Genomic DNA, 72,089 nt, shown 5'->3' with positions numbered 1-72,089 from the left:
CATTAGGATACAATTTTTACATCTCAGAGGATCACAATGTGTTTGTGAGCCGTCATGCCATCTTCTTGGAAAATCAGTTTATCCTTGATAGAGGCAGTGGGAGGAAAATTGAGCTTGAAGAGAAAGTCTCTGAAAAGCAACGAGTCATGGATCCTATAGAACCCATTCATAAAGAGCCAGTACACGATGTCCCTCGACCACCTCGTAGATCTAGTAGGGTCTCCCATCCTCCCGATAGATACTTCGGTATACTAGAAGAGGATACCGAGAAAATGTTCCTAGTGGGAGATAGGGATCGCATACAGGATCCCAAAACCTACAACGAGGCGATATCTGATATCGATTCCGAAAAACTGCTTTCCTGAATGGATATCTTGATGAAGATATCTATATGGAACAGCCTTTGGGTTTCACTTCCAGTGATGGAGATCACAAGGTCTGCAAGCTGCAAAGGTCCATCTATGGACTAAAGCAAGCATCTCGGAGTTGGAACACTCGTTTCGATGACGCAATCAAAATGTTTGATTTCATCAAAAACGAAGAGGAACCGTGTGTTTACAAAAAGGTTAGTGGGAGTGCTGTCATTTTTCTCGTACTGTACGTAGATGACATTCTCCTGATTGGGAATGATATTCCCATGCTAACCTCGGTCAAGGTCTGGTTGTCAAAAGAATTCTCCATGAAAGACCTTGGGGAAGCATCCTATATTTTGGGAATAAAGGTCTATAGAGATAGATCTAAAAGGATGCTTGGCCTTTCACAGAAGATGTACATAGAGGAGGTGCTGAAGAGGTTCAGCATGGAAAACTCCAAGAGGGGTCTCTTACCCCTAAGGCATGGAATTCATCTCTCCAAGAAGATGTGCCCCAACACATCTGAAGAGATTCAACGCATGAGCAAGATTCCTTATGCATCGGCAATAGGAAGCCTCATGTATGCCATGCTATGTACACGACCTGATATAGCTCTTGCTGTGAGTGTCACAAGCAGATATCAGTCGAATCCAGGTGAAGAACACTGGACAGCTGTGAAGAATATTCTTAAGTACTTGAGAAGAACTAAAGATTTATTTTTGGTTTTTGGAGGATCATCAGAGTTAAAGGTAGAAGGGTACACAGATTCAGACTTCATGACTGATGTCGACGACAGGAAGTCAACATCTGGATATGTGTTCTTGTGCAATGGTGGTGCGGTGAATTGGAAGAGTTCTAAACAACCGATCATTGCTGATTCTACTATGGAAGCTGAATACATCGCCGCATCTGAAGCTGCTAAGGAAGGCTTCTGGTTCAAGAAATTCATTGCAGAGTTGGATGTGATGACATCAGATGCCATGACACTCTACTGCGATAATAATGGCGCCATAGCCCTTGCTAAGGAGCCAAGGTCTCATCAGAAGTCTAAGCATATAGAGCGGCGCTTTCACCTCATACGCGACTATGTGGAGAAGAAATATGTAGAGGAGCAGAGAGTAGACTCCGCGGATAACGTGGCAGACCCGTTCACTAAGCAGCTGAGTCAGCAAAAGACTGAAGCCCACCTTGAGAAGATGGGCCTAAGATATATGACCAATTGGCTTTAGTGCAAGTGGGAGATTGTTAGATGTATGCCCTAGAAGCCAATTTGGCTGACACATTGTTGATTCTAAGGACATAATTTTGTACTTGACTATTTATTATTGAATAAATAAAAGGCATCTTTTCATTCATATTGTTTATGTGTCTATGAATCGTCCAAGAAATTAATAAGATGATGATACATATTCTCAAGAGTTGAGAATTTGAGCCATGTATCATTGGTGATTAATTTCTAAATGCTCCTGATCAATGGATCATCACGAGGACGGTGATCGATCCGATCAGTGTACAGATCACTTTCCTTCTGGATGGACGAGACTTGAGTCCACAGTGTAGGGACACTGAAGTGATAGTGCAGATGCTTGTTAGAGAACAAGGGTACTGAGCGTGACCAAGACAAGAAGTCACTTGGATGTCTATCCACTCGTCAGTGACTTGCTTGATGTTGCAGTAGTGTGACTGGTCCTTTGACCTGCGGTGCTTCGGCTACTCACAGTGAGGTTATTGTAGTTTGACTGCACACATACATGGTCTCTAGCCATATGGGTCCATGCAGTGTAGATTGGCTGCAGTAGGTTCACTGTAGGAGTAGGGTATGCACCTATAAGGAATCTATCGACCTTGATAGAAAAGGAGTGATCCTATGTGATTTGTTAGACTGAGTTCTAAAACCTTGGCCAGGGCAGTAATATAAAGTGAAAAAGAGTTTTCCACGATCGAACTCAAGTCGAACAAATCTTGACATATGACAGACGATGGGGTTTGACGAGTTGTCCATGACCTCCGTCCTGTAGGGATCCACGATAGTAGGACTGTATCACATGTTAACTGCACCTAGAGGTTCATCATTCCATTCTGCTGGGTAGCCACTACATGCTGCTAGGTGTCACTGGTGGATGGTGGGACTCATAGGGATTATCTTGATGATCGATAAACCCTAATGAGTTGAGTTGGAATCGTTCCAACCCATTGAAAGGAGTTTTCAATGATATAGTGATAGAGATCACAATATATCTCACTACCAGTCAGAATAGAACCTATGGGATCACACACACTAGAAGTATTGACCGATCCGATGGTTGAAATCGTGATTAGGAATCACAAGAAATCAATTTGATTGATAAGAAGTTGAAGAAGGAACAAAGGGAATTAATTAATTGGACTTAAACACAAATCCTACTTCGGGTAGGATTCCTAGAGTCCTAATTGGATTAGGACTAGGAATCCTAGTTGGAGTAGGACTGGGATTCCTATTTGGAATAGGATTCCTACAATCCTAATGAGATTAGGAATTTTGAATTGGATTCCTACTTGGAGTAGGATTCCTAGAAATCCTAATTGGATTAGGACTTCGGATTCAAATGGAGTCCTAATTGGATTAGGACTAAAATTAAACAAATCCTAATTGGATTAGGATTCCTTAAGTCTAAATTAATTAATAATCTAATGAATCAACATGACTCCTAATTGGATTAGGATTGAAGAGTTCAATTGAGTCATGGTTCATTCAAGTCCTAATTGGATTAGGACTAGCGTAGATTGAACCCAATATGGTCAATCCTAATTAGATTAGGACTTAACCATAAGAGAGGCACCCAATCCTCTTTGGAAGAGGATTAGGGCAACACAAGAAGGAGGGATCACGCCCCTCCTCCTCTCCTTGTGTGCGGCATGAAGAGAGGGGCCGGCGCCCCCCCTTCCCTCTTTGGAAGATTGTCTTGGAGCTCCTAATTGTTAGGAGCTCCACTCCTTATAAAAGGAGGACTAGGGCCGGCCCCAAGGTAGAAGAGCCCTCTTCCTCCAAGCCGTGGCCACCCTCTCCCTCTCCACCCTTGGTTCAGCCGCCATCAGCAAAAGAAAAGAAGAGGAGGCGTCTCCCTCCTCTTGGTCTTCTTCCTTGGCTTCAGCGCGTGTGAAGAGAAGAAGGCTGCGAAGGGATTTGATCTTCTTCTTCTTCTTCAAGATCCTTCTTCTTCCTCCTCTCTAGTGCAATCAAGAGTTGATTGAAAGAGAGGACATCAGCCATCAAAGCTATCTTTGCAAGGGAGCTAGCACCCCGGTGAGATAGAGAGCTTGGATCGGATCCTGCTTCGTGTGGATACCCGTAGAGGCCGGATGTTTGAACGGCTTCAAGCGAACCCTCTTCCAAAACCACGAATTCAGATTTGCGGTGATCATCTACCCGCGCAAGGTGAAGATCTGATCTTCCTAATAGTTTTAAAAAGTTTTAATTCTTACCTAATTACGAAAGGTCTCGAAACAACGTTCATGCGATGAACGTCGAACCCGTGCATGCCGATTCCGCTGCCATCTGATTTTTGTTTTGAAATATCAGCGGCATGGGCGGGTTCCCAACACATATGTGATTCTTAATCACAATTCAACCATCGGATCGGTCAATACTTCTAATGTGTGTGACCCCATAGGTTCTATTCTGACTGGTAATGAGATATATTGCGATCTCTATTACAATATCATTGAAAACTCTTTTCAATGGGTTGAAACAATTCCAACTCAACTCGCCAGGGATCATCGACCATCAAGATGATCCATGTGAGTCTCACCATCCACCAGTGACACCTAGCAGTATGTAGTGGCTATCCAGCAGAATAGCATGATGAACCTCTAGGTGCAGTTATTGTGATACAGTCCTTCTATCGTGGATCCCTACAGACCGGAGGTCATGGATAACTCGTCAAACCCCGTCGTCTGTCATATGTCTAGATTTATTTGACTTGAGTTCGATAGTGAAAAACTCTTTTTCCACTTTATATTACTGCCCTGGCCAAGATCTTAGAACTCAGTCTAATAAATCACATAGGATTACTCCTCTTCTATCAAGGTCGATAGATTCCATGTAAGTGCATACCCTACTCCTACAGTGAACCTACTGCAGCCAATCTACACAACAAGGATCCATATGACTAGAGACCATGTATATGTGCAGTCAAACTACAATAACCTCACTGTGAATAGCCGAAGCACCGCAGGTCAAAGAACTAGTCACACTACTGCAATATCAAGCAAGTCACTGACGAGTGGATAGACATCCAAGTGACTTCTTGTCTTAGTCACGCTCAGTACCCTTGTTCTCTAACAAGCACCTGCACTATCACTTCAGTGTCCCTACATTGTGGACTCGAGTCTCGTCCATCCATAAGAAAAGCGATCTGTGCACTGATCGGATCGATCACCATCCTCGTGATGATCCATTGATCAGGAGCATTTAGAAATTAATCACCAATGATACATGGCTCAAATTTTCAACTCTTGAGAATATGTATCATCATCTTATTAATTTCTTGGACGATTCATAGACACATAAACAATATGAATGAAAAGATGCCCATTTATTATTCAATAATAATAAAGTCAAGTACAAATTTATGTCCCAAAATTAATAATGTGTTTGCCAGATTGGCTTCTAGGGTATACATCTAACACAAGGTTCCTCCTTCCTTTTCTTCCATCGCGAGCAAGGTTGAAGAAAGAAAGGGTTCTTCTTGAAGGAGGTATATTGCAGATTTTTATCTTCTAATCTATATGATAGTCATGAGAGGTCTTTGCAAGGAGCTAGCACTCCGGTAAGATCCTACCTCAGATGATTAGATCCTCGTGTGGATATCTGTAGAGGCCGGACAATTGTGTGGCTCAAATAGGAACCTAGATAGATCATTAGGCTGTGGTGTTCTTCACCTGCAGAATTTTTGAAGATGAGATCTTCAAATTAATTTTTTCTGATTTTAGTTTCAGTTTTATAAATCTTAATCAACCTTCCTCAGATCCTAATCTTCCCTCCCTAATGAATTCAAAGATCTTCTGGATTTGGATCCAGAAAATTTTTTGAATTCTACGATCCGAGGCGCGTTCATGCGATGAACGACGTCCCGTTCAAATTCTGCTGCGAACGTCGCATCGAACGGGGCGTAACTCAGCATAAATAACTAGCATGTAAAACTTGGTTCTTTAAATAACAAAACCTTACAATGTTTAATAATAGTCTAAGATAAAACATCAATGTAAATAAATCCTAGTCTAAGATAACTTGTGCTTTAGTTCCTCTAGTCGCTCTCCCATTTTAAAATCCCGACAGGTTAGTTCTCGAAATCTATAAAATAACAAGAAATTGTATAATGAGCTAGACAGCCTAGTAAGTAATAAACACCTTAACTAGTCAATTCATATAATAACATAAAATATAAATACAAATTACGATGAATCAACATAGTAACATAATCAATTTCTTTTCAAACACAAATTCATTGAAATCCATATCTTTCAAATATCCATATACATAATCATAAATCTGATTCAAAACAAATCACATTCAACTCAACAGCCTTTAACTACGACAACACTTATACCCTGTGGCTAGGCCAGAAACAGAACTGCATTTATACCCTGTGGAGTGGGCCAGAATACTGCACTTATATCCTGCGGAGTGGGCTAGAATACCGCACTTATACCATGTGGAGTGGGCCAGAATATCACACTTATACCCTGTGGTAGGGCCAGAACTGCCAATGCATAACTTCCAATTGGCAGGGTCCAAAACATAGTCAGACTGAGAGTTCCAAATCTGATGCACATCAAAATTCTTTTGTAACATAATAGATATATCATAATCCGATCTAAATATGCATACACGATGCAAGAATAGTAAATATATCCGAAAAATATTATTTCGAATCACATATCTATTTTTCATTCAAATCATCATCTCGTAAAATTTCATAAATCATATATAAATTTATTAACAATTTATTCGATGCAAAAATAATATTATATAAATAAAGAGTTTAGAGAAGGCAATTCATTACTTACATTGAACGCGATCCACAACAAATCCAATTAATTTTATAAATTTCTCGCAGAACCTAATATCCAAAAATCATATTTTTCTTTTAAAATTCATCACAATATATATAAAACTTAAATTTTAACATTCTTCCAGGGCCGACCCTGCAGAGGTGTCTAGCACCCTGGGTTCGGGTTCAAATTCGGGTTCATACCCGTAAACCACCCTCTTCTCTTTATTTTATTATTGTTATTATTATTATTTTCTTTTTTCTTTCTTTTCTTTCTTTCTTTTCTTTTCTTTTCTTTTTCTTGTCTTTTCTTTTCTTTCCTTCTCTTTTCTTTTTCTTTTCTTTTTCTTTTCTTTTCTTTTCTTCTCTTCTTCTCCAGAAGCTTCTCCCGACTTCTTTCTTCCTTCCCCCCTTTCCTTCTTCTCTCTTTTTCTTTCTCTCGTGAATGGAGGTCGGCGAGCTCGGGAGACATCCGCCGGCTCTCTCCTTCTTCCCGCGGAGGAGGTATGCGCACGGGAGAAGAGGAAAAGCCCGCATCGGTCAGCCTTCTCCTTCTTCCCTCTCTTCTTCTTTCTTTCTTCTTTTTTTTAAATGGTACAGCAAAGAGGTAAAGGTTAGGAATCCTTACCTCAGCCCCGGTGAAGGTTCGGCGGTACTCTTTATCTTCGGCGGCAAACGGAGGAGGAGAACCCGTGCCGAAGCTTCTAGGCTCTCTCTCTCTCTCCCTCTTGGGCGGCTACACGAGGAAGAAGATCGCCCAAGGAAGGAGGGGACTTGGGGTCTGGCGTCTCCTCTACGGGTGGCCTCAAAGGAGAAGGAGAAGAAGCCCTAAAACAGGGCTTCCTTCTTCTTTGGGATGGATCCTTCCATCTCGCTGTCTCACGTGCAACTCCCGTGAGGCCGAAACCGGGACCGGGCCGATCAAATGGACCGGGCCCAGTTTCAGGGTCTCACATGTATGGAGAGCAAAACAAGACTGCTAGATATGAGATATCCAAGTAGTTATTCCGTGCTAGGATGAGTGAAGGAACTCCAGTGCATAACCATGTTCTTATGGTTATAGACTTGATCACCAGATTAAGTCAATTAGGTTTTGCTATGGACAGTGAGCTCAGTCATGATTTGATCCTGCAATCACTACCTGAATTATTCTCTCAATTTGTTGTGAATTTTCACATGAACAAGCTGAACGCCTCCCTGTCTGAGCTGTTAAATACGTTAAAGACAGCTGAGACCCATATCAAGAAGGAAAAGGGTCTGATCCTTCTTGTTGATAGGGGCTCAAGAAAGAAATCCGGCAATAAGGTTCTAAGAAAAGGTTAACCCTAAGAGTAGCATCAAGAAGAAGAAAGAAAAGAAAATCTTCGGATCAAGTACCTATTTTCACTGCGGCAAGGAAGGCCACTGGAAAAGGAATTGCAAGAGCTTTCTTGCAAAAAGCCTGAATCAAGAGTTGCATCAAAAGGTATGTTTATATTACATGCCAATTTGGCATTAAGTTCTTCAAACTCAAATTTATGGATATTGGATACCGGCTGTGGTTTTCACATTTGCAAATCATTGCATGGACTACAGAAAATTAGAAGTTTGGAGAAAGGTGACTTCGAGCTTTATGGCGCTGGAGGAGAGTCTATCCAAGCTGAAGCTGTTGGAACCTACCATTTAGAGTTGCCTTTGGAAGAGCTCCTGGAATTAGAAAATTATTATTATATGCCAAAAATTATTAGAAATATAATTTCATTCCTTTGTTGTTAAAGAAAGGTTTTGAGATTAATGGAAAGGGCAATGGTTGCTCTATTTCTTTTTCTAATAAGCATCTTTGCAATGGCATTATGGAAAATGGTCTTCTAGTTCTATCTCTTAATGACAATATTTATCATATTGATAAAAGCAATAAAAGAAAGAGAGAGAAAGTGAATAACACCCTTCTTTGGTATTGCCGACTAGGTCATATTAGTGAGTCAAGAATACACAAGTTATACAAAGAAAAGTTCTTTGATCCTTATGATTTTGAATCATTAGGAACTTGTGAATCTTGTCTTATGGGTAAAATGACCAAGTCTCCATTCACTGGACATGGAGAAAGGGCAAGTGAGTTATTAGGACTCGTGCATACAGATGTATGTGGTCCTATGACAACTACAACTAGAGATGGATACTCTTTCTTCATCACATTCACTAATGATTTATCAAGGTTCAGATATGTGTATCTTATGAAACATAAATCCGAAACTTTTGATAAGTTTAAAGAGTATCAAAGTATGGTTGAAAAACAAACCAAAAAGTTTATTAAAATTCTTTGCTCGGATCGAGAAGGTGAATACCTTTCTAGTGATTTTTTAAATCATCTTAAGAAAAAGGGTATTCTCTCTGAATGGATACCTCTATATACGCCACAATTAAATGGTGTAGCCGAATGGAGGAATCGTACTCTATTAGATATGGTACGGTCCATGATGTGCTTTACAGATCTTTCTATTTTCTTCTAAGATTTTGCCCTAGAGACTGCTGCATTAATATTAAACAGAGTACCTTCTAAGTTTGTACCTAGCACTCCATATGAGATATGGAGAGAAAAAAAGCCAAATCTTAAGTATCTTAAGATATGGGGCTGTCAAGCTTATGTCAAAATATATTTTGGACACAAGCTAAGTGCTAGATCAGATAAATGTATATTTGTAGGTTATCCTAAAGATAGCATAGGATACTTCTTCTATCATCCTACCGAATGAAAGGTCTTTGTAGGTAGACATGCCACTTTTATGAAGAAAGAATTTTTTTTGAAAAGTGCAAGGATAGAAGAATTGAACTTGAAGAAGTTCAAGACCTACAAATGGAGACATAAGATATTTCTCAACCAGATGTACCCATAGATGAGGTACATGTTGGAATCCCACCCATGCCGCAAAAAAAAATCAGATTAGAAGCGCAGCGAAAAGGGCATGCGCGGGATCGGCATTCATCGCATGAACGTATTTCAAAAATCATCATTCGTAGATAAATTTGGATTAAAACTTTTTAAACTATTGATGAGAGCACAAAAGTGCAATCATCATACCATCTGAATTAGTATTATAGCTAATCATTAATAATAAAATTAACTAATTAACGTTGTATTTGTGTTTGAGTGCAAGTAATCCAAGAAACCCAATAACATTGGGTTTAAGCCCAATGCCCGACAGCCCGAGCTCAAGTCAAGCTAGCATCTTCCAGGGCCTGCACATCCTGACTTCATCCCGTGATACATCACAACATCGCGAGCATCTCCGCATCCGCATCCCACGCATCCAGATCGGCTCCCTCCGGCTTCATCCATCCGCAATCTTCCAGCATAGCGCCCATCAAGCCATGAACGGCGTGTTAGATGTATGCCCTAGAAGCCAATCTGGCTGACACATTGTTAATTCTAGGGACATAATTTTGTACTTGACTATTTATTATTGAATAAATAAAAGGCATCTTTTTCATTCATATTATTTATGTGTCTATGAATCGTCCAAGAAATTAATAAGATGATGATACATATTCTCAAGAGTTGAGAATTTGAGCCATGTATCATTGGTGATTAATTTCTAAATGCTCCTGATCAATGGATCATCACGAGGACGGTGATCGATCTGATCAGTGCACAGATCACTTTCCTTCTGGATGGACGAGACTTGAGTCCACAGTGTAGGGACACTGAAGTGATAGTGCAAGTGCTTGTTAGAGAACAAGGGTACTGAGCGTGACCAAGACAAGAAGTCACTTGGATGTCTATCCACTCGTCAGTGACTTGCTTGATGTTGCAGTAGTGTGACTGGTCCTTTGACCTGCGGTGCTTCGGCTACTCACAGTAAGGTTATTGTAGTTTGACTGCACACATACATGGTCTCTAGCCATATGGGTCCATGTAGTGTAGATTGGCTGCAGTAGGTTCACTGTAGGAGTAGGGTATGCACCTACAAGGAATCTATCGACCTTGATAGAAGAGGAGTGATCCTATGTGATTTGTTAGACTGAGTTCTAAGACCTTGGCCAGGGCAGTAATATAAAGTGGAGAAAGAGTTTTCCACTATCGAACTCGAGTCGAATAAATTTTGACATATGACAGACGATGGGGTTTGACGAGTTGTCCATGACCTCCGTCCTGTAGGGATCCACGATAGTAGGACTGTATCACATGGTAACTGCACCTGGAGGTTCATCTTTCTATTCTACTGGGTAGCCACTACATGCTGCTAGGTGTCACTGGTGGATGGTGGGACTCACAGAGATTATCTCGATGATCGATAAACCCTAATGAATTGAGTTGGAATCGTTCCAACCCATTGAAAGGAGTTTTCAATGATATAGTGATAGAGATCACAATATATCTCACTACCAGTCAGAGTAGAACCTATGGGGTCACACACACTAGAAGTATTGAACGATCCGATGGTTGAAAAGTGATTATGAATCACAAGTAATCAATTCGATTGATATTCAGTTGAAGAAGGAACAAAGAGAATTAATTAATTGGACTTGAAACAAGAGTCCTACTTCGAGTAGGATTCCTAGAGTCCTAATTGAATTAGAACTGGAAATCCTAGTTGGAGTAGGACTGGGATTCCTACTTGGAATAGGATTCCTGCAATCCTAATGAGATTAGGAGTTTTGAATCAAAATTGGATTCCTACTTGGAGTAGGATTCCTAGAGTCCTAATCGGATTAGGACTTCGGATTCAAATAGAGTCCTAATTGGATTAGGACTAAAATTATATATGTCCTAATTTGGATTAGGGTTTCTTAAGTCACAATTAATTATTAATCTAATGAATCAATAAGACTCCTAATTGGATTAGGATTGAAGAGTTCAATTGAGTCAAAATTGATTTAAGTTCTAATTGGATTAGGACTTACCTAGATTGGATCCAAATTGGTTCACCCTTGGGCTAAGCCTAATTGGATTAGGGCTTGACCACATTAGGGCATTCTAATCCCTACCTAATATGGATTAGGGTTTACCATGAGGAAGGGGATAAGCCCCTCCCCTTTCCACGTGGAGAAGGGAGAAGAGACGGCGCCCCCTCTTAGGAAAGACATCAAGAACTCCTAAATGTTAGGAGCTCCACATGTCTATAAAAAGGGACTTGTGGGCGGCACCTAGGGCATAGAAGAAGTCCTCTTCCTCCTTGCCGTACGCCTCCCTCTCCTCTCCTCTTGGTTCAGCCGCAAGCAAGGAAGATAAAAGCCAAAGGTGTTGGCGGCATCCTCTTCCTCCCTTCTTCCTTCCAACGCAGGGAAAAGAAAGAAGGCTGCGTGGGGATTCTTCTTCTTCCTCTTCTTCATCCTTCTTCTTCCTCCTCTCAAGCACAATCAAGGGTTGATTGAAAGAGAGGAAATCAGCCATCAAAAGAAGTCTTTGCAAGGGAGCTAGCACCCCGGGAAGACAAGAGAGCTTTGATCGGATCACTGCTTCGTGTGGATACCCGTAGAGGCCGGACACTTGAATGGCTTCAAGCGAACCTTCATCCTAGACCACGAACTTCAGTTTGCGGTGATCATCTACCCGCACAAGGTGAAGATCTGATCTTCCTAAAGGTTTAAAAAGTTTTAATTCTTATCTAACTACGAACGGTTCATGAAACAACGTTCATGCAATGAATGTCGATCCCGCTTATGCCGATTCCGCTGCCATCTGAATTTTTTTGAAATATCAGCGGCATGGGCGGGTTCCCAACAGTGGTATCAGAGCCTAGGCTTCATAGATTAAGGTAAGAATTAATTATCTAAAGGCTTATTAGATCTGAAAATTGAATGATCATGCATGCTGAAAATTTCTGCATGCAGATTTTTCAGGGGTGCTGATTTTTGCATGCTGATTTTTATGTGATAAAATAAAGATTCTAATTGCGTTGTTAATGAGATTACAAAGTTTAGAATCATGATTAGCATGATCAGCAACCTATGTCATGATATAATCAGTTAGTTTTCAGATCTGAAAATTATAATTGTTGCATATGGTGATGATCATAGGATTCAAACCCTTTTGGTATCAAATGTAATGACCTGCGATGTGATCTGCAATGTCATGTAATTTTTCAGATGCTTGCATGCATCTTATTTGATGTTTTGAGAGGCCTGCGTGCCTCCTAAAAGAAGATGTAATTTATTTTTATTTTTATTTTATAATCTGGTTGTATTTGTGTGATGTGATGTACGTCAACGATCAAGTTGAAGACTAGGCATGAGATGAACAGGTGATCTAAGCGGTTGATGGCGATTGGATCAAGAGTTGATCAAGGATCGGATCAAGGAGGCTTGGAACCAATTCAAGAGTTGAAGACCATTTGATCGATTGACGTGCATGTGCTTGTAATACGACCTAACTAGAATCCATGATCATCACCTATTTAAAGTTTAGCTTTAATTATTGCTGCGATTATAACTGCCTGCAATGTGCCGTTTGCATGTGATGTGAATGTGAGTCGGGTAGATAGGTTTACATGTGATGTAGCAAACCCAATTGAGACCTAAATCAAAAACCTCCTCAATCAAGTCGAGAGTGAACCGACATGAGCAAGTCATATTAGATTAATTGATCTAATTGGTGTCTAGGAAGGCATGAAAGGTGGTTACTTAATTAGGACCTTACTCTCTGAGTAAGGGGAGCCTCCCACCTGCTTACCTAGCCAATTGTTCGATTACCTCTTATCAAGAGCTCAAGTTGCAAACACTAAGACCTGATTAACCAATATTAAGTCAATAGGTCTTCCACTGTAGTAGAGCTGCTAAGGCCTTTCTGATGTTGATTTGTCTCGGCTCGACACAGTGGTCAAGTTGCATCGGAGGGCTGGACCTCTCTATAGACATGAGATGTTGTAGGGTAAAGGTGGGATTGGGCACCAATAACTGTTAGGTGAGGACCCAATGACGACTTTATTCTTACGGTTATACGGTGGGTCTGACTTAACTAAGAAATGGGACCAATAACTGTTAGGTGAGGTTTTCATGGCTTAGAGACCAAGTTACACTGCAACATGCCTGAGAAGCATTGTACAAGAGTTGTACATTCATCAATCTATGTGTCACCAATAACTGTTAGGTGAGGTGGCATGTAAATTGGTGGGACCGCAGTACCCACTAGAAATCCTAGTCGTGTGGGATTTCCGTTTCCCTACCAGGGGAGTGTGAGGGATTCGAGAAAATAGTGGGAGTTACATTTGTTCTAAAAGACCTTAGAACAGATTAGGATCAAGTACAAAAGTCTAACTAGAATCTTTACTCTCTGCAGATACAATGTCAGCTTCAAACCCTTTGACCCATATTCTTGAGACCAACCGACTGACCGGAACCAATTACAAAGACTGGCTTAGAAACCTCAAAATTGTTTTGGACTGTGAGAAAATAGGCTACATACTCGATTCAGATATCCCCATACTACCAACACGTCCTACTGATGTTCAGCGTGAGATGCATAAAAAGTGGTTGGATGATGACATTAGAGTAAAATATGAACTCCAATTCCAGCATGAAAATATGAAGACTGCTAGGGACATACTGGCACACCTGTAAGAGTTGTATGGTGAGCAGAGTCGCACAGCTCGTTTTGAAGTGTCCAAGAGGCTTTTCAAAACAAAGATGCGCGAGGGGCAGTCTGTCCATGATCACGGTCTGACTATGATCAAGGATCTGGAGGAGCTTGAGAAGCTCGGTATAGACATGCACAAGGAATTACAAGTGGATTTGATCCTACAGTCACTTCCTGATTCATTTGGTCAGTTTATAGTAAACTACCACATGAATAAGATTGAATGCACTAAGACTGAACTAATAAACATGTTGGTAACTGCTGAGGAGCCTTGAAAGGTTCAAGGGGCAATGTCCTTGCTGCTGAGTTGACTTCTGGTTCCAAGAGAAAGTCTACTTGGAAGAAAAAGAAGCCTGCTAAGAAGCAGAAAAAGGACAAGAAGTCAAAGAAGAAAGTTCAAAAGAAAAGGGCTAACGACAAAGGAAAATGTTTCCACTGCAATGTTGACGGCCATTGGAAGAGAAACTGTCCTTCATACCTCGAGAGCCTGAAGAACAAGAAAGGTGACATACCTTCAGAAGGTATAGACTTGCTCATTATTGAAACTAATCTAACGGTTTCTTCTACTTCTAGTTGGGTTATAGATTCTGGTTCTAGTGCTCATTTGTGCACTACCATGCAGGGTCTAAAGAAAAGTAGAAGGCTGCGGAAGGTGCGGTAACCCTTCGGGTTGGCAACGGGGCAAAAGTTGCTGCTGTGGCTGTGGGCACCTACCATCTGCGACTACCGTCTGGATTTAGTTTATTACTTAGAGACTGCTATTATGTACCTACTGCTAGCAGAAATTTGATTTCTGTTTTATGTCTAGCACAGGAAGGTCATGTTTTTACATTTGACAAAGACTGCTATTCTATTTATTTCAGAAATAAAATAGTTGCACGTGGTTTTATGATTGACAGTCTCTATCACATACATATGGATGTATCTGTGAATATATCTGAGCAAACAGTGAATACCATAGGATCTAATAGATCCAAAAATGAGATAACTCTAAAGTATTTATGGCACCTCAGGCTTGGCCATATAGGAGAAGACAGAATAAACAAATTGGAGAAACATGAGCTTTTGGGCTCATTGACTTTCGAGTCATATTTGATTTGTGAATTCTGCTTTCAAGGAAAGATGGCCAAATTATCCTTTGTAGGACACAGGAAGGTCCACTAAAATACTTACCCTAATACACACTGATGTGTGTGGCCCATTCGATTGTTGGGAATTGTATCCCAAAGCCAATTTTTAATTGTAAGAAATTAGATTATGTATATATTTTATTAAAATAAATAAAAATTTATTCTGGCAATTTTCTATTCATCACAAGTGTTACATCTTCAAATTGAACTCCTGTGCATTGTGATGAAGTCCTTAGGACTAATTTAGTGGATAAAAGAGGTTTTATCATTTAGTCCTTAAACCAGTTTGCGACCAAATGATGAGCTGTCAATTGGACGATAGCTATGTCAAGTATAGGTCGTTGTGTGTCATTTAGTTGGTTGTCCTCTTAAACCAAGGAGTGTGGAGACACTGTATGGCATACAGGTGAGATGTAGGAGTACATCATCACTGAACAGTGACTCACCTGCGTAGCACTCTACTGTCGGGAGTTAGCTCGCAAAGCATATGGGCATAAGTACCCCTTAGACTTGAGACTGTCACGGTGACTTGCAAGCAACTCACTGTACTTAGGCACCGGATGACCTGAATTTCTAATTCAGGGATCGAAAGGATGCTGGGTGCAGTCAAGTACTCGCGAAGTCTGTGTATGAGTCAAGATGGGATTGACCGCTCCAGATTTTAGGAGTTGATGTCTCACTGTATTTCAATTCAGTAAAATCTTGGCCAGGGTAAACCAAGTGATAGGTCACTTGATTTGATTATTTGAAATACACTATGGATGACCGGACCCGGAGGTCGACAGTCCACTCTGAGGTCATCTTGAGCATCGATGGTCATAGGGATGAATTATGCAACAACCATACGTCTAGGTTCTTGAATGTTGCTTTGCATATTCGACCTATCCGGACGTCGGGTATCATTGCTAGATGGTCACCTCGATTAGTGCATGGAGTAGTCCATGTACTACCGGCTTAGTGTTCGAACCTATCGGAGTCACGCACATTAGTCAAACTAAGTAGGAAGGTCTTGACCCAATTTAATTAAGAATTAAATTGTGGGTTATTTGGAATTTGGTTCTGTCTATGTTCAGCTAGCACTGAACATGAGGTACATGCTGAAAGAGTAGATGCCCTATAAGCCAATCATTTGATGGGTTTCTCTTTGTAATCCTCCAAATCATGTACTTTGACACTCGATATATATTAATAAAGGCATTGTGTTTCATCATTTGCTGCTTATCTATTTTATTATTGGATGATGAACCCCATAAATTAGGACATTGGTTTTAGGGTTATGATGAGATCATACCAGTGAGACCTAAAATCCTAAAATCCTAATTTAGAATATTTCCAGTCAAATTGGTATATTGAGTCGGGGATCAATATTACCGAAAAGACTGGCACATCTTATGTATGCTCAATGTAGAGGGGGATTAATCTCACAATCACTTGTGTGAGACACTAATACAAAGATGTGGGTGCTCATTAGAGGAATGAGTTCACTGAAATGACCAGCCATGAGAACATCTTATGGATTCTTACTTAATTATCAAAAGATGGTTCTCATAGTGGGAGTTGTGCAAGTGATCCTTAGACCTGAGATCACCATGGTACCTTGTGCACTTGAAGCTATGTTTTGGTTTACCCTCATTCACGACATTGCGTTGTGTACGGGGAATTCTGGATATGGTGGATTTTGTACGAAGGTTGTGAGTAGATCAACAAGGAATCAGTCACTTCTAGTAAGAGAAGGTAACATCCTACTTACTCTAATCTTATGATGATTCAAGAAGCCTTTGATCAAAGCAAAATGAATATTAGAAAGAGTTTCTATTGTTTCATTGTTTGAATTATCATATAAAAGATTGAGAGAGACATGAATAAGTGATTGAGTTTGATATTGATCCATACTCATGCACTTATTCAGGATGTAGTATGACTGAGGGATTGAATTGCACAGTAACTTTCCACTGAAGGGTATGTTTGGATTTGTCCAATACATTCCTCATCTTCCGGGTAGACATGATACGTTGCTAGACGTCAATCATGTCTTGTGGGTTGATCGGATCAAAGAGTTTGATTAGATCAAAGCATCAGAAAGGTTCTGATTGCTAAGTCAGGTTTAGCACTAAATTAAACCTAAATTGGATTAGAGGTATTCTAATCAGGTTAGGTCAACTTGCACCTGCACCTACTGCTGGCTAAGATAAGGAACCCAATGGGTCACACACAAGGGAATTGATCAAGGGTCTAATTGGATTAGATCATGTTTGCAAGATCAACATGCTAGCACGTGTTGCAAACCCTAGCTCCTGATTCAAATTAAATTCGAATCTGATTCTTAGGTTAGGTTGATCTAATATGATTAGATCATGACCTAATATGGGTTAGCCAAGAGTTGAAATCCATTTGGCTTTAATTAGACCTGATTTGATTAGGTTTAATGTTTTCTTTAAGTTGGTTAAACCCAATTGGATTGGGTTTGATAGGGCCTTCACTTCTGGACCATTGGATCACTTTCTGGATGAAGGATCTGGTCTACTGGTTGGCGCCTTCATCTGGACCATTGGATGGATTTCTGGATGAAGGATCTGGACCATTGGTCAGCGCCTGAATCTGGACCACTGGATGGCTCCCTAGATGGAAGATCTGGACCGTTGCTCAGCGCCTGAATCTGGACCATCCGTGATGGCATCTTGCTTCTGGACCATTGGATGGCACCCTGGATGATGATGCCTTGATCTGGACCATTAGATGGTGCCTAGATCTGGACCATTGGCTTTGGTTCCCTGCATTTGGGCCCTTGGATCATCAGGATTTAAGAGGAAGACATGAGAAAGAAGTTGATACACCCTTCTCCTAGCACCCCATCATGATGGGATGCCTCTCTTGGCACATGCCTCATCATGATGAGGTGTGTGGATGGGATGCATCCCTTTATGATGCATCCCTCCATCTCTTATAAATAAGGAGGTGCCTTGGGGTTCTAAAGATCATCCAAGAAAAAGCTTCTCCTTCTCTCTCCCTTATCCCTTCTTTCTTACAAGCCTCTCTCTTTTGTCCTAACCCAAGACAAGAGGGTCTTCTTTAGGACAAAAAGGCTAGTGAATGTTTTAGAGGTAGAAAGGAAGAAGAAAGTGAAGGAAAATTAGCCAATTAAATCCTTTGGAAGGATTGAACAATTAGAATCAAGTTTTGGTGGAGCTAGAGTCTTGAACCCATTCCTGTGTGGATCAACATCGGAGGGTGAACATTTGGGCACCTTAGGACGTCTTCAGACATATTGGATATAGCGTGATAGGTATTCTTCTATACCAAGATTATATTTTCTACATTATTTGGTTATACTATTAAGGCGATCTTGGCTTATTAGGGTTTCATATAATGGGTTTTATAAGAAAATTTTATAATCCCGTATCTTCCGCTGCGCCCTAAGGCACTGGAAAACCTAACAGTGGTATCAGAGCCACCCTTAATCAGTTTAACCAAATGATAATACATGCTATTATCTTGATGCTATGAGATAGCTAGGTTGTTTGTATGCATGATTAGTTTATGCTATGAGATAATGTTATATTCATGTTGTAGCACAGTATAATTGCTAGTACTAAATTATAGAATGTGCAATGAGACCAATATAGTAGTATGAAAACTTTGGGCTGACCCATTCTGGAACAATCGACTCAGTTGGTGTCTAGGAAGGAAGCCACAGGTGGTTACTTAATTAGGACCTCACTCTCTGAGTGAGGGGTGCCTCCCACCTGCTTTTTTGGCCAATTATTTGATTGTCCTTTATGGTTGAGCTTAATGTTAGTAAGATACTACTATTTGAAAGCCCTCACTAAATTCATAATTAAGTCGTAGTGTTAATTGCTTTAAGCTGAGCCATTCTGAATCAATTGACTAAGTTGGTGTCTAGGAAAGAGGCTACAGGTGGTTATTTAATTAGGACCTTACTAAGTAAGGAGAGCCTCCCATCTGCTTACCTGGCCAACTATTTGATTGACCTTCATGGAAAAGCTAATTGCTGATATAACACTATAAAGGTCCTTCCTTCATGCTTAGATATTATTATGTCAATATCTACGCTAGCTTGTTGTGATTCCCACAAGGCTAGTATTAGGGATTGATATTGTAATATCTTGGTGCATATGATGCATATGGCATATTTTAATATGTTGCCTTGTTGTGATTTCCACAAGGGCAACATTATTCAAATATGACTGTATAAAAATGAAGGGTTTGACTTAACTAGACACAATAGTTTGTTGTGATTTCCACAAGACTATATGTGTGCTAGAGGACAGAATAAAGTTGGGAATTGTATGGGATGCAATTGGAAAGAGTTTCCTACCTTTGAACTTATAAGGGCTTGTTGTGATTCCCACAAGGTCTTTTATAAGGAATTTGGATCTCAACCCCACTAAGAAAATTAGTATTTTCTCGTTCATCATACTTGAGGGTTATGATATTCGATAAAAATAGTGGGAGTAACAATTAGATAAAAGTCCTTGTCTGATTGAATACATGTCATCATGATTGGTCTACTTATATTAGTGTTCTTTGTAATTATAGATTAATTCTGCAAAAATGGCATCTTCACTCTCACTTAGAGGTATCTTAGATACAAATAAATTGACTGGTCCCAACTATGTGGACTGGTTGAGGAATTTAAAGATTGTTCTCACACAAGAAAAACTTTCCTACATTCTTGAAACCCCTGACCTAGGGTCAGCAGGGGAAGATGCAACTGAGGAGGAATTGGCCACATATCGTATGTGGAAAAATGACAGTTTGACTGTCAAATGTATCATGCTTGCTTCTATGAATAATGAATTGCAGAGGCAGCATGATAGCATGGATACTCACTCCATACTCCTTAACTTGAAGGAGTTATATGGTGAGCAGAGCAGAACTGCTAGATATGAGATATCTAAGCAGTTGTTCCGTGCTAGAATGATCGAGGGATCGTCTGTGCAAGACCACTGTTTAAAGGTTATAGACTTGATCACTCGATTGAGTCAACTTGGCTTTGCTATGGACAGTGAGCTCAGTCAGGATTTGATCCTGCAATCACTACCCGACTCATTCTTGCAGTTTGTTGTGAATTATCATATGAACAAACTGAATTCCTCCCTGCCTGAGCTTCTAAATATGCTGAAAACAGCAGAGTCTCACATCAAGAAGGACAAGGGTCCGATCCTTCTTGTTGGTGAGAGCTCAAAGAAGAAATCGGGCAACAAGGGTTCAAAGAAAAAATTAAACCCTAAGAGTCGCATCAAAAAGAAGAAGGAAAAGAAAATCTCTGGACCCGGTACCTGTTTCCACTGCGGCAAGACGGGGCATTGAAAAAGGAACTGCAAGAGCCTTCTTGCAAGTGTGAAGCCTGATGCAAGTGTTGCATCAAAAGGTATATTTTTATTACATGCCAATATGACATTAAGTTCTTCTGATTCTAATTCATGGGTATTGGATACCGGTTGTGGTTCTCACATATGCAAATCTTTGCATGGACTGCAGAAAATTAGAAGTCTGAAGAAAGGTGACTTCGAGCTATATGGCGCTGGAGGAGAATCCATCCAGGCTGAAGCTGTTGGCACCTACATACTAGAGCTACCCTCCGGGAAGTTCTTGAAGCTAGAAGACTGTTATTTTATGCCAAAAATCATTAGAAATGTAATTTCAATTCCTTTGTTGCTTAAGAAAGGATTCGAAATAAATGGAAAGAGCAATGGTTGCTCTATTTCTTTATCTAATGAGTATTATTGTCATGGCACTATGGAAAATGGTCTTTTAGTATTATGTCTTAATAATGTTATGTTTCATATTGGCAAAGATAATAAAAGAAAAAGAGAGAATATTAATAATACCCTCCTCTGGCATTACCGATTAGGTCATATTAGTAAGACAAGGTTACACAAGTTGTATAAAGATAAATTCTTTGACCCTTATGATTTTGAATCATTAGGAACTTGTGAATCTTGTCTTATGGGTAAAATGACCAAGTCTCCATTCTCGGGACATGGAGAAATGGCAAGTGAGTTGTTAGAACTCGTACACACTGATGTGTGCGGTCCTATATCAACTCCAGCTAGAGGTGGATACTCTTACTTCATCACATTTACTGATGACTTATCAAGGTTCGGTTTTGTATATCTAATGAAACATAAATTCGAAGCCTTTGGTAAATTTAAAGAGTATCAAAGTATGGTCGAAAAACAAACTGGAAAGTGTATTAAAATCCTTCGATCTGATCGAGGAGGAGAATACCTTTCTAGTGAATTTTTAGATTATCTTAAATTAAAGGGTATACTCTCTGAATGGACACCTCCATATACGCCACAATTAAATGGTGTAGCTGAAAGGAGAAATCGTACCTTATTAGATATGGTACGGTCCATGATGTGCTTCACAAATCTTCCAATTTCCTTCTGGGGACATGCCCTAGAAACTGCTGCATTAGTATTAAATAGAGTACCATCTAAGTCTGTATCTAGCACTCCATATGAGATATGGAAAGAAAAGAAACCTAATCTTAAGTATCTTAAGATATGGGGTTGTCATGCTTATGTCAAAGAAATTTTGGACATAAGCTAAGTGCTAGATCGGACAAGTGTACTTTTGTAGGTTATCCTAAAGACAGTTTAGGATATATCTTCTATGATCCTACCGAACAAAAGGTATTTGTTGCTAGGCATGCCACTTTCTTGGAAAAAGAGTTTTTCTTACAAAAGGGCAAGGATAGAAGAATTGAACTTGATGAAGTTCAAGACCTACAAGGTGAGACACATAATAATCCTCAACCAGATGTACCCATGGAAGAGGTACAGCCACTACACACTACTCCTCTCCGAAGGTCAGAAAGAGTGCGAAATGCACCTGAGAGGTATGGATTTATCATTGAGAATGATGAAGCCCACATCATTGATAACGATGACTCTCTGACCTATTCGGAAGCTGTCAAGAGTAGGGACTCTGACAGATGGCTGGACGCCATGAAATCCGAGATAGATTCTATGTATACAAACCAAGTGTGGACTTTGGTTGATGCACCTGAGGGAGTGATTCCAATAGGGTGCAAATGGGTATACAAGAAGAAGATAGGAGCTGATGGCCAAGTAGAAACCTACAAGGCCAGGCTAGTGGCAAAAGGTTTCAGGCAAAAACAAGGTATTGATTATGATGAAACTTTTTCGCCAGTAGCTATGCTCAAATCTATTCGGATTATGCTTGCTATAGCTGCATACTATGATTATGAGATCTGGCAGATGGATGTCAAAACCGCCTTTCTTAATGGTCACCTTGAGGAAGAGGTTTATATGACACAGCCAGAGGGATTTGTCTCAAGAGGGAGAGCAAATCAAGTATGTAGGCTTAAGAAATCCATTTATGGATTAAAGCAGGCATCTAGGAGTTGGAACATCCATTTTGACATGATAGTCAAAGAGTTTGGCTTCATTAAAAATATAGATGAACCTTGTGTGTACAAGAAGACTAGTGGGAGTGCTATTGTCTTCTTGATATTATATGTGGACGATATATTGGTCATTGGAAATGATGTTCCAATGATGCAATCTGTCAAGACTTGGTTATCAAAGAAATTTTCCATGAAAGACTTGGGTGAAGCATCCTATATACTTGGTATAAGGATCTATAGAGATAGATCTAAAAGGATGCTAGGTTTGTCCCAGTCTAGGTACATTGATAATGTGCTGAAGAGGTTCAGCATGGATGGAAGTAAGAAAGGTTTCTTACCCATAGGACATGGCATACAACTCTCTAGGAAGATGTCTCCTAAGACATCTGAAGAGAGGAATAGAATGAGTTCTATTCCCTATGCTTCGGCAGTAGGGTCGATCATGTATGCTATGTTATGTACCAGGCCTGATGTAGCTTATGCCTTGGGTATGGTAAGCAGATTTCAGGCAGATCCCGGGGAGGATCATTGGAAAATTGTGAAAAGCATTCTCAAATACTTGAGAAGGACTAGAGATGTTTTTCTAATTTATGGAGGATCAGAATTGAAACTAGAAGGCTATTCAGATTCTAGCTTTCAATCTGATCCAGATGATAGCAAGTCAATCTCTGGATATATCTTCACTTTGAATGGTGGAGCTGTGAGTTGGAAAAGTTCCAAACAGCAAACTGTAGCTGACTCAACTACTGAGGCAGAATACATAGCTGTTAGTGAAGCTGCTAAGGAAGCAGTCTGGATGAAGAAGTTCATCACAGAGCTGGGTGTAGTTCCTGAGATTGCCGGACCAGTCCCAGTTTATTGCGATAACACTGGAGCTGTTGCACAGGCTAAGGAACCAAGGTCTCATCATAGATCCAAGCATATTTTGAGACGCTTCCACCTTGTTCGAGAGATAATCGAAAGACAAGACGTCAAGAACGAGTAGACACAAAGAACAATATAGCAGACCCATTTACTAAAGCTCTACCACAACAGCAATTCAATCGTCACCTCGATTGTATGGGGTTAAAATATAAGGGCGATTGGCTTTAGTGCAAGTGGGAGATTGAAAGAGTAGATGCCCTATAAGCCAATCATTTGATGGGTTTCTCTTTGCAATCCTCCAAATCATGTACTTTGACACTCGATATATATTAATAAAGGCATTGTGTTTCATCATTTGCTGCTTATCTATTTTATTATTGGATGATGAACCCCATAAATTAGGATATTGGTTTTAGGGTTATGATGAGATCATACCAGTGCGACCTAAAATCCTAAAATCCTAATTTAGAATATTCCCAGTCAAATTGGTATATTGAGTCGGGGATCAATATTACCGGAAAGACTGGCACATCTTATGTATGCTCAATGTAGAGGGTGATTGATCTCACAATCACTTGTGTGAGATACTAATACAAAGATGTGGGTGCTCATTAGAGGAATGAGTTCACTGAAATGACCAGCCATGAGAACATCTTATGGATTCTTACTTAATTATCAAAAGATGGTTCTCATAGTGGGAGTTGTGCAAGTGATCCTTAGACCTGAGATCACCATGGTACCTTGTGCACTTGAAGCTATATTTTGGTTTACCCTCATTCACGACATTGCGTTGTGTACGGGGAATTCTGGATATGGTGGATTTTGTACGAAGGTTGTGAGTAGATCAATAAGGAATCAGTCACTTCTAGTAAGAGAAGGTAACATCCTACTTACTCTAATCTTATGATGATTCAAGAAGCCTTTGATCAAAGCAAAATGAATATTAGAAAGAGTTTCTAATGTTTCATTGTTTGAATTATCATATAAAAGATTGAGAGAGACATGAATAAGTGATTGAGTTTGATATTGATCCATACTCATGCACTTATTCAGGATGTAGTATGACTGAGGGATTGAATTGCACAGTAACTTTCCACTGAAGGGTATATTTGGATTTGTCCAATACATTCCTCATCTTTCGGGTAGACATGATACGTTGCTAGACGTCAATCATGTCTTGTGGGTTGATCGGATCAAAGAGTTTGATTAGATCAAAGCATCAGAAAGGTTCTGATTGCTAAGTCAGGTTTAGCACTAAATTGAACTTAAATTGGATTAGAGGTACTCTAATCAGGTTAGGTCAACTTGCACCTGCACCTAATGCTGGCTAAGATAAGGAACCCAATGGGTCACACACAAGGGAATTGATCAAGGGTCTAATTGGATTAGATCATGTTTGCAAGATGAACATGCTAGCACGTGTTGCAAACCCTAGCTCCTGATTCAAATTAAATTCGAATCTGATTCTTAGGTTAGGTTGATCTAATATGATTAGATCATGACCTAATATGGGTTAGCCAAGAGTTGGAATCCATTTGGCTTTAATTAGACCTGATTTGATTAGGTTTAATGTTTTCTTTAAGTTGGTTAAACCCAATTGGATTGGGTTTGATAGGGCCTTCACTTCTGGACCATTGGATCACTTTCTGGATGAAGGATCTGGTCCACTGGTTGGCGCCTTCATCTGGACCATTGGATGGATTTCTGGATGAAGGATCTGGACCATTGGTCAGCGCCTGAATCTGGACCACTGGATGGCTCTCTGGATGGAAGATCTGGACCGTTGCTCAGCGCCTGAATCTGGACCATCGGTGATGGCATCTTGCTTCTGGACCATTGGATGGCACCCTGGATGATGATGCCTTGATCTGGACCATTAGATGGTGCCTAGATCTGGACCATTGGCTTTGGTTCCCTGCATTTGGGCCCTTGGATCATCAGGATTTAAGAGGAAGACATGAGAAAGAAGTTGATACACCCTTCTCCTAGCACCCCATCATGATGGGATGCCTCTCTTGGCACATGCCTCATCATGATGAGGTGTGTGGATGGGATGCATCCCTTTATGATGCATCCCTCCATCTCTTATAAATAAGGAGGTGCCTTGGGGTTCTAAAGATCATCCAAGAAAAAGCTTCTCCTTCTCTCTCCCTTATCCCTTCTTTCTTACAAGCCTCTCTCTTTTGTCCTAACCCAAGACAAGAGGGTCTTCTTTAGGACAAAAAGGCTAGTGAATGTTTTAGAGGTAGAAAGGAAGAAGAAAGTGAAGGAAAATTAGCCAATTAAATCCTTTGGAAGGATTGAACAATTAGAATCAAGTTTTGGTGGAGCTAGAGTCTTGAACCCATTCCTGTGTGGATCAACATCGGAGGGTGAACATTTGGGCACCTTAGGACGTCTTCAGACATATTGGATATAGCGTGATAGGTATTCTTCTATACCAAGATTATATTTTCTACATTATTTGGTTATACTATTAAGGCGATCTTGGCTTATTAGGGTTTCATATAATGGGTTTTATAAGAAAATTTTATAATCCCGTATCTTCCGCTGCGCCCTAAGGCACTGGGAAACCTAACACATGCTAAATTTCATGGATGAACAACTAATTAAGTCTGTATTTCGGGTCAATCAAGTTTCAATTAATGTAATTGAACTTGATCAGGACTCAATTGTTGAGATTGGATTTGATTGAGTCTAAATTAGTGCAATTGGGCTCGATCATGATTTAATTGGAATTTAATTTCGTATTTATTCTGATTTAAGTCAGATTTGGATCGAGCCGAAACTGGACCCAATTGAATCTCCCATGAGTCGGACTCATGTGGAATTTTTCCGGGTCAAAAATCATTCAAATGGGCTGTCAATTTGGTTTAGAACTAAATAGGCTTGCTTTATTACAAAATGGGCTAACCCATTTTCTATTTGGCTAATCCCATTTGAATGGTGAACGGCTGACTTGTTTTAAACTCCTGTGGACCCATGGACCCTTAAGCTCATGGACCCTTAAGAGATGCTTATGAGCCGCGATGGAAAAGAAACGCCTGGGAGCAAAAACAGAGTCTTCTCCGTCCTTGGTTCAATGCCACACCGTGCCACCATCCGGACTCCGTTCGGCTTGCCGTTTGGACCGGAATGTTCGGTTTTGAACCGGCTACATTCCGGTTCATTTAGATTTTCGAAATCTGGCACGTTTTCATGGATTCACTAGTTTTTTCCACCGTTTGTTTTTGAAACAAACGTTATGAAATTCATCATGAATGAATTCTTTAATGCTTGGCCAATAACGCCTCTTAACTCCTCTCAGCGTTGGCCTATTTGTAGGCCACCGTATCCTCTTAGAAGAAGAGAGGAAGAGAATTTTCTTGAGAAGAAATTGTCAGACAGAGAAGGAGATTTGATTCTGTGAAGAAGAAGAAGAAGAGAGAGGAAGGAGTCCTTTCTCTCTGGTGGTTTGGAGTTCGGCCCAGATCCAGTGTTCTCTCCTCCCTTCCATTTCCTCTGTGATCAGGATCAAGAGACGGGCGTCTGTGGCCCAGGCGTGCTGTGAAGAAACGGGAGAAAAGAAGCCGAAGAAAGAAAGAAAGAGAAGAAAGAAAGAAAGAGAAAAGGGAAGGTCCTTTTTTCTGAATTTCTTTTCTTTCAAGGGTCCTTTTTGCAAAAGATTGTTTTGCACGAGTAAAGACATCATCCAACCTTCTTGCGAAGTTTGACGTGCGTGCGAAGTAGAAGGCTTGCAGATCCGGGCCTCGCAGAGCTACCTTCAGGGATCTAGATCCGGATCCAGATCCAGATTACCTCGACCAACTTCTGCTGCGGGCTTGAGGTAATTTTACATAAAAATTAAATTAAATATTTATAATTGTTATAAATAAAATAAATAAAAATTTTAAAACTGATTTTTCATGCCTGGCGTTCGATTTTATCGGACAACTCGGGAGATTTTTCCCTTCAACTAGTATCAGAGCCAGGTTGGCCGATGGAATTGGCCTATAACATCTAGAATTATACATGATTTAATTTTTAAATTTAGATTAGATCTAGATTTATTGATAAAATATCAATCTTGTGCTGAATTATAAGGTTGTCCTGCTATAAGGTTAATCCCTTATAGTGAAAAGGTTGTCCTAGCACAAAATTGAGATTAATTTGTATCATAAAATAAATAGTTTATTTTTGTGAAATTATGTATAATTGATGTTTATGAAATTTCAGTTTTAAATTTATTATGACCACAAAATTTAAATATAAATTGTTTATATTTGGAATAAATTGACACCTTGAATCCATGATCATAATACATTTAATAAAGAATTAAATGTTGAATTTAAAATTTAAAATTTGAATTTCAAATAAAGATTTAAAATTCAAAATTTAAAATTCGAATTTAAATTTGAACATGGATTTTGGGCATGGGTTAGCACAATCAGATTAGTTGACTAGGTTAGACCTAATCATGAAATCAAATTGAAATGGACTAACTTAAGAAACATGATTTAATCTAATCAATAGTTGAACTAGACTAAATCAAGGTTTATAAAATGATCAAACTCAATAGTTGTAGTTTATCATATCCAAACATTTCAATTGGATCTGATTGTGGCTCAGTGGTCGAGCCCGAGTTCCCAAGGATAACCTAAATCAACTTGATAAACCAATTGGTGTCTAAGGTAAGTTGGCATTTGACCATGGTTTTTAATTGGGGCTACCTCTTACCTGGCCAACATAGTTGGTGTCTAGGAAAGAGGTTAATGGCGTAACCCTCCCATGATCTCTCTTACCTGGCCAATTTAGTCGATCAAGTTTTGATTAAGGTACCTTGAGACTTGGCACTCACCCATGCCATTAAGGGAAATCAGTGTGACTGATTTAGGTGTCTAATAGACCAATAAGAGCTAGTCCTCTATATGATTTGGTGAAGTCAGTGGGAGGATTTAGTATTATCAGTCAGTGTCACATATCAATTAAAATCCTCTAAATTATTAGGTCCTTAAAATGATAAAGTTATATAGATAACTAGATCATAGCCTCCCATTAAGGTGAATGATAATGGGTCTAATATTACAGTTGAACATGCATGACGCTTCCGTCTGGTGTTCCTCTGAATACTGGAATTATCCTTCATTATATGATAGCTTTTTGAGCTATCTAATTGTGATTAGGTTGGCCGAGCCTTCCTCGGGCCTGATCATACATTAGGTAGTGTCATCGAGTTAGTTCATTAATGGTTGGACCTAACCAGGATTTTTCAGTGGAGGCCTCTGCCTACTGATTACCACTTGGGGCAAAATTGATTGCTAGAAATTGTTTAGAGAAATAATTGGTAATGTACCTACCCTTAGATGCACATGGGTTGGCCGAGCCTTCCTCGAGCCCGTATGCAGTCTATGCGGATTCTAGTACCCACTAGGGAATTAAAGTAATTCCTCGAATTAAAGGTAGAGGCTATTAATTCGATTAAAATAGTGGGAGAAAACTTTAGACTAAAGTCCAAGTCTTTAGGATTAAATAAATCATATACTGATTAGTTGGGTTTTTCCTTTATTTTTTAGATATGGCTAACTCATTGTCCCTCCGAACACTATTAGACAATGATAAGCTTAATGGACCTAACTTCGATAGCTGGTATCGAAAGATGAAAATAGTATTAGAGCATGAACGGATCCTGTATGTGATATCGGATCCTGCACCTGAGGAACCTGCAGCCAATGCACCACATGCAATCAGAGACGCTTATCAGAAGTGGCTCAACGATCGCACTACAGTGCGTTGCATCATGAGGGCCTCGATGAATGATGAGTTTAGTCGTAAATTCGAGGAAGCGCAGCCAGTGGAAATCCTTCAAATGTTGAAGGAGTCTTTCGGCACACCTGATGATGTTGAACGACATAAGACCTCCTGCGCTATATTCAATGCCCGCATGAGGGAAGGGGCATCGGTCACCGATCATGTATTGTACATGGTCGAACAAATCGATCGCCTAAGTAAACTTGGCTTTCCTTTGCACGAGCAATTGGGCAAGGACGCCATTTTGAACTCACTTCCCAAGTCCTACCTGACCTTCCTTAGTCATTATAGAATGACTAAACCTGAAGTATCCTATCATGGTTTGCTAGGTTTACTGCAGACCTATGAGAAGGATCACCAACTCAAAAAGAAAATGGTGAATGTGGTAGGTGGGACTTCTGCAGGACTTTCTTCCTTTAAGAAAGGAAAGAAGAAGAAAGTGCAGAAAGCTCGTGCTGGGGTCTCTAAGCCTAGCCAGATTAAGAAGCATAAAGCCGATAAGAGCAAGGCAGAGTGCTTCTTCTGTAAGAAGATGGGTCATTGGAAGCGGAACTGTCCGATTTATATAGCGTCCCTTGATCCAAACAGGCCTAAGAAGAAAAAGCAGCAAACAGTTGCTGCACAAGGTAATTATATGATAACACCTTGTAATTTTTCTGTTTATGATTCTACTGCTTGGGTATTAGATACCGGAAGTCCAATTAATATTTGCAATTCATTGCAGGGATTTCAAGTTAGTAGAAGATTCAAGAATAATGAAAGATTCCTGAACGTTGGAGATGGAAGATCTGTTCCAGTCCTAGCTTTAGGAGTCATTAAGCTTGTTTTTGAATCTAGAGTAGTCATATTAGATGATTGTCATTATTGTCCAACATTTTTGATGAATGTCATCTCTGTAGGCCTTTTGGCCAAAAATGGTTATTGTTTATCAATAAAAGAAAATTTTTGTGATATCATTCTGAATGGTATTAAAATTTTTCGTGGACAATTGACACATGACATTTATACTCTATCACTGCCTGTGAATGTAATGTACACTTCTAATAAACGTCCTAAGTTAGATAATGTCAATGAAGCCTATTTGTGGCATTGCCGGCTAGGTCACATAAATAAAAATAGGATAAACAGGTTAGCCCAACAGGGTATTTTAGAAATCAATGATTGTGAATCATTGCCAACTTGTGAATCCTGTCTTCTGGGTAAAATGACCAAGTCACCTTTTTCTGGAAAGGGTGAACGAGCCAGCGATGTTCTTGGCCTCATACATACTGATGTATGTGGACCTATGAACGTAAGTGCCAAAGGTGGTTATGCCTACTTCATAACCTTCACAGATGACCTATCCAGGTATGGATATATCTATCTGATGAAGCATAAGTCGGAATCATTTGAAATGTTCAAACGATTTCGTAATGAAGTAGAAAAACAGACTGAAAAAAGTATTAAGATCCTTCGGTCAGACCGAGGAGGAGAATATCTTTCCGGTGATTTCTTGACTTATCTAGAGGAGAATGGAATTCTCTCACAATGGACCCCTCCAGGAACACCTCAGCACAATGGTGTATTCGAAAGGAGGAATCGAACTCTGTTAGACATAGTTCGATCCATGATGGGGTTTACTAGTCTGCCTCTATCTTTTTGGGGTTATGCTTTAGAGTCTGCATGTATAATACTAAATAAGGTTCCAAGTAAGTCTGTTGAGAAGACTCCATATGAGATATGGACTGGGCGTAAGCCGACACTTTCATACCTTAGGGTTTGGGGATGTCCGGCTTATGTTAAATGTTCTCAAACTGACAAACTTGGTCCTAGGTCCGATAAGTGTTATTTTGTAGGGTACCCCAAGGAAACTAGGGGTTATTACTTCTACCTTCCTAATGAACAAAAGGTGTTTGTAGGACTTAAGGCAACCTTTTTGGAAAAAGAATTCCTTAGTGAAGGAATTGTTGCCTCTAAGGTTGAACTTAATGAAGCTCAGCAGATGGAAGATTTAACACAAACTACTGAACCCATAGAACCGGATTCGATTAGATCAAACTCGGAGCCCAATATAGAAGCACCATTAAGGCGATCAGGTAGAGTACCGCGTCAAGTGGACAGATACTACGGTTTCTTGGTCCAAGACGCAGATCCCATTGAGCTTGATGAGAACAATGAGGATCCGATTACCTATATGGATGCTATGCAGAGGTCCGACTCTGAGTTATGGCTTAATGCCATGAGATCCGAAATGGAATCCATGGAAATCAATAGTGTATGGACACTAGTTGATCCACCCGAAGGGATAAAACCCATAGGGTGCAAATGGATCTTCAAAAGAAAGAGAGGCGCAAACGGAAAGGTGGAGACCTATAAAGCCCGTCTGGTTGCCAAGGGGTATCGTCAACGTTATGGTATCGACTATGACGAGACTTTTTCCCCTGTGGCAATGCTAAAATCTATTCGGATCATGCTTGCTATAGCAGCATATATGGATTATGAAATCTGGCAAATGGATGTGAAAATAGCTTTTCTAAATGGAGAGCTGGAAGAAGAGGTGTATATGATACAACCTGAGGGTTTCACATCCACAGACGAGTCCAAAGTATGCAAGCTACAAAAGTCCATTTATGGACTTAAGCAAGCTTCTCGAAGTTGGAACATACGTTTCGATAAAACTATCAAAACGTATGGCTTCGTTAAGAACGAAGAAGAACCTTGTGTCTACAAGTAGGCTAACGGTTCAGTGATCACATTCCTTGTCTTGTATGTGGATGACATTCTCCTAATTGGGAATGACATCCCTGCATTACAAAATGTAAAACTCTGGCTATCATCATAGTTCTCCATGAAGGATCTGGGAGAAGCATCCTACATGTTGCCCAGAGATGGTCACCCAAGAGGGGGGTGAATTGGGTGTTTTAAAAGCTTTTGACTAATTAAAAATAAAACACACGAATATATGCACTAAAGTAAAGAAGGAGGAATAAGAAAGGTCTATCGCAAACACAATGTTTTATAGTGGTTCGGAGCTTCCACTGCTCCTACATCCACTCCCCAAATCACCTTTGGGAATTTCCACTATAATCCAAGATTACAGTACGGTAGTTTTGCGAGTTCACTACCCAACTCGTTGTTTTACACCGGGCTCACAACAAACCCTAAAACCCCCAATTTCACTTAGGCTTGGGACGCCTTTTTCTTGTTCCAAGTCCCTTGACTGGAACAAGCACCACAACGAAAGAGTTTACAAAAGAAAGGAAAAGCTCTAAAAAGCAAATATTGCAATTATGAACAATAGAACCCGGAAGAATCCTTTTGCCGTTGGAAGCATGGGAGATATTGATTCTTCCGATATGGAGCGCGTAGGATTGAGTGTGAGCTTTTAATCCCAAGCGCACGAGAGTGATTGAGCTTGAAATCACTTGGGAAGCTTGAAAGCACTTGATTTCTTCACTTGAATGCACTCACTCCCTTGAACTTTTCTTTCTTACTTCTCTCTTGAATGATCTAGCTTTGGGTTGGTGAAGAGTTGTTGAGAAGCACTTAAGAGGTCCCTTTTATAGCCCAAAAAAGCAAATATAGCCGTTAGAGACAAAGTAAAAAGGATTTGAAATTCAAACCAAACCTGAAAAGCTGTCAGTCGCGTCCCAGGCGCTCCGGGGACGTCTCCGCTTCAACGAGAGACGTCTCGGCTACAAGATTTCACTTTTTACGTTGTCTGGGGTCGACTCGACACTTTAAGGGGACGTCTCGGCTTGTTTGTACTTTTTGAATAGGGACGACTCCGCTGCTTTGGGGACGACTCCGCTTCTTTATCTCTGAAAAACATGTCCTCTGGAATTCCCTGAGAGAGTCGACTCCGCTCCTCCAGGGGACGTCTCGGCTTGTTTGCACTTTATGCATGGGGACGACTCCGCTGTCTCAGGGTCGACTCCGCTTCCTTATCACCGAAAAAACCATTCTCTGGAAAACCCTGAGAGAGCCGTCTCCGCTATCTTGGGGACGACTCGGGAAGTCTCCTTTTTACTTGCGGGGACGACTCCGCGTACAGTGGGGACGTCTCGCGCATATCTCTTGAAAATTGTCTTTCTGCCGCCACTGAGAGAGTCGACTCTGCTACTGAGAGAGTCGACTCCGCTAGCGCGGGGACGACTCGGCAGGTGCCGGGGACATCTCCAAGTGTCCCAGTTCTTCCTGTTTGTGCCAGAGACGTCTTTGAAACTATCCGGAGACGTCTCGGCTGTCCCTGATCTGTTTTCTTTAACTCAAAATATTCTTCAATAAATTCATAAAAATTATGGAAACTTGCCTAGACATTTCTTAACAATATTCTCAATTAATCACATGAATTCCTCAATTAAATTGTTAAGATAAATGGAATTATACTCTAGTGTTTTGTATTCATCAAAATCCATTAGGGGGTCAACAATCTCCCCCTTTTTGATGATGACAAAACACTGAGTATATGCAAAAATTTGAAGTTTAAACATATACACAGTATTTGATCAGATGTACAAGTATAATGTTTTGATTAGAGCTAGATACAGTGTGCATAATTGCATGGGATTGAACTTTATAGCTCTTAAGCAATTTTAGCATATCGACTGAATTTGAATCAAGTTAAAATGAAATATTGATGCTGAATTTGAATCAAGTCAATATTCTTCAATTTTATCTTTTCTAAATCAACTTTGGAGTATGATTATAAATTTTGCATTCCATATTCAATATCCATATTGGTTTTTGCATTCCATATTCAATATCCATATTGGTTCTTTCTATATATCTACTCCCCCTTTCAATTATATCTCAATATCCATATTGGTTCTTTCTATATATCTACTCCCCCTTTCAATTATATCTACTCCCCCTTTCAATATCTCCACATTCAATATCTACTCCCCCTTTTTGTCATCAACAATGAAGGGGACAAATTATCATTAGGTGCTTAAAACTCAATTCATAGTATAATATAATTAACCACTCAAGGATATTCAAGTTATCTTTATTAAAGAGTTCAGCATTCATTTTACTCCCCCTTTGATATTCAGGTTGTGCTCCCCCTGTTTCATATGCTTTGATAAGTTGTGCCAAATTTGAATACATAATGTATGTTATGAGATTCTTATGACACATCAAGAGACACATTCATATTTACATATACAGAGTTGGAAATGTACACAGGGTTGCAAAAGAAATTGTATGTCATTCATATGTCATTGTAAATCTTCGAAGTCAGTACATAGTCAAAAGAAGAAATCATTACAAGTATTGATTTCTAATACAAAAAGTGTTTCAAAACAGCCTAGGATTTACAAAAAGAAGAGCCTGCAAAATGTCCCTCAACGGCGACGTTGCTCATGGGCCCTACCAGCTGTATTTTGTTCATAAACCTTACAAGCTGCATCTATGAATGCATTGATGGAATCCATGAGGGTCTTAAATTGATCTCCCTGTGACTTGTGGAAACCTGCCACAAGTGCTTCAAACTCTATGGTTGCCATTTCAATTCTCCCTCTGAGTTGGGCAACCAAGGTGCCCACGTTGCCATCTGGTTTTGTCAGCTCTTTGAGACTCTTGGAAATGCTCCTCAAGCTGTCCTTGAGCTCTATTGATCTGATGGTTTGGGTGGCACCCACACCCATTATTTCTTGTGTTGTAGCTTCACTTTGACTTCTAATATCCTTCATCTCTTGTAGAAGCCCTTCATGTGAAGCTCTGATGGGGGCCAACTCTGTAGAAATCATGGATCTCATCTCCTCCCTCATCTGCTGGCAAATGGCAGATGCTAAGGTGCGCATCTGATCCTCTGACAGGAAGGAGGGCCCACTAACTGGAGGAGGTGGTGGCATGGATGTGGAAGGTCCAGCTGAGCTGGAGGGAATATCAGGGATATCCATGTGGCTAGGTGGAGGAGAGTAATGGTCAGACTCATGATGTGGGATCTCAGGCTCTAGAATTTGGGTTTTTCTCTTTGGTACCTTGACCCACGATCCGTCTATCTTATGAAATTCCATTCTTCTCATTGTGCCCTCATTGTAATAGTCGGTGTTTCTCAAGGCCTTTGCAGGTTCATTTGTTGGAATGGGAACCTTGAAGTGTTTAAAGATTAAGGTAAAGATCATGCCATAGGGTATACTAAACCTAGAATACCTATGACATAGGGCAATGTAATTTAGCATGAGTCTAGGGAGGTTTAGAGGGATCCCTAGTAGGATGTGGTGCATTATAACTAAGTCTCGCTCCGAAACAAAATCGAAGCGACCGGTTTTAGGAAATAGGACCCGGTTGACAATACTTAAGAGAAGTCTCATCTCTGCATTTAGGTCCTGGGAATTGACAACATCAAGAGGGCCGCAGTCCTCTCTTCCTAAAAGTAAATTTAAGGCTGACTCCCTTTGGGGATGTGAGGTTGGAGCCTCACCGTCCCTAGGAATTTGTAAGACAGTGGATAGGACATCTTCATTGACTTCTACTAATGTCCCTTGGACATATCCAGTGTACCCTAGGTCCCCTAAGGCCATATTGCTAAAAAGTTCTCTAACTAGGCCGGGGTAGGTCGAGGTATTGAGGGTACAAAAGTGTTCCCACCCTTGGGCTCGGAGTCTCTCTCCAATAGAGAACCCCTCATGATCTAAAAAGGAGAAATCTATGTACCTTCCTGTCGTGACTGTGCGATTTGCACAGGAAATAGTCGTGGTTGGCAGAGCAACCGGAGGAGACGGCGCGGAGGGTTCTTCCCGCCGTTCCTCACCGTCGGCCGCTACCCTAGGTCGCCTTCCACGGGTCGTCCTAGCCTTCTTTGGTGCCATGGATGCTAGAGTTTGTGATGGAGAGCAAACGGAGGCTAGGGTTTGAGGTGGAGAGCAAATGGAGGCTAGGGTTTTTCGTTTTGGTCAGAGATGAAGGAGAAAGCTCGGGTCGGCTCGAGCTATTTCGACCTATTTTAAAAGCCCTCATTCGGTCCCCGAGACGTCTCCACGACTAAGGCGAGACGTCTCCCCTGGGGGGACGTCTCTGCGATTTGCCAGAGACGTCTCCGGCACTGAAAAATTTCAGACTAAATTCTTTCTTCTCCCAATTTTTGTTTAATCACCCTAATCAACATGATCTCTTTTGATAAACTTAGAGTGAATTTGTTTGTGATCCTCCCCCTTAATGATACATCCTATAATAATTTGATAATAATTTTTGAATTATTAATATTGAAATGAGGAATGTTTGACCAAATTTCGAATACCTATGAAATAGGCTCTGAAAATATCTCCATGAAGAGTCCAAGGGAGGGTAACCATCCTCCGGAAAGTCAAACAGTTCGTCATTTAGCTTACATGAATTCATGTTTTCACTTATGTTTACCTTGAGGTTGATTACTAGTTTGCGCAGCAAAACAATGCAATACAAGTTCAATTCATTTGCTAGGATCATACAAGCTCAAAGCATTCCTTAAGAAGTTGAATCTTTCTTTACAAAGGAGCTTTGTAAAGATATCAGCCAATTGATTTTCAGTACATACATATTCAATCATCACATCATTTTTCAGCACATGATCCCTAATAAAGTGATGCCTAATCTCTATATGCTTTGACTTAGAGTGTTGGACAGGATTTTTTGTTAAATTAATTGCACTTGTATTATCACATTTAATTGGTATATTATCCATTTTGATACCGAAGTCTTCAAGTTGTTGCTTAATCCAAAGAACTTGGGCACAACAGCTTCCAGCTGCAATGTACTCAGCCTCAGCTGTGGACAAGGCAACTGAATTTTGTTTCTTGCTAAACCAAGAAACCAAATTGGCACCCAAGAGTTGACATGTGCCACTTGTGCTTTTTCTGTCGAGTTTGCACCCGGCAAAATCAGCATCGGAATAAGCAATTAAGTTTATGTCAGATTGTTTAGAATACCATAAACCTACATTAGATGTCCCTACTAGATATCTAAATATTCTTTTAACAGCTTGCAAGTGTGATTCCTTAGGACATGCTTGGTATCTAGCACACATACAAACACTGAATAATATATCTGGTCTACTAGCAGTAAGGTAAAGTAGAGAGCCTATCATACCTCTGTACAATTTGCAGTCTATACTTTTACCTTTTTCATCTTTGTCAAGCTTGCAACTTGAGCTCATGGGTGTGCTGATTTCCTTTGCATCCTTCATCTTGACTTTTTCCAGCATTTCCTTGATGTATTTGGACTGACTGATGAAGATGCCTTCCTCTGATTGTTTTATTTGTAGCCCAAGGAAGAAGTTGAGCTCACCCATCATGCTCATTTCAAATTCTCCCTGCATAAGCTTGGCAAACTCTTGACAAAGACTATCATTAGTAGCACCAAAAATTATATCATCCACATAGATTTGTACAAGCAATAAGTCATTTCCTTTTCTTTTAATAAAGAGGGTTTTGTCTACATTTCCTCTCTTAAATTTGTTCTCAATTAGGAAATTGCTTAATCTTTCATACCATGCCCTAGGAGCTTGCTTAAGTCCATACAATGCTTTATGCAATTTATACACATAATCTGGATGTAAGTGATTTTCAAAACCTAGAGGTTGTCCTACATAAACTTCCTCCATTATATAGCCATTTAAGAATGCGCTTTTTACATCCATTTGATAGAGTTTAAAATCCATGAAGCATGCATATGCTAAAAGCAGTCTAATAGCCTCTAACCTAGCAACAGGAGCAAAAGTTTCATCAAAATCTATTCCTTCCTCCTGATTATATCCTTTGGCCACTAGCCTAGCTTTGTTTCTTATTACTATTCCATCTTCATCTAGTTTATTTCTATACACCCACTTGGTGCCTATAATTGAAACATTAGGGGGTCTTTTCATTAGAGTCCAAACTTCATTTCTTTCGAATTGGTTTAATTCCTCTTGCATAGCATTCATCCAATTATCATCTTTTTCAGCTTCCTCTAGTGATTTAGGCTCTATTTGCAAAACGAAAGCAAGATAATTACTAGTGTTTCTTAAAGAGGATCTAGTTCTTATACCTTGTGAAGGATCACCAAGGATTAGATCCTTTGGATGACCATGTGCATACCTCCATTCTTTGGGAAGATCTTGATTTCTTGAAGGAGGTTGATCTTCTTCATCTCGCTGATTTGTATCTTCTTTGATATCATCCTCATGTTGTTTGTCTTGAGTGGAGAGTTCCTTCATTTGGTCTTCAAGTATACCTACATCACCATCTTCTTCTTTTCTAGAAGAATCTCCATTAGTTTCATCAAAAACAACATGAATGGATTCTTCAACAACGAGAGTTCTCTTGTTGAAGACCCTGTATGCTCTACTAGATGAGGAATAACCTAAGAAGATCCCCTCATCTGATTTAGCACTAAATTTACTTAGATTGTCCTTTCCATTGTTTAAAATAAAGCATCGACAACCGAAAACATGAAAATAACTTATATTAGGTTTCTTACTTTTTATCAACTCATAAGGTGTTTTCTTTAAGATGGATCTAACTAAAGCACGATTTAAGATATAACATGAAGTATTTATTGCTTCAGCCCAAAAATACTTTGGTAGATCCGATTCGCACAACATGGTACAAGCCATATCTGCTAGTGTGCGATTCTTCCTTTCTACCACCCCATTTTGTTGGGGTGTCCTAGGTGCCGAGAAGTTGTGATTGATACCATTTTCTTCACAAAATTTTTCAAAATACTGATTTTCAAACTCGGTACCATGATCACTCCTAATTGCTTTTAGTTTATGATTGAGTTCATTTGAAACCCTATTATGAAACTTGATAAAGGCGGGAAAGGACTCATCTTTGTGTGCAAGAAATGAAACCCATGTAAAACGTGAAAAATCATCAACAATTACAAGACCAAATTTCTTACCCCCTAGACTAGCAGTTCTAGTGGGTCCAAACAAATCCATGTGAATTAGTTCTAAGGATTTTGATGTTGAGACTATGTTCTTAGACTTGAAAGAACTTCTTGTTTGTTTCCCTAATTGACATGCAGCACAAATTTTATTCTTTTCAAAGTCTATTTTTGGTAGTCCTTTGACTAGATCCTTTGTAATTAATTTTGAGATTAAATCCATGCTAGCATGCCCTAACCTACGATGCCATAACCAACTAGTCTCATTGACTTTGGGATTCATGGCTACAAGACATTGGCCATCCTTCATGGTGAGATCATCAAGATCTACCATGTAAACATTTCCATGCCTATGTCCTGTGAGTATGATCTCATTATCAATTGGACTACTAATTATGCATAGTGATGATTCAAATGATACTTTAAATCCCTTGTCACAAAATTGACTTATACTTAATAAATTATGTTTTAGTCCATTGACTAACAATACATTATCAATAAATGAGGAGGGTGATATGGAGATTTTACCAACACCAATGATTTGACCTTTAGCATTGTCTCCGAATGTGACTACTCCTCCTTCTTTTGATTCCAAGGTGACGAAGAGACTCTTGTCACCGGTCATATGCCTTGAGCAACCACTATCAAGATACCACATTCTCTTTTTGTTTCCGGCTGCAAGGCATACCTGCAAAATGATCATGTGAAGCTCTTAGGTACCCAAGTTTTCTTGGGTCCTTCGTGGTTAGTGTGGTTGGTTCCCTTAGGCACCCATACTTTAGTTATGTTTTTAGCTTTCATAAATGTACTCTTGTTAGTTTGGATCTTTCTTTGAATACAAGAGTAGGCTTTATGTCCATTCTTCCCACAATGAAAGCATGTAGGTTTTTCAGTTTTTACATTTTTTGCTTTTACAAAGAAATTCTTTAGGTATTTTTGTTGTGTGTTAGTTTTATATCCTAATCCGGCTTTATTGAAAACAGCTCTTTGATTTGAAAGAATAAGATTTAATTTTTCAGAGCTTTGTGTGAATTTTTCAACAATTGGTTTGTACTTATGTACCTCATTCTTAAGATTCAAATTTTCTTTAACTAGTTCTTCCTTATCTTTTTTAAGGGATTCAACATTTTGTGCAAGTGAGGTATTATTATCAAGTAGGGATTTTACTTTTAGATTTAATTCCTTAATTAGTATTTTTGCCTTTTCATTTTCAATGCTAAGTTTTGAATTTTTGATTTCTAGGTTAGTAGTGTTAATATTTTTAACGCTCTCCTTTTCAATTAATAGGTTTTCAAAATCTTCCTTTAGTTTTTGATTGGAGGCTTTTAACTCTTTATTCTTTGCTCCTAACATACTACAATCACCCATAAGTTCTTGAAAAGCTTCATATAATTCTTCTAAAGTAAAATTTATAGTTGGGTTTTGACATACCTCGTCGTCTTCGAACGCCATGAAGCACAAATTGGCGGTCTCTTCCTTCTCTTCCTCGGAGGATGATGTGTCACTATCATCCCATGTTGCCTTCAATGCCTTCTTCTTCTCCTTTCCAAAATACTTCTTTTGTTGAGGGCATTTGGAACGAACGTGTCCCGGTTTCTTGCAATCATAGCATATGATTGGATCTCTTTCTTTTTCCTTTTCTTTTTCCCAATCATTTCTCCCTCCAAATTTCTTTCTTGGGAAAGGTTTCTTTCTTCTCATGAATTTCTTAAACTTCCTTACTATCAAACCCAAGTCCTCATCTTGGCTTTCTTCTTCACTCTCACTACTCTCTTCTTCACACACACTTGAGGTAGCCTTGAGTGCGATTGTCCTTTTCTTTGGCAACTCTTCTTCATGTTGCTTCATTGTAAGCTCATGCGTCATCAATGAGCCCAGTAGTTGTTCTAATCCCAAGGTGTTGAGGTCTTTGGCTTCTACGATCGCCGTGACCTTTGCTTCCCATGCTTTCGGCAAAGACCTGAGAATTTTACTCACAAGTTCTGGGTTAGTATAAGATTTACCCAAACTCTTTAGACCATTAATTATATCGGTAAAGCGAGTAAACATGCATGTGATGGTTTCATTGGGTTCCATCTTAAACAACTCATACTTGTGAACTAGAATGTTCACTTTAGACTCTTTGACTTGATTTGTACCCTCGTGGGTAACTTCAAGCCTATCCCATATTTCCTTAGCGGAAGTACATGTGGAGACTCTATTGAACTCATTTACATCTAGAGAACAAAATAATGAGTTCATGGCTCTAGAATTAAGTTGAGCCATCCTATCATCATTCTCATCCCAATCCTCCTCAGGTTTGGGAACTCGAATGCCATTAACCATGTGTGATGGTTCTTGTGGTCCCTTGACTATAACCCTCCACAAGGCATAGTCTTGTGCTTGAATGAAGATTCTCATTCTAGTCTTCCAATAGGTATAATTTGTCCCATTGAAGAGTGGAGGTCTATTGGTTGCTTGCCCATCGGCAGGAACATTGTTAAAGGGTGTTGCCATCTAGATCTTTGGCTAAGACGGTTAGGTCTTTCAAGAAATACACAGAGCACCGGCTCTGATACCACTTGTTGCCCAGAGATGGTCACCCAAGAGGGGGGTGAATTGGGTGTTTTAAAAGCTTTTGACTAATTAAAAATAAAACACACGAATATATGCACTAAAGTAAAGAAGGAGGAATAAGAAAGGTCTATCGCAAACACAATGTTTTATAGTGGTTCGGAGCTTCCACTGCTCCTACATCCACTCCCCAAATCACCTTTGGGAATTTCCACTATAATCCAAGATTACAGTACGGTAGTTTTGCGAGTTCACTACCCAACTTGTTGTTTTACACCGGGCTCACAAGAAACCCTAAAACCCCCAATTTCACTTAGGCTTGGGACGCCTTTCCCTTGTTCCAAGTCCCTTGACTGGAACAAGCACCACAACGAAAGAGTTTACAAAAGAAAGGAAAAGCTCTAAAAAGCAAATATTGCAATTATGAACAATAGAACCCGGAAGAATCCTTTTGCTGTTGGAAGCATGGGAGATATTGATTCTTCCGATGTGGAGCGCGTAGGATTGAGTGTGAGCTTTTAATCCCAAGCGCACGAGAGTGATTGAGCTTGAAATCACTTGGGAAGCTTGAAAACACTTGATTTCTTCACTTGAATGCACTCACTCCCTTGAACTTTTCTTTCTTACTTCTCTCTTGAATGATCTAGCTTTGGGTTGGTGAAGAGTTGTTGAGAAGCACTTAAGAGGTCCCTTTTATAGCCCAAAAAAGCAAATATAGCCGTTAGAGACAAAGTAAAAAGGATTTGAAATTCAAACCAAACCTGAAAAGCTGTCAGTCGCGTCCCAGGCGCTCTGGGGACATCTCCGCTTCAACGAGAGACGTCTCGGCTACAAGATTTCACTTTTTACGTTGTCTGGGGTCGACTCGGCACTTTAAGGGGACGTCTCGGCTTGTTTGTACTTTTTGAATAGGGACGACTCCGCTGCTTTGGGGACGACTCCGCTTCTTTATCTCTGAAAAACATGTCCTCTGGAATTCCCTGAGAGAGTCGACTCCGCTCCTCCAGGGGACGTCTCGGCTTGTTTGCACTTTATGCATGGGGACGACTCCGCTGTCTCAGGGTCGACTCCGCTTCCTTATCACCGAAAAAACCATTCTCTGGAAAACCCTGAGAGAGCCGTCTCCGCTATCTTGGGGACGACTCGGGAAGTCTCCTTTTTACTTGCGGGGACGACTCCGCGTACAGTGGGGACATCTCGCGCATATCTCTTGAAAATTGCCTTTCTGCCGCCACTGAGAGAGTCGACTCTGCTACTGAGAGAGTCGACTCCGCTAGCGCGGGGACGACTCGGCAGGTGCCGGGGACGTCTCCAAGTGTCCCAGTTCTTCCTGTTTGTGCCAGAGACGTCTCTGAAACTATCCGGAGACGTCTCGGCTGTCCCTGATCTATTTTCTTTAACTCAAAATATTCTTCAATAAATTCATAAAAATTATGGGAACTTGCCTAGACATTTCTTAACAATATTCTCAATTAATCACATGAATTCCTCAATTAAATTGTTAAGATAAATGGAATTATACTCTAGTGTTTTGTATTCATCAAAATCCATTAGGGGGTCAACACTACATCCTAGGGATGAAGATCTATAGAGATAGATCTAAGAGATTGCTTGGATTGTCCCAATCCACGTACATCGATACTATGTTGAAGCGGTTCAACATGGAGAGTTCCAAGAAGGGCTATCTTCCGATAGGCCAAGGAATTTCTCTCTCTAAGAAAGATTGTCCGACAACTTCCGAGGAGAGAGAGCGTATGAGTAGAATCCCATATGCTTCTGCAGTAGGTTCTATCATGTACGCCATGACATGTACAAGACCGGATGTTGCTTACTCACTAGCAGTAGCGAGTAGGTATCAGTCTGATCCGGATGAGAACCATTGGAAGGTGGTGAAAACTATCTTTAAGTATTTGAGAAATACTAAGGACCAATGGTTAATCTATGGAGAATCTGACTTAAAACTTGTGGGGTTTACAGACTCTAGTTTTCAGTCAGACTATGATGACAGTAAGAGTATGTCAGAATTTATGTTTATCCTGAATGGAGGAGCAGTCTGCTGGAAAAGTTCCAAGCAGCATTCAGTAGCCGATTCCGTATGCGAAGCAGAGTATGTTGCTGCATCAGATGCGGCAAAGGAAGCTGTTTGGATCAAGAAGTTTGTAAATCAACTTGGTGTTGCTCCCTCAATCAACGGTCCAGTTCTTTTGTATTGTGACAATACTGGAGCCATTGCACAAGCAAAGGAGCCAAAGTCTCACCACAGGACCAAGCACATTCTGCGTCGCTACCACCTTGTACGAGAGATCGTGGAACGAGGTGACGTCTATCTTCAGAAGATCGATGGAAAGGAGAACCTAGCTGACCCATTCACTAAAGCCCTTTCTGTAAAGGAGTTCGATTATCACAAATCGAAGATGGGTATAAGATACTGTACAAATTGGCTTTAGTCCAAGTGGAAGTTGTTGGGAATTGTGTCCCAAAGCCAATTTTTAATTGTAAGAAATTGGATTATGTATATATTTTATTAAAATAAATAAAAATTTATTCTGGCAATTTTCTATTCATCACAAGTGTTACATCTTCAAATTGAACTCCTGTGTATTGTGATGAAGTCCTTAGGACTAATTTAGTGGATAAAAGAGGTTTTATCATTTAGTCCTTAAACCAGTTTGCGACCAAAAGATGAGCTGTCAATTGGACGATAGCTATGTCAAGTATAGGTCGTTGTGTGTCATTTAGTTGGTTGTCCTCTTAAACCAAGAAGTGTGGAGACACTGTATGGCATACAGGTGAGATGTAGGAGTACATCATCACTGAACAGTGACTCACCTGCGTAGCACCCCACTGTCGGGAGTTAGCTCGCAAAGCATATGGGCATAAGTACCCCTTAGACTTGAGACTGTCACGGTGACTTGCAAACAACTCACTGTACTTAGGCACTGGATGACCTGAATTTCTAATTCAGGGATCGAAAGGATGCTGGGTGCAGTCAAGTACTCGCGAAGTCTGTGTATGAGTCAAGATGGGATTGACCGCTCCAGATTTTAGGAGTTGATGTCTCACTATATTTCAATTCAGTAAAACCTTGGCCAGGGTAAACCAAGTGATAGGTCACTTGATTTGATTATTTGAAATACACTATGGATGACCGGACCCGGAGGTCGACAGTCCACTCTGAGGTCATCTTGAGCATCGATGGTCATAGGGATGAATTATGCAACAACCATACGTCTAGGTTCTTGAATGTTGCTTTGCATATTCGACCTATCCGGACGTCGGGTATCATTGCTAGATGGTCACCTCGATTAGTGCATGGAGTAGTCCATGTACTACCGGCTTAGTGTTCGAACCTATCGGAGTCACGCACATTAGTCAAACTAAGTAGGAAGGTCTTGACCCAATTTAATTAAGAATTAAATTGTGGGTTATTTGGAATTTGGTTCTGTCTATGTTCAGCTAGCACTGAACATGAGGTACATGCTAAATTTCATGGATGAACAACTAATTAAGTCTGTATTTCGGGTCAATCAAGTTTCAATTAATGTAATTGAACTTGATCAGGACTCAATTGTTGAGATTGGATTTGATTGAGTCTAAATTAGTGCAATTGGGCTCGATCATGATTTAATTGGAATTTAATTTCGTATTTATTCTGATTTAAGTCAGATTTGGATCGAGCCGAAACTGGACCCAATTGAATCTCCCATGAGTCGGACTCATGTGGAATTTTTCCGGGTCAAAAATCATTCAAATGGGCTGTCAATTTGGTTTAGAACTAAATAGGCTTGCTTTATTACAAAATGGGCTAACCCATTTTCTATTTGGCTAATCCCATTTGAATGGTGAACGGCTGACTTGTTTTAAACTCCTGTGGACCCATGGACCCTTAAGCTCATGGACCCTTAAGAGATGCTTATGAGCCGCGATGGAAAAGAAACGCCTGGGAGCAAAAACAGAGTCTTCTCCGTCCTTGGTTCAATGCCACACCGTGCCACCATCCGGACTCCGTTCGGCTTGCCGTTTGGACCGGAATGTTCGGTTTTGAACCGGCTACATTCCGGTTCATTTAGATTTTCGAAATCTGGCACGTTTTCATGGATTCACTAGTTTTTTCCACCGTTTGTTTTTGAAACAAACGTTATGAAATTCATCATGAATGAATTCTTTAATGCTTGGCCAATAACGCCTCTTAACTCCTCTCAGCGTTGGCCTATTTGTAGGCCACCGTATCCTCTTAGAAGAAGAGAGGAAGAGAATTTTCTTGAGAAGAAATTGTCAGACAGAGAAGGAGATTTGATTCTGTGAAGAAGAAGAAGAAGAGAGAGGAAGGAGTCCTTTCTCTCTGGTGGTTTGGAGTTCGGCCCAGATCCAGTGTTCTCTCCTCCCTTCCATTCCCTCTATGATCAGGATCAAGAGACGGGCGTCTGTGGCCCAGGCGTGCTGTGAAGAAACGGGAGAAAATAAACCGAAGAAAGAAAGAAAGAGAAGAAAGAAAGAAAGAGAAAAGGGAAGGTCCTTTTTTCTGAATTTCTTTTCTTTCAAGGGTCCTTTTTGCAAAAGATTGTTTTGCACGAGTAAAGACATCATCCAACCTTCTTGCGAAGTTTGACGTGCGTGCGAAGTAGAGGGCTTGCAGATCCGGGCCTCGCAGAGCTACCTTCAGGGATCTAGATCCGGATCCAGATCCAGATTACCTCGACCAACTTCCGCTGCGGGCTTGAGGTAATTTTACATAAAAATTAAATTAAATATTTATAATTATTATAAATAAAATAAATAAAAATTTTAAAACTGATTTTTCATGCCTGGCTTTCGATTTTATCGGACAACTCGGGAGATTTTTCCCTTCATCGATGTGCAGGCTAGGGGTTGTAATTTTTTACTTCATTTTACCAATGATTACTCACGGTATGGATATGTGTATGAGACACAAATATGAAACTTTTGAAAGGTTCAAAAAGCTTAGATATGAAGTAGAAAAATAAGCACAAAAACTCATTAAGGTTCTTCGATCAGATCGAGGAAGTGAATACCTTAATGGAGAGTTCCGTGATTATCTCAAGGAGAATGGTATAGTTTCATAATGGACTCCTCCTGGTACACCTCAGCTCAATGGAGTGTCAGAGAGGAGGAATCAGACTCTATTGATATGGTCCAGTCCATGATGAGCTTCACTGATTTACCCTTGTTTCTTTAGATAGATGCCCTATTTTCAGCTATTTACTTGTTGAATAGAGTTCCCTCTAAAGTCCATTCCTACCGCACCATATGAGATATGACATGGTAAGAAACCAAGATTTGGGGATGTCTGGCCCACATCAAGAGACTACAGGCAGACAAGTTAGAGGCTAGGACCATAAGTGCTCGTTTTATAGGATATCCTAAAGCGTCATTAGGATGCAATTTTTACGTCTCAGAGGGGCACAATGTGTTTGTGAGCCATCATGCCATCTTCTTGGAAAACCAGTTTTTCCTTGATAGAGGCAGTGGGAGGAAAATTGAGCTTGAAGAGAAAGTCTCTGATAAGCAACGAGTCATGGATCCTATTGAACCCATTCATACAGAGCCAGTACACGATGTCCCTCGACCACCTCGTAGATCTAGTAGGGTCTCCCATCCTTCCGATAGATACTTAGGTATAATAGAAGAGGATACCGAGGAAATGTTCCTAGTGGGAGATAGGGATCACATACAGGATCACAAAACCTACAACGAGGCGATATCTGATATCGATTCCGAGAAATAATTGGAGTTAGACTCTATGCATTCCAACCAAGTTTGGACCTTAGTAGATCCACCAGAAAGTATTGTACCTATTGGATGCAAATGGATCTACAAAAGGAAGATAGGTTCGGATGGAGAGGTAGAGACCTATAAGGCAAAGCTTGTGGCGAAAGGGTGTCAGCGCGAGAGCATTGACTATCAGGAGACCTTTTCACCTGTAGCCATGCTGAAATCCATCCGAACATTGCTTGCCATTGCAGCATTTCATGATTATGAAATCTAGCAGATGGATGTAAAAACAGCTTTCCTGAATGGATATCTTGATGAAGACATCTATATGGAACAGCCTTTGGGTTTCACTTCCAGTGATGGAGATCACAAGGTCTGCAAGCTGCAAAAGTCCATCTATGGACTAAAGCAAGCATCTCGGAGTTGGAACACTTATTTCGATGATGCAATCAAAACGTTTGATTTCATCAAAAACGAAGAGGAACCATATGTTTACAAAAAGGGTTAGTGGGAGTACTGTTATATTTCTCGTACTGTACATGGACGACATCCTCCTGATAGGGAATGATATTCCCATGCTAACCTCGGTCAAGGTCAGGTTGTCAAAAAGGTTCTCCATGAAAGACCTTGGGGAAGCATCCTATATTTTGGGAATAAAGGTCTATAGAGATAGATCTAAAAGGATGCTTGGCCTATCACAGAAGATGTACATAGAGGAAGTGCTGAAAAGGTTCAGCATGGAAAACTCTAAAAGGGGTCTCTTACCCCTAAGGCATAGAATTAATCTCTCCAAGAAGATGTGCCCCAACACATCTGAAGAGATTCAACGCATGAGCAAGATCCCCTATGCATCAGCAATAGGGAGCCTCATGTATGCCATGCTATGTACATGACTTGATATAGTACATGCTGTGAATGTCACGAGCATATGTCAATCAGATCCAGGCAAGAAGCACTGGATAGCTGTGAAGAACAGTCTTAAGTACTTGAGAAGAACTAAGGACATATTCTTGGTCTTTGGGAGAAGATCAGAGTTGAAGGTAGAAGGATGCACACATATTGATGATAGAAAGTCTACATCGGAATATGTGCAATGGTGGTTCAGTAAATTGGAAGAGTTCTAAACAACCGATCATTATTGATTCTACCTTAGAAGCTGAATGTTAAGCCGTATCTAAGGGTGCAGTGGAAATCTTCTGGTTAAAAGTTCATTGCAGAGATAGGTGTAATGTCATTAGATGCCATAACACTTTACTGCGACAACATTGGCACCATAGCACTAGCTATGCGCTTCCACCTCATATGCGACTATGTTGAGAAGAAATATGTAGAGGTGCAGAGAGTAGACTCCGCGGATAACGTGGCAGACCTGTTCACTAAGCAGCTAAGTCAGCAAAAGACTGAAGCTCACCTTGAGAAGATGGGGCTTAGATATATGACTGATTGGCTTTAGCGCAAGTGGGAGATTGTTAGATGTATGCCCTAGAAGCCAATCTGGCTGACACATTGTTAATTCTAGGGACATAATTTTGTACTTGACTATTTATTATTGAATAAATAAAAGGCATCTTTTTCATTCATATTATTTATGTGTCTATGAATCGTCCAAGAAATTAATAAGATGATGATACATATTCTCAAGAGTTGAGAATTTGAGCCATGTATCATTGGTGATTAATTTCTAAATGCTCCTGATCAATGAATCATCACGAGGACGGTGATCGATCCGATCAGTGCACAGATCACTTTCCTTCTGGATGGACGAGATTTGAGTCCACAGTGTAGGGACACTGAAGTGATAGTGCAGGTGCTTGTTAGAGAACAAGGGTACTGAGCGTGACCAAGACAAGAAGTCACTTGGATGTCTATCCACTCGTCAGGGACTTGCTTGATGTTGCAGTAGTGTGACTGGTCCTTTGACCTGCGGTGCTTCGGCTACTCACAGTAAGGTTATTGTAGTTTGACTGCACACATACATGGTCTCTAGCCATATGGGTCCATGCAGTGTAGATTGGCTACAGTAGGTTCACTGTAGGAGTAGGGTATGCACCTACAAGGAATCTATCGACCTTGATAGAAGAGGAGTGATCCTATGTGATTTGTTAGACTGAGTTCTAAGACCTTGGCCAGGGCAGTAATATAAAGTGGAGAAAGAGTTTTCCACTATCGAACTCGAGTCGAATAAATTTTGATATATGACAGATGATGGGGTTTGACGAGTTGTCCATGACCTCCGTCCTGTAGGGATCCACGATAGTAGAACTGTATCACATGGTAACTGCACCTAGAGGTTCATCTTTCTATTCTACTGGGTAGCCACTACATGCTGCTAGGTGTCACTGGTGGATGGTGGGACTCACAGGGATTATCTCGATGATCGATAAATCCTAATGAGTTGAGTTGGAATCGTTCCAACCCATTGAAAGGAGTTTTCAATGATATAGTGATAGAGATCACAATATATCTCACTACCAGTCAGAGTAGAACCTATGGGGTCACACACACTAGAAGTATTGACCGATCCGATGGTTGAAAAGTGATTATGAATCACAAGTAATCAATTCGATTGATATTCAGTTGAAGAAGGAACAAAGGAAATTAATTAATTGGACTTGAAACAAGAGTCCTACTTTGAGTAGGATTCCTAGAGTCCTAATTGGATTAGGACTGGGAATCCTAGTTGGAGTAGGACTGGGATTCCTACTTCGAATAGGATTCCTGCAATCCTAATGAGATTAGGAGTTTTGAATCAAAATTGGATTCCTACTTGGAGTAGGATTCCTAGAGTCCTAATCGGATTAGGACTTTGGATTCAAATAGAGTCCTAATTGGATTAGGACTAAAATTATATATGTCCTAATTTGGATTAGGGTTTCTTAAGTCACAATTAATTATTAATCTAATGAATCAATAAGACTCCTAATTGGATTAGGATTGAAGAGTTCAATTGAGTCAAAATTGATTTAAGTTCTAATTGGATTAGGACTTACCTAGATTGGATCCAAATTGGTTCACCCTTGGGCTAAGCCTAATTGGATTAGGGCTTGACCACATTAGGGCATTCCAATCCCTACCTAATATAGATTAGGGTTTACCATGAGGAAGGGGATAAGCCCCTCCCCTTTCCACGTGGAGAAGGGAGAAGAGACGGCGCCCCCTCTTAGGAAAGACATCAAGAACTCCTAAATGTTAGGAGCTCCACATGTCTATAAAAAGGGACTTGTGGGCGGCACCTAGGGCATAGAAGAAGTCCTCTTCCTCCTTGCCGTACGCCTCCCTCTCCTCTCCTCTTGGTTCAGCCGCAAGCAAGGAAGATAAAAGCCAAAGGTGTTGGCGGCATCCTCTTCCTCCCTTCTTCCTTCCAATGCAGGGAAAAGAAAGAAGGCTGCGTGGGGATTCTTCTTCTTCCTCTTCTTCATCCTTCTTCTTCCTCCTCTCAAACACAATCAAGGGTTGATTGAAAGAGAGAAAATCAGCCATCAAAAGAAGTCTTTGCAAGGGAGCTAGCACCCCGGGAAGACAAGAGAGCTTTGATCGGATCACTGCTTCGTGTGGATACCCGTAGAGGCCGGACACTTGAACGGCTTCAAGTGAACCTTCATCCTAGACCACGAACTTCAGTTTGCGGTGATCATCTACCTGCACAAGGTGAAGATCTGATCTTTCTAAAGGTTTAAAAAGTTTTAATTCTTATCTAACTACGAACGGTTCATGAAACAACGTTCATGCGATGAACGTCGATCCCGCTTATGCCGATTCCGCTGTCATCTGAATTTTTTTGAAATATCAGCGGCATGGGCGGGTTCCCAACACGGCGTCCTCCCGTCGATCCCGCAGCCAGCCCCTCTTCCAAGCCTCCCAAATCAGCAAAGCCGTGAGTCTTTCCGGATTCCCTCATGCGTCCCTTTCTTCTTCAGCCGCATCATCCTCCTTCAGCCGCATCATCCTCCTCCAGCTTTCAAAGCATCCAAAGCCATGATCCCAGCATCCCATCATCTTCTCCTGTCCGTATTCATCATCCACGGATCCGCTCCTCCCAGCGCCGATTTCGGCTGCCCGTTTCAAAGATCCACAGCTTCATCTTGTGCGGAAACAAGGGAGAAGAAAGGATCCCATGCCCGCTTGTAATCCGGCATCCACAAAGCTTTTGGTGATTTCGCATCTCTTCTAGATTTGAAATCCCAAGCGTCCGAGCTCCATGGATCACGCCATCATCTCGGCCGGTCCAGCCTCCTCCGCATCCAAGCACCCGCGACGCTCTTCATCCAGATCCACCTCCCGAGTTCCCGCGCCCGTTTCTCCTCCTCTCCATGCGAAGTCAAGGGATCCATGCTCTGGCGATCTATAAGAAGGGGAGGACGAGAGGAGGAGAGGGGAGTCCTCGGTTGTGGGTTGGGGCCATGAAACAGGGGAGGTGGTCGGTTGGTTCATAAGTGGGGGAGGAGGGTTCGGTTTGGGAGAGAAGAGAGAAAGAAAAAAAAACAGAAATAGAGCATGGCTCTATTTTGGTTTGAAAAGAAAGAATAAAAAAATAAGGGAGGAGAAGAAAGGGGAGTTTTGTAGTTTTTCATTTTGACTGTTGCTGGGGGTCCAAACCGAGAACGATTGGCACAGCGGTGTGAATGGGGTTCCCTTGGAATTACTTCGGTTGCGCTCCGCCTTCCGCCGGGAGACCTGCAAGCAAGCCTCGCACCACCACCGGGGTAGTGGGGGCCCTCCGACGATCAAGTTAGGGGAGATCGAAGGAGAAGAAGAGGTAGCAGGTAAGATAATACTCTGGAAAATCTTGCTTACCCTCCCCTTCCCCCCCAGCCACATATATATATATCAGGCTGGGGGGTTTTTCTGGGGATTGGTCATCGTGTGGCACGATGGGGTTGCCACTGACATGGTCGTTACAGGGCGTCGTGGGGCAGCGCTGGGTACGGCCATGGCAGAGCGTAGTGGAGCTCCGCTTTGTACGGCTGTTACAGGGGATCGTGGGGCAGCGCCGGATACGGCCGTTGCAGGGAGTAGTGGAGCAGGGGGCCGCGGCGTGCCTCAGGGGAACAGTCTGTTGTTGTCAAGAGATTGCCGACTTGGGGTCGGATTGCTGGATCAAGGGGCACCCGACTCGGGGTCGGGCTGCGGAGCCGGAGATATCCGACCCGAGGTCGGATTGCTGGATCAAGGGGCACCCGACTCGGGGTCGGGCTGCGGAGCCGAAGATATCCGACCCGAGGTCGGATTGCTGGATCAAGGGGCAGCCGACCCGGGGTCGAGCTGCGGAGCCGAAGACATCCGACCCGGGGTCGGATTGCTGGACCAAAGGGGCAGCCGACTCGGGGTCGGGCTGCGGAGCCGAAGATATCCGACCCTAGGTCGGATTGCTTGATCAAGGGGCAGCCGTAGTCTTCCTGGGCGCGCGTGCCGGTCACGTGGGGCATGGTGGCTAAGTTCTCCCGTAACAGTAGCCCCCCACTTCCGAGCCTGGAACCAGGAGGGGAATGGGTGAAGGGAGTGATGCTTCGAGATTGCCACCATCCCTCAGAAAGGCGCGCGCTCTCCGAGCTCCCCGCCTTCTTTATGGCGTATGGCGGTTGTCGCTGATCTGGCGGTCTGCGGATTTCGGCGGACATCCTTCCTTAATGGCGTCGATTCGCCTTTGGGGCGCGAACGATCCTTCGGTAGCCAGGCGTCCTCTGGCGTCACCGAGGCGTCACCCGCCTTTCTGCCTATTTAACCGGGGGCCCTCCCCCGTCCGCCTTTCTCTTCACAGGCATCCTCGAGTTTCTCCCTTGTGCTGCTGCCGTTGCCGTCGGACTGTTCGTTCGCTCCTCCTTTGACGCTCTCATTTTTCCTACCTCTTAGCTCGCCCAATACATGATCCGCCTGGAGGAGAGCCACGAGGAACAGGCGAGGCTTCTGGCGAGGGCCGAGAGCCGATTGAAAGCTGTAGAGGAGGGAGGCCGGGCTGCGGCGGGGAGGACGACCAGGGACCTCGAGACGAGGCTCCAGGTGGCCGAAGAGCGGGCACTCGGCTTCGCCGCCCTCGAGAGGCAACTGTTGGAGGCTCAGGAGCAACTCAAGGTTGCCTCGGATCTCGAAAGCGAGATCAGGAAGGCGGAGGAGCGGGCCGAAAAGCAGTCCCGGAAGGCTGCCGACTTCCGGGAGAGGTGGGAGAAGGCCCAGCAGTCGGCCGACAACGCCCGCAACCGAACCCGATCTCTTGAAGCCAAGCTGGCCGAATTGGAGTCGGCCTTTGAGGGGACTCGTGCGAGCAACCAGGAGCTTCATTCGCGCCTGGAGGAGGCTGAGGCTGCTCGCGTCGCTGCCGAGGCGAAGCACATGGAGGCTCGGGCCGATCTGCTGAGGGTCTCCTCCGAGGCGGACGACCGGATTGTGGCGAAGGTCATGGAAGCGAAAGCTCAGATTACGGAGCGAGCGGAGGCGGCGCTGGCCGAGAAGAGCGCGGAAATCGGGCGTCAGGCGGTACAGGCCTATCGTCAGTCCGCCGAGTTCATCCGTGACATGTCGGACGCGGGGTCCGACTCCTTTGCCTTAGGCTTCGATGAAGGCCTGGCAAGGGTGTCCGCTAAATACCCCGGAATTGACCTGAGTGGGGTCTCCCTCCTCGACTCCCCTCCGATGCCATTGCCTGCCGATTCTCCAACCGTCTCCCTACCCTTCGCGGACGCGCTCGCCGTTCCCGACCCAGGGGTTCCTCCAAGCTGACTCTCTGTACTTTTCTTTGTTCTTTTCTTTGTATGTTGGCGTTTTGCCACGTTGTATGGGTCTCGACCCTGATGCAACGAAAGTTAATGCAAATAAAGTGTTTCCTCATTTCACTTTCGTCCTTCCTCTTTTTAACTCCTGGTAGCGCCTCGCCGACTCCTGACTCTTGAAGTTCCGCTCGTTGGTCGGCCAAGGCTGGCGCAAGCCGAGGCGACCCGTCGGGGCTTCAGGCTAGTCTGCTCCTGGGATGATCATCGGGTTAGCCTGGCATCCGAGGACCGAGCCTCGGGGAATTCCGCTCGTTGGTCGGCCAAGGCTGGCGCAAGCCGAGGCGACCGGTCGGGGCTTCAGGCTAGTCTGCCCCCGGGATGATCATCGGGTTAGCCTGGCATCCGAGGGCCGAGCCTCGGGGAATTCCGCTCGTTGGTCGGCCAAGGCTGGCGCAAGCCGAGGCGACCGGTCGGGGCTTCAGGCTAGTCTGCTCCCGGGATGGTCATCGGGTTAGCCTGGCATCCGAGGACCAAGCCTCGGGGAATTTCGCTCGTTGGTCGGCCAAGGCTGGCGCAAGCCGAGGCAACCGGTCGGGGCTTCAGGCTAGTCTGCTCCCGGGATGATCATCGGGTTAGCCTGGCATCCGAGGGCCGAGCCTCGGGGAATTCTGCTCGTTGGTCGGCCAAGGCTGGCGCAAGCCGAGGCGACCGGTCGGGGCTTCAGGCTAGTCTGCTCCCGGGATGGTCATCGGGTTAGCCTGGCATCCGAGGACCAAGCCTCGGGGAATTCCGCTCATTGGTCGGCCAAGGCTGGCGCAAGCCGAGGCGACCGGTCGGGGCTTCAGGCTAGTCTGCTCCCGGGATGATCATCGGGTTAGCCTGGCATCCGAGGACCGAGCCTCGGAGAATTCCGCTCGTTGGTCGGCCAAGGCTGGCGCAAGCCGAGGCGACCGGTCGGGGCTTCAGGCTAGTCTGCTCCCGGAATGGTCATCGGGTTAGCCTGGCATCCGAGGACCAAGCCTCGGGGAATTCTGCTCGTTGGTCGGCCAAGGCTGGCGCAAGCCGAGGCGACCGGTCGGGGCTTCAGGCTAGTCTGCTCCCGGGATGATCATCGGGTTAGCCTGGCATCCGAGGGCCGAGCCTCGGAGAATTTCGCTCGTTGGTCGCACCCCTATCACTTGCCGCTCGACGGGGTTTCTCCGTGGCCAGCTGCGATCGTGTTTCGCCTCCTCTCGAAGCGTCGCCTGGGGAACACCAGAAGGCCATTAAATGCTAATTGAGGCGTTACCTGGGAAATCGGACCGGCCAGTTGCTGCTTGCGAGGAGTGCCAGTTAAGCGGCCGCGATACGCGCGTTCTTCGAGGCGGATGCGGCCTGGACGCGTGCGGAGATATGTGGGCCGCGGGATACACGCCGCCCGGAGTGTCCTGCACGAAGAATGCAATTAAGGAGAACGACACTTAGGAGATCGTGAGGGGATAAACCTCGAGAGCCGGAACGGCTCCTGATTTGATGTGCCCGCATTTATTGGAGCCACCCGCATCGGAACGACCAGGGGGCCACAGTTTGGCTATAAATATAAGCGCAGGTGCGGTGGAGCCTGCCAAGCCGGAGCTGTTCAGGTTGCCATGGATCTTGTTCCTCCTCTCCGGGGCGTGGCTGGGAAACCCCCGCCGGAGGAACGGGAGGCGCGCCCCTCGCAACTTCCGCCAACTAGTCGTTTCATCTGGGATCAACAGGGAGATTCTCTCCGGTGGAACTCTGCTCTAGGCGTTTCATCCGGGATCACATCCCCCCTCTTTTCAATCCCACCTCCCGATTGAGCTCTGCGCTAGACGCTTCATCCGGGATCGCGCCTCCTCGCGCTCTTCTCCCTTGTATTCCTTTCCTCCCCTTCTCCTGGCGAGGACCGGAATATCCCTTGGATGTGGCGTTCCTCTAGAAGCAGTGCGAACTTCTTCTTCGTCCGCGCCGGCTCTTCGTCTTTTGCGTGAGGCGTCGATGGCGCCTCCGGGGGGAAGCACCCACGTCCGGTGGGATTGCAGCTGCTTCGGGTGGAGGGTTCGGGATCCCGGATCTTCAGCTCCACGGAGTCCCCACCTCTTCCTTACTTTCTTTACTCCCCAATTCCCCTCCGGGAATTCTTTGTAATCACACGAACACGCCATTGTAACCAGAAATTATTGAGATGAAAAGGACTATACATTTTTTGAACTGTCTTTCTGGCTTTGTCTTTCTACTGGCAATATACCCGCAGGTTAGCGGAATTCCAGCTCCTTGGAATTTCTCGACCATCTAGGGCCTCCAACTGGTAGGAGCCAGGTCGGTTTACCCAGCGAACCCTATACGGGCCTTCCCAATTTGGCGCCAGCTTCCCACCTTCCGCGGGTTGAGATGCTTTGGCTCGCCTTAGCACCAGATCTCCGATTCTGAAAAGTTTTGGTCGGACCTTGGAGTTATAATATCGGGCCACCCTCCGCTGATACCTCACCATCCGGACCTGCGCCATTTCCCTCGCTTCTTCCAAGAGGTCCAGATTCCCTCGGAGTTGCTCCGAATTGGCCTCGGGTCGGTGCGCAGCCATCCGGGGCGAGGGGAGTCCGAGCTCCACGGGGACAACCGCTTCCGTACCATAGGTTAGGCTGAAAGGCGTCTCCCCGGTAGGGGTCCGATGCGTGGTCCGATACGCCCAAAGGACGTTCTCGAGTTCTTCGACCCAAGCTTGCCCCGTCCGACCGATTCGCGCCTTAATTCCTTGGAGGATTGTCCGGTTTGTCACCTCGGCCTCACCGTTGGTTTGGGGATGCGACACAGATGTGAACCGATGCTCGATCCCGAACTCCTCGCAGAAGTCACGGAAATGCTTGTTGTCGAACTGTCGACCATTATCCGAGATGAGGATCCGGGGTACCCCAAATCGGACAATGATGTTTTTCTTCACGAACTTTCGGACTTGCGCCTCCGTGATAGTGGCCAGCGGCTCTGCCTCCACCCACTTGGTGAAGTAGTCGATTGCAATAATCAAGAATTTTCGCTGGGCTGAAGCGACGGGGAATGGTCCGAGGATATCCATTCCCCACTGTGCGAAGGGCCAGGGTGCGGTGATTGGTGCCAAGGGGACAGAAGGGACTCTCTGGACGTTGGCGTGGCGCTGGCAGGCGTCGCATTTCCGTACATAATCCTTTGAGTCCTCCAACAAGGTAGGCCAATAATAGCCTTGCCTCATGATCTTGTGCGCCAAGGACCTAGCCCCCGAGTGGGATCCGCAGACGCCCTCGTGGACTTCGCCGAGGACGTAGGCCGCCTCTGAGGGGCGGAGGCACCTTAAGAGGGGGGCGGTAAACGAGGTCCGATACAGCCTCCCTTCATAGAGTACGTAGTGGGCGGACTTCTTGACAAGTCGCCGAGCTTGATCTTCGTCTTCAGGGAGGATCCCTTCGGCGAGGTAGGCGACGAGCGGGTCCATCCAAGACGGCTCCGGATCAATCGCCATCACCGCTCCAGCCTCGCCGATGCTCGGGGCATCCAGGGTCTCCAGGTAGATTGCCTTCGACAAGTTGTGCGCCTCTGCGCCCACCAAGCGGGACAACCTGTCGGCCCTGGCATTTTCGCTTCTGGGGACCTGCTGGATGTCGACACTGCCGAGGTCGGGAATGAGTGCTTGCACCTTCCGGACGTAGTTCTGCATGGTCGGGCTCCGGGCCTCGAACTCCCCACGGACCTGCCCGACCACCAGCTGGGAGTCGGTGAAGACCTTCAAACGCCGGATGCCGAGCTCCCCGGTGAGTTTGAGTCCCGTGACTAGGGCCTCGTACTCCGCCTCGTTGTTGGTAACTGGAAATCCAAACCTCAAGGCATACTCGGCTATCACTCCATCAGGACTGGTAAGGACCAGCCCGGCCCCTCCACCCTCGGGGTTCGACGACCCATCGATGTGAAGCGTCCAGATCGGGAGGTCGAGGCTGGGCGTTTCCGGCGGTCTAGGTTCCGCCTCCTGCACCGTGCACTCAGCGAGGAAGTCCGTGAGCACCTGGGCCTTGATGGCGGGTCGAGGCTGGTAGCGGATGTCGAACTCACCGAGTTCTACTGCCCACTTCACCAGCCGTCCCGCATTCTCGGGGTTGCTGAGGATCTGTCGTAACGGTTGATCAGTTAAGAGGGTGACAGAATGGGCCTGGAAATAGGGGCGGAGCCTCCTGGTCGCGGTCAGCAGCGCGAAGGCGATCTTTTCAGCCTTCGTATACGGCGTCTCGGCGTCCCGTAGGACCCGGCTGATGTAGTACACAGGCTTCTGGAGCTTCGCCTCTTCCCGAACCAGCACCGCACTGACCGCGGTTGGGGAGACCGCCAGATAGAGGTAGAGCATCTCCCCTTCCTGCGGCTTGGATAGCAGGGGAGGAGACGCCAGGTATTCCTTGAGCTGGTCGAACGCTGCTTGACATTCGGCCGTCCAGAGGAAGTCTTTCGGGCATTTTAACACCTTGAAGAATGGTTGGCAGCGTTCGGCCGATTTTGCCACAAATCGTCCGAGCGCGGCGACCCTTCCAGCGAGCTCCTGAACCTCCTTCACTTTGGTCGGAGGGGACATACCTTGGATAGCCTTGATTTTGTCCGGGTTGGCTTCGATACCCCGCTGGTTGACAATGAAACCGAGGAACCTCCCGGCCGAAGCGCCAAAGGCGCACTTCGCTGGGTTCAGCTTCATGCGAAACTTCCGCAAGGTGGTGAAAGTCTCCTCCAGATCCACGATGTGCTGGTCTGCCTGGCGGCTCTTCACCAGCATATCGTCCACGTACACCTCCATGTTCCGACCGATTTGCTCTTTAAAGATTTTGTTGACAAGGCGCTGGTAAGTGGCGCCAGCGTTCTTCAGACCGAAGGGCATTACCTTGTAGCAGTACAGCCCCCGGTCCGTTATAAAGGCAGTTTTCTCCTCGTCATGTGGGGCCATCATTATCTGGTTGTAACCGGAGAAGGCGTCCATGAAAGACAGCAGCTGATATCCGGAAGTCGCGTCGACCAGTTGGTCTATCCGCGGAAGCGGAAAGCTATCCTTAGGGCACGCCTTGTTCAGGTCGGTATAGTCGACGCACATCCTCCACTTTCCGCTCGCCTTCCGGACAAGTACAACATTTGCCAGTCACTCGGGGTAACTCACCTCCCTTATGAATCCTGCCTCCAAGAGTTTGTCTACCTCCTGGTCGACCACCCCGGATCCGATCCGGGGCACAGTGTCTCTTCTTCTGTTTCACTGGCCGGTGGGTCGGGTTGACGTTGAGGGCGTGAGAAATGACCTCCGGGTCGATCCCAGGTACATCGGCCGCCGACCAGGCAAATACATCGGCATTGGCTCGGAGGAATTCCACCAACCGGGCCCGAGCTCCCGGGTCGAGATTGGCGCCGACCCGGACCACCCGGTCCCGGCGGCCTTCCTCGAGGGGAACTTCGACCACACCCTCGGCCGGCTCCCCCTGCTGCAAGGCCACCTCATCTCTGGCATCAAGGGACTCGACGCTTAGGGCTTCTGCGGGCTTCTTCCCTTTGAGGGTCGCTAGGAAACATTGCCGTGCGGTCGGTTGGTCGCCTCGGACCTCCCCGATCCTGACCGCCGTGGGGAACCGCATGAGCAAGTGGTACGTAGAGACCACCGCGCGAAGGGCGTTCAGTCCGGGTCGTCCGAGGATAGCGTTGTAGGCCGAGGGAACACGGACGACCAAGAACCCGAGTCGCACCGTGGCTTCTGCGGGTGCGACGCCCGCAGTCACAGGCAGCTCAACGACACCTTCCGCCGGGACAGCGTCACCGGTGAATCCTATGAGGGGGGTGGATATTTTGTGCAACAATTGTCTGGACAAGCCCATCTTTTGGAAGGCCTCGTAAAACAAGATATCAGCTGAGCTTCCACTATCCACAAGAACACGCCTTACATCATAGTTTGCCATAGTGAGGGAGATCACCATGGCGTCATCGTGGGGGGTCTGAACCCCCTTTACATACTCATCACAAAAGGTGATTACATTGCCGACCCTCTGCCTCTTTGCGACGGCCGCCCCTGACGCCTCCGTCGAGCCCCCTGCGTTCCTCACGGGCCGGGGGCAGCCCCCAGTGATAGTGTGGATCACGCCCGCAACGGGTCGATTCTGCTCCCGAGGCTCTGGAGGAGCCGGGTCGGCCGGACGCGGGTCTGCGGGGGGACGTCGGTCGCTCACATATCGACCGAGACGCCCCCGACGGATGAGAGCCTCGATCTCGTCCCGAAGCTGGAAGCAGTCCTCTGTGTCGTGGCCGTGGTCTCGGTGGTACTCACAGTACGCCCGGGAGGGCCTCTTCCCAGGTATCCTCCGCATCTGTCTCGGGGCCGGGAGGTCCTCCTGCCCCTTGATCTCCATAAGGATCTGGGCCCGGGGAGTCAGGAGAGGGGTGTACCGATTGAAACGTCGGGGCGGAGAACGAGGGCGTGGGGCGCCGTGGTTCTTCGCCGGTGACGGGCTTCTGCGCCGACGCTGGGGCGTCGGGCTCCTCCTCTGGCGTGCCTCTTTCCGCCTTTTCTTCCCAAGCTTTGGAGGGATCTCGACGGCCTCCTTGCTCCGGTGGGCGGCCGCCTCCTCGGCGTCCGCATACTGGTTCGCCCGGGACAACAGCTCTGGGAAGCTCCGCGGCAGGCGTTTGTCCAGGGAGAAGGTGAGTCTGCCCTTCCGGAAGCCACGCTTCAGGGCTGAAAGAGCTACCTCTTGACTCAAGTTCCGGACCTCCAGCGTAGCCCTGTTGAAGCGGGTAAGATAATCCCGCAGGCTTTCTCCCTCGTTTTGCCGGACATCAAAGAGGGAGTCGGAGACCAGTCGCCGCCGGCTACTGACGGCGAAATGAGTGATGAAGAGGCGGGTGAACTGGTCGAAGGACCGGATTGAGTCAGCCTCCAGCCCGGCGAACCACGCCCTCGCCGGGCCACGGAGGGTTGCCAGGAAAGCCTTGCAGAGAAGGAGATCTGATGCTCCGTGGAGGAGCATAAGGGTCCTGAAACTCTCGACGTGATCCCGCGGGTCCGCCGCCCCGTCATAGGGCTCGATCGCCGGCATTTTGAACCCCGGCGGATTCGGGGTCCGCAGGATCCTCGAGGCAAGCGCCGGCTGGAAGGAGATCTCTAAGTCGGCGAAGGGATCTTTAGAATGGCCCTTCAGGACTTGGAGTTGTCGGTGGAGATCGTCCACCCGCCGGTCCAGGGAGCGCGACCGGTGGGTGGGAGACAAGGAGCGGCGAGAGGGGGACCGACTGGAGCGCGGGTTCCTCGAGGACTGGGGGGTCTGGGAACGCGCCCGGGCCCGCCTCTCGTACCCCGTGCAGCTCCGGTGGGAAGGTCCCGGCAGAATGGAGCGTGCTCGAGAATCCTCCTCGCGCCGGCGCTCCTCCCCATGGGAGAGGAAGGAGCGCGGGTTGAGGAGGACAGGCGAACGCTCAGGCAGCGGCGGCTCCTGAGCCCGCTGCGGCGCCCGGGACATCGCACCCTGCAGATTCTGCACCGCCTCCGCGAGGGTGCGAACCTGCTGGGTTAGCTGGTCGAACTGGGCGGCTTCGACCGTCTGAATGGGCGGTGGGGCGGTGGAGTGTTGCTGAGAGTGTGTTGGAGATGCAGCGGCCTCCCAGCCAGAGGCGCGAGAGGCCCCGCGACTGGAAGCATTGGAAGCTCCACGACCACCTCGCCGTGCCATTACGATCGCTCTGAGATCCGGGCCCTTCCTCTAGCGCCAACTGTTGCTGGGGGTCCAAACCGAGAACGATTGGCACAGCGGTGTGAATGGGGTTCCCTTGGAATTACTTCGGTTGCACTCCGCCTTCCGCCGGGAGACCTGCAAGCAAGCCTCGCACCACCACCGGGGTAGTGGGGGCCCTCCGACGATCAAGTTAGGGGAGATCGAAGGAGAAGAAGAGGTAGCAGGTAAGATAATACTCTGGGAAATCTTGCTTACCCTCCCCTTCCCCCCCAGCCGCATATATATATCAGGCTGGGGGGTTTTTCTGGGGATTGGTCATCGTGTGGCACGATGGGGTTGCCACTGACATGGTCGTTACAGGGCGTCGTGGGGCAGCGCTGGGTACGGCCATGGCAGGGCGTAGTGGAGCTCCGCTTTGTACGGCTGTTACAGGGGATCGTGGGGCAGCGCCGGATACGGCCGTTGCAGGGAGTAGTGGAGCAGGGGGCCGCGGCGTGCCTCAGGGGAACAGTCTGTTGTTGTCAAGAGATTGCCGACTTTGGGTCAGATTGCTGGATCAAGGGGCACCCGACTCGGGGTCGGGCTGCGGAGCCTGAGATATCCGACCCGAGGTCGGATTGCTGGATCAAGGGGCACCCAACTCGGGGTCGGGCTGCGGAGCCGAAGATATCCGACCCGAGGTCGGATTGCTGGATCAAGGGGCAGCCGACCCGGGGTCGGGCTGCGGAGCCGAAGACATCCGACCCGGGGTCGGATTGCTGGACCAAAGGGGCAGCCGACTCGGGGTCGGGCTGCGGAGCCGAAGATATCCGACCCGAGGTCGGATTGCTGGATCAAGGGGCAGCCGTAGTCTTCCTGGGCACGCGTGCCGGTCACGTGGGGCATGGTGGCTGTACTGCTACAAGGTAATGCCCTTCGGTCTGAAGAACGCTGGCGCCACTTACCAGCGCCTTGTCAAAAAAATCTTCAAAGAGCAAATCGGCCGGAACATGGAGGTGTACATGGACGATATGCTGGTGAAGAGCCGCCAGGCAGACCAGCACATCGTGGATCTGGAGGAGACTTTCACCACCTTGCGGAAGTTTCGCATGAAGCTGAACCCAGCGAAGTGCGCCTTTGGCGCTTCGGCCGGGAGGTTCCTCGGTTTCATTGTCAACCAGCGGGGTATCGAAGCCAACCCGGACAAAATCAAGGCTATCCAAGGTATGTCCCCTCCGACCAAAGTGAAGGAGGTTCAGGAGCTCGCTGGAAGGGTCGCTGCGCTCGGACGATTTGTGGCAAAATCGGCCGAACGCTGCCAACCATTCTTCAAGGTGTTAAAACGCCCGAAAGACTTCCTCTGGACGGCCGAATGTCAAGCAGCATTCGACCAGCTCAAGAAATACCTGGCGTCTCCTCCCCTGCTATCCAAGCCGCAGGAAGGGGAGATGCTCTACCTCTATCTGGCGGTCTCCCCAACCGCGGTCAGTGCGGTGCTGGTTCGGGAAGAGGCAAAGCTCCAGAAGCCTGTGTACTACATCAGCCGGGTCCTATGGGACGCCGAGACGCGGTATACGAAGGCTGAAAAGATCGCCTTCGCGCTGCTGACCGCGACCAGGAGGCTCCGCCCCTATTTCCAGGCCCATTCTGTCATCCTCTTAACTGATCAACCGTTACGACAGATCCTCAGCAACCCTGAGAATGCGGGACGGCTGGTGAAGTGGGCAGTAGAACTCGGTGAGTTCGACATCCGCTACCAGCCTCGACCCGCCATCAAGGCCCAGGTGCTCGCGGACTTCCTCGCTGAGTGCACGGTGCAGGAGGCGGAACCTAGACCGCTGGAAACGCCCAGCCTCGACCTCCCGACCTGGACGCTTCACATCGATGGGTCGTCGAACCCCGAGGGTGGAGGGGCCGGGCTGGTCCGTACCAGTCCTGATGGAGTAATAGCTGAGTATGCCTTGAGGTTTGGATTTCCAGTTACCAACAACGAGGCAGAATACGAGGCCCTAGTCGCGGGACTCAAACTCACCGGAGAGCTCGGCATCCGGCGTTTGAAGGTCTTCACCGACTCCCAGCTGGTGGTCGGGCAGGTTCGTGGGGAGTTCGAGGCCCGGAGCCCGACCATGCAGAACTACGTCCGGAAGGTGCAAGCACTCATTCCCGACCTCGGCAGTGTTGACATCCAGCAGGTCCCCAGAAGCGAAAATGCCAGGGCCGATAGGTTGTCCCGCTTGGTGGGCGCAGAGGCACACAACTTGTCGAGGGCAATCTACCTGGAGACCCTGGATGCCCCGAGCATCGGCGAGGCTGGAGCGGTGATGGCGATTGATCCGGAGCCGTCTTGGATGGACCCGCTCGTCGCCTACCTCGCCGAAGGGATCCTCCCTGAAGACGAAGATCAAGCTCGGCGACTTGTCAAGAAGTCCGCCCACTACGTACTCTATGAAGGGAGGCTGTATCGGACCTCGTTTACCGCCCCCCTCTTAAGGTGCCTCCGCCCCTCGGAGGCGGCCTACGTCCTCGGCGAAGTTCACGAGGGCGTCTGCGGATCCCACTCGGGGGCTAGGTCCTTGGCGCACAAGATCATGAGGCAAGGCTATTATTGGCCTACGTTGTTGGATGACTCAAAGGATTATGTACGGAAATGCGACGCCTGCCAGCGCCACGCCAACGTCCAGAGAGTCCCTTCTGTCCCCTTGGCACCAATCACCGCACCCTGGCCCTTCGCACAGTGGGGAATGGATATCCTCGGACCATTCCCCGTCGCTTCAGCCCAGCGAAAATTCTTGATTGTTGCAATCGACTACTTCACCAAGTGGGTGGAGGCAGAGCCGCTGGCCACTATCACGGAGGCGCAAGTCCGGAAGTTCGTGAAGAAAAACATCATTGTCCGATTTGGGGTACCCCGGGTCCTCATCTCGGATAATGGTCGACAGTTCGACAACAAGCATTTCCGTGACTTCTGCGAGGAGTTCGGGATCGAGCATCGGTTCACATCTGTGTCGCATCCCCAAACCAACGGTGAGGCCGAGGTGACAAACCGGACAATCCTCCAAGGAATTAAGGCGCGAATCGGTCGGACGGGGCAAGCTTGGGTCGAAGAACTCGAGAACGTCCTTTGGGCGTATCGGACCACGCATCGGACCCCTACCGGGGAGACGCCTTTCAGCCTAACCTATGGCACGGAAGCGGTTGTCCCCGTGGAGCTCGGACTCCCCTCGCCCCGGGTGGCTGCTTACCGACCCGAGGCCAATTCGGAGCAACTCCGAGGGAACCTGGACCTCTTGGAAGAAGCGAGGGAAATGGCGCAGGTTCGGATGGCGATGTATCAGCGGAGGGTGGCCCGATATTATAACTCCAAGGTCCGACCAAAACTTTTCAGAATCGGAGATCTGGTGCTAAGGCGAGCCAAAGCATCTCAACCCGCGGAAGGTGGGAAGCTGGCGCCAAATTGGGAAGGCCCGTATAGGGTTCGCTGGGTAAACCGACCTGGCTCCTACCAGTTGGAGGCCCTAGATGGTCGAGAAATTCCAAGGAGCTGGAATTCCGCTAACCTGCGGGTATATTGCCAGTAGAAAGACAAAGCCAGAAAGACAGTTCAAAAAATGTATAGTCCTTTTCATCTCAATAATTCCTGGTTACAATGGCGTGTTCGTGTGATTACAAAGAATTCCCGGAGGGGAATTGGGGAGTAAAGAAAGTAAGAAAGAGGTGGGGACTCCGTGGAGCTGAAGATCCGGGATCCCGAACCCTCCATCCGAAGCAGCTGCAATCCCACCGGACGTGGGTGCTTCCCCCCGGAGGCGCCATCGACGCCTCACGCAAAAGACGAAGAGCCGGCGCGGACGAAGAAGAAGTTCGCACTGCTTCTAGAGGAACGCCACATCCAAGGGATATTCCGGTCCTCCCCAGGAGAAGGGGAGGAAAGGAATACAAGGGAGAAGAGCGCGAGGAGGCGCGATCCCGGATGAAGCGTCTAGCGCAGAGCTCAATCGGGAGGTGGGATTGAAAAGAGGGGGGACGTGATTCCGGATGAAACGCCTAGAGCGGAGTTCCACCGGAGAGAATCTCCCTGTTGATCCCCGATGAAACGACTAGTTGGCGGAAGTTGCGAGGGGCGCGCCTCCCGTTCCTCCGGCGGGGGTTTCCCAGCCACGCGCCGGAGAGGAGGTCCACGATCCATGGCAACCTGAACAGCTCCGGCTTGGCAGGCTCCACCGCACCTGCGCTTATATTTATAGCCAAACTGTGGCCCCCTGGTCGTTCCGATGCGGGTGGCTCCAATAAATGCGGGCACATCGAATCAGGAGCCGTTCCGGCTCTCGAGGTTTATCCCCTCACGATCTCCTAAGTGTCGTTCTCCTTAATTGCATTCTTCGTGCAGGACACTCCGGGCGGCGTGTATCCCGCGGCCCACATATCTCCGCACGCGTCCAGGCCGCATCCGCCTCGAAGAACGCGCGTATCGCGGCCGCTTAACTGGCACTCCTCGCAAGCAGCAACTGGCCGGTCCGATTTCCCAGGTAACGCCTCAATTAGCATTTAATGGCCTTCTGGTGTTTCCCAGACGACGCTTCGAGAGGAGGAGAAACACGATCGCAGCTGGCCACGGAGAAACCCCGTCGAGCGGCAAGTGATAGGGGCGTGACCAACGAGCGGAATTCCCCGAGGCTTGGCCCTCGGATGCCAGGCTAACCCGATGATCATCTCGGGAGCAGACTAGCCTGAAGCCCCGACCGGTCGCCTCGGCTTGCGCCAGCCTTGGCCGACCAACGAGCAGAATTCCCCGAGGCTCGGCCCTCGGATGCCAGGCTAACCCGATGATCATCCCGGGAGCAGACTAGCCTGAAGCCCCGACCGGTCGCCTCGGTTTGCGCCAGCCTTGGCCGACCAACGAGCAGAATTCCCCGAGGCTCGGCCCTCGGATGCCAGGCTAACCCGATGATCATCCTGGGAGCAGACTAGCCTGAAGCCCCGACTGGTCGCCTCGGCTTGCGCCAGCCTTGGCCGACCAACGAGCGGAATTCCCTGAGGCTCGGCCCTTGGATGCCAGGCTAACCCGATGATCATCCCGGGAGCAGACTAGCCTGAAGCCCCGACCGGTCGCCTCGGCTTGCGCCAGCCTTGGCCGACCAACAAGCGGAATTCCCCGAGGCTCGGCCCTCGGATGCCAGGCTAACCCGATGATCATCCCGGGAGCAGACTAGCCTGAAGCCCCGACCGGTCGCCTCGGCTTGCGCCGGCTTTGGCCGACCAACGAGCGAAATTTCCCGAGGCTCGGCCCTCGGATGCCAGGCTAACCCGATGATCATCCCGGGAGCAGACTAGCCTGAAGCCCCGACCGGTCGCCTCGGCTTGTGCCAGCCTTGGCCGACCAACGAGCGGAATTCCCCGAGGCTTGGTCCTCGGATGCCAGGCTAACCCGATGACCATCCCGGGAGCAGACTAGCCTGAAGCCCCGACCGGTCGCCTCGGCTTGCGCCAGCCTTGGCCGACCAACGAGCGGAATTCCCCGAGGCTTGGTCCTCGGATGCCAGGCTAACCCGATGACCATCCCGGGAGCAGACTAGCCTGAAGCCCCGACCGGTCGCCTCGGCTTGCGCCAGCCTTGGCCGACCAACGAGCGGAATTCCCCGAGGCTCGGCCCTCGGATGCCAGGCTAACCCGATGATCATCCCGGGAGTAGACTAGCCTGAAGCCCCGACCGGTCGCCTCGGCTTGCGCCAGCCTTGGCCGACCAACGAGCGGAATTCCCCGAGGCTCGGTCCTCGGATGCCAGGCTAACCCGATGATCATCCCGGGAGCAGACTAGCCTGAAGCCCCGACCGGTCGCCTCGGCTTGCGCCAGCCTTGGCCGACCAACGAGCGGAATTTCCTGAGGCCTAACCCTCGGATGCCCGGCCTAGCGCCGGAAGAATTTTCTGAGGCCTAACCCTCGGATGCCCGGCCTAGCACCGAAAGAATTTTCTGAGGCCTAACCCTCGGATGCCCGGCCTAGCGCCGGAAGAATTTCCTGAGGCCTAACCCTCGGATGCCTGGCCTAGCGCCGGAAGAATTTCCTGAGGCCTAACCCTCGGATGCCTGGCCTAGCGCCGGAAGAATTTTCTGAGGCCTAACCCTCGGATGCCTGGCCTAGCGCCGGAAGAATTTCCTGAGGCCTAACCCTCGGATGCCTGGCCTAGCGCCGGAAGAACTTCCTGAGTCAGGAGTCGGCGAGGCGCTACCAGGAGTTAAAAAGAGGAAGGACGAAAGTGAAATGAGGAAACACTTTGTTTGCATTAACTTTCGTTGCATCAGGGTCGAGACCCATACAACGTGGCAAAACGCCAACATACAAAGAAAAGAACAAAGAAAAGTATAGAGAGTCAGCTTGGAGGAACCCCTGGGTCGGGAACGGCGAGCGCGTCCGCGAAGGGTAGGGAGACGGTTGGAGAATCGGCAGGCAATGGCATCGGAGGGGAGTCGAGGAGGGAGACCCCACTCAGGTCAATTCCGGGGTATTTAGCGGACACCCTTGCCAGGCCTTCATCGAAGCCTAAGGCAAAGGAGTCGGACCCCGCGTCCGACATGTCACGGATGAACTCGGCGGACTGACGATAGGCCTGTACCGCCTGACGCCCGATTTCCGCGCTCTTCTCGGCCAGCGCCGCCTCCGCTCGCTCCGTAATCTGAGCTTTCGCTTCCATGACCTTCGCCACAATCCGGTCGTCCGCCTCGGAGGAGACCCTCAGCAGATCGGCCCGAGCCTCCATGTGCTTCGCCTCGGCAGCGACGCGAGCAGCCTCAGCCTCCTCCAGGCGCGAATGAAGCTCCTGGTTGCTCGCACGAGTCCCCTCAAAGGCCGACTCCAATTCGGCTCCTGGTTGCCAGCAGCCCGACCCCGGATCGGATATCTTCGGCTTCGCAGCCCGACCCCGAGTCGGCTGCCCCTTTGGTCCAGCAATCCGACCCCGGGTCGGATGTCTTCGGCTCCGCAGCCCGACCCCGGGTCGGCTGCCCCTTGATCCAGCAATCCAACCTCGGGTCGGATATCTTCGGCTCCGCAGCCCGACCCCGAGTCGGGTGCCCCTTGATCCAGCAATCCGACCTCGGGTCGGATATCTCTGGCTCCGCAGCCCGACCCCGAATCGGGTGCCCCTTGATCCAGCAATCCGACCCCAAGTCGGCAATCTCTTGACAACAACAGACTGTTCCCCTGAGGCACGCCGCGGCCCCCTGCTCCACTACTCCCTGCAACGGCCGTATCCGGCGCTGCCCCACGATCCCCTGTAACAGCCGTACAAAGCGGAGCTCCACTACGCCCTGCCATGGCCGTACCCAGCGCTGCCCCACGACGCCCTGTAACGACCATGTCAGTGGCAACCCCATCGTGCCACACGATGACCAATCCCCAGAAAAACCCCCCAGCCTGATATATATGCGGCTGGGGGGGAAGGGGAGGGTAAGCAAGATTTTTCAGAGTATTATCTTACCTGCTACCTCTTCTTCTCCTTCGATCTCCCCTAACTTGATCGTCGGAGGGCCCCCACTACCCCGGTGGTGGTGCGAGGCTTGCTTGCAGGTCTCCCGGCGGAAGGCGGAGCGCAACCGAAGTAATTCCAAGGGAACCCCATTCACACCGCTGTGCCAATCGTTCTCGGTTTGGACCCCCAGCAACAGTTTTTATGTTTTATTTTTGATGACCCAAAGATTGAGTTAAAGATTGATTTTGATGATCACAAAATCTTGAAGTATAATTACTAATGTTTGTGTTGCAAGAAGAAAAATAATTTGTTTTGCAAGAAACATAGCGGTTTGCATAAGTACAAGAAGGCCTCAAAAGCTCTCAAGAAAAGTTGGAAGAAAACTACACTTCGTTGGCTCAAGTTTCAAGTTCAAAGGATTCAAGTTGGAGGAGCAAATTCAAAGAAAGATTCAAAAGAATAGTCCTCGAGTCGACTCCTGGAAGTTCAGAGTCGACACTGGCACTCTGGAGTTTCAAGAAACAGTGCTCGAGTCGACTCTGGAATTCTGCGAGTCGACTCCGACTGAGAACAGAAAAAAAGATAGAGAGTTGATTTTCAGCGCTGCAGTGCTCGAGTCGACTCCCAGCCGAGTCGACTCCTGCCTCAGCCGAGTCGACTCCTACTTCAGTCGAGGCGACTCGAGCACGCTGGGAGGCATAACGTGATGACCCAAAAATTGATTTAAAGATTAATTTTGATGATCACAAAACCTTGAAGTATAATTACTAATGCTTGTGTTGCAAGAAGAAAGATAATTTGTTTTGCAAGGAACATAGCGAGTTGGAAAAATACAAGAAGGCCTCAAAAGCTCTCAAGAAAAGTTAGAAGAAAGCTACACTTCATTGGCCCAAGTTTCAAGTTCAAAGGATTCAAGTTAGAGGAGCAAATTCAAAAAAAGATTCAAAAGAATAGTCCTCGAGTTGACTCTTGGAAGTTCAGAGTCGACTCTGGCACTCTGGAGTTTCAAGGAACAGTGCTCGAGTCGACTCCGGGATTCTGCGAGTCGACTCCGACTGAGAACAGATAAAAAGACAGAGAGTTGATTTTCAGCACTGCAGTGCTCGAGTTGACTCCCAGCCGAGTCGACTCCTGTCTCAGCCGAGTCGACTCGAGCACGCTGGGAGGCATAACGGCTAGTTTTTTCTTGACTCCAACGGCTCTATTTTTTCTCTAATGGCTAGATTTTTATTTCCACGCCATCCAAAGCTATAAAATCAAGAGAAGAGCTAGGGAAGAAGTTAAGGAAGTGGGAGAGAACACATAGGGAAGAGATTTCAAGGAGATTTCGAGAGAAACCTTCCAAAAGTACAAAAGGGCCATTCAAAGCAAAAGTGAGAGAACAAGAGCATCCGAGTGAATCCCAAAGCTTCCTCTCCAACAGCGTGCTGCCTCAGTGATCCTCTACCTCATGCGAAATCAAAAGAGGGTCAAGTAAAGAAGAAGCCGAGTTCCTTCATCTACAAAACTTGTTTGAGGCCTTATTTTCTTTATTTATTTATATTGTTATATCTGCTTGTTTGAGAAGCTTGTATTTGATTTAAACTCTTGTTCTAATATCTTGTAACTTGATTCAATCAAGGGATTGAATCAAGGGGTTAAGGTTTGTTGGTGAGCTAAATATAAAACCAACGTTGTAAGGTTGTGGTTGGTGAGCCTTTGGAAAAACCAACTGGGTTGATTGTGAACCCAAAAAACAATCGTTGTAAGGTTGTGGTTGGTGAGCCTTTGGAAAAACCAACTGGGTTGATTGTGAACCCGAAAAACAATCGTTGTAAGGTTGTGGTTGGTGAGCCTTTGGGAAAACCAACTGGGTTGGATTGTAAGCCCGTGAAAACAATCAGATTGGTTCTAGTCAGTGAGCCTGTAAAAACTGACCGAGTTCGTTGTGATCTCGTGAAAATAACAAGTTAGGTTGTGAGCTTGTAAAACAACCGGCTGTAATCTGAGGGATTATAGTGAAATTTCCAAGAGATCTTGGGGACTGGATGTAGGTGCTGGGGTGCACCGAACCACTATATATCTTTGTGTTTGTGATGCTTTATCTCTTATGTTACATGCCTTACATTCTTACTTGATTGTCTAATATCTCTAGCTTTGTTTCCTATTGATTTAGAAGTGATTGTTTAGAACTTGCTTAGCATCCACTCCATCCTTACCATTCATATAGATTATAATTGCTCTAGCTTAATCTTCCACTACTTTACTTGTAATTACCTAGAGCTTAAGTAAATAACATCTTATCATTCTGCTGCATTCAATTCAAAGTAAATTAGGGAACATAATTTTTTAGAAAATCCAATTCACCCTCCCTCTTGGGTTGTCACCTTGGGCAACAAGTGGTATCAGAGAAGGTGCTCTAAGATTAATTGTTGATCTCACGATCAAGAGTCAAAGATCATGACAACTCAAATAGATAGTTTTCTAGGAGAGGGACAATTAATTGATAGACCTTTACTATTTAATGGCATAAACTACACACATTGGAAAGCACGCATGTGCATTTTTATTCAATCACAAAACTATGATTTATGGAATATCATAATAAATGACCTTCACACACTTTCTCAAACTATTAATAAGAAAGACTTAGCACAATTGAATGCTAATGCTATGAACATACTATATTGTGCTATCCATAAAACTATATTTAATAAGATTTTTGCATGCTTATCTGCTAAAAAAATCTGGGATACTTTAGAAATTATTTATGATAAATCTCAAATTAGTGAGACTGTAGAATTTCCCACTTCAGCCGAGTCGACTCCCAGTTTGTCCGAGTCGACTCCTAGAGGAAAACAGTCTGAAAGGCAGACACTCAGTTTTGGAGACCCTGTGAACGAGTCGACTCCAAGTATTTCAGAGTCGACCCCCAAGTTAGCCGAGTCGACTCCAACAAAGCCCGAGTCGACTCCGAGGAAGAACAGTTCAAAAGACAGAAAATAAATTCTTCAGCTTCTAAGA

This window comes from Phoenix dactylifera, chromosome 4 (genome assembly GCF_051530095.1).
Source record: "Phoenix dactylifera cultivar Ajwa chromosome 4, Ajwa_hap1_PhDact_Kaust_v1.1, whole genome shotgun sequence".
NCBI classification, from domain to species: Eukaryota; Viridiplantae; Streptophyta; class Magnoliopsida; order Arecales; family Arecaceae; genus Phoenix; species Phoenix dactylifera.
The sequence above is the reverse complement of the archived record's forward strand: the minus strand, read 5'-3'. Positions refer to the sequence as shown.